This window comes from Bos grunniens, chromosome 9 (genome assembly GCF_055505025.1).
Source record: "Bos grunniens cultivar Pamir isolate PY7600 chromosome 9, Bosgru_T2T1.0, whole genome shotgun sequence".
Lineage (NCBI taxonomy): Eukaryota > Metazoa > Chordata > Mammalia > Artiodactyla > Bovidae > Bos > Bos grunniens.
Genome location: NC_141173.1, coordinates 23,480,337 through 23,552,425, shown reverse-complemented (window position 1 = coordinate 23,552,425; position 72,089 = coordinate 23,480,337). Strand labels below are relative to the sequence as shown.

The window sequence follows — 72,089 nt, the reverse complement described above, 5'->3', positions numbered from 1 at the left end:
CCAGTCCATCCTAAAGGAGATCAGTCCTGGGTGTTCATTGGAAGGACTGATGTTGAAGCTGAAACTCCAATACTTTGACCACCTGATATGAAGGGTTGACTCATTTGAAAATACCCTGATGCTGGGAAAGATTGAGGGCAGGAGGAGAAGGGGGATAACAAAGGATGAGATGGCTGGATGGCATCACCGATTCAATGGACGTGAGTTTGGGTAAACTCCAGGAGTTGGTGATGGACAGGGAGGCCTGGAGTGCTGCAGTTTATGGGGTTGCAAAGAGTCTGACACGACAGAGCGACTGAACTGAACTGAGGGTAACCTTGTTGGACTTCCGAAGGCAAAAAGAAAAAAGGGCAGCAGAGGATGAGATGGTTAGATAGCATCACCGACTCAATGGACACGAATCTGAGTAAACGCTGGGGTGTAGTGAAGGACAAGGAAGCCTGGCATGCTGCAGTCCATGGGGTCACAGAGAGTCAGACACAACTTAGCAAATGAACAACAACAAACAATTGGACTTACAAATGTGCTCTCAGAATGGAACTCATTCGTAAGTAAGGGACTTACTGTACAAACACTGAGTTACTAGATATTTTTGGTATCCAGAGGCAGGGAACTATATAGGAGAAATTAACCTGCTCAGAGTCACCTGGTAGAAATCTATTTGCTGCTGCCTTCACATCAGGGCAAAATGAAGCCTTAAGGAGATAGAGTCATTATTCCTGGTTACCTCCAGGTCCTGGACATGGTGCAATTCTAATTTCAGTTGTCGATATCACTGGCCAGAAAAAAGCATAGTAAACAACTATGCTTTTTGTCTCCAAGGCCACATTTCAAACCTTCATTAACCAGAAGAGCCACACAACTCCTAGTTACATTGAAAATTAATCAAAAGAATTTGATATGGAAATGAGAAGATGAGAACTACAGGCTAATGTGAGAGCAACTCAGGGCTCTCAAGAGGCTGGTGCTATCCTTGTATAAACACTGAGCTGCCTCCGTGAATTTCCTTTGAGCTGTTTTCCTGTGTAACACATCTTTGTGACCCTTGGGTCCTAGCAAAGTCTAGTCACACAGACTCTTGTCAAAAGTTTGTTGAATCTAAGTGAATTGAATGATTAGAGTTTAAAGACTTGCCATATACTGAGTTGGCCCACAAAAATCCTTATCTTAATTGAAACATGAGGCTTATGCTACAGAAGTGTCAATGCCCAAGAAATTCACTATTCTTAAAGGGCTCTAAACAAATGCTCCAGAACGCACTGCTGGCTAAATAATAGCATTCTTCTTTTTTGATAGAATAATGCTAGCAACTTTCTATCCATTGGAAGGATATTTTAATTTTTTTCTTTCAGAAGCAATGAATAGCATATTGCTCAATTGTCCACTTTTCTTGATGGAGTTCTGCTTATTTGAACCATGAATTTGTGTTATTTTTGATGTTTAAATTATAAAATAAGGAAGTGCATAATGAAACTATTTTCCCTCCTCCACCTACTGCTCCCTAGTCTGACCTCTTGGTGTACATCTTTCCAGGCTTTTTATGCATAAACTCACATCTAAACATATGCTTTTGTATTTATATGATATTTTAACACAAAACTGATCATATTACATATTTACTGTCTGCAACTGAGAGGCCTTTTGCTTAGGACTCAGTCTTTGTATACAACTCCTTATGTAACTATATACTTCTTTCATTATTTAATTTTTAAATTATTATTATTTTATTTTGCCTGCATGGGCTCTTCACTGTGGTACGTGGGCTTTCTCTAGTTGTGGTGCATGGGCTTAGTTGCCCCACAGCGTGTGGGATCTTACTTCCTCAGTCAGGTATTGAACCCATGTCCTGTGCATTGAAAGGTGGATTCTTAATCACTGGACCATCAGAGAAGCCCCTGTACATATATTTCTAAGTTTATCTTCCCTACCAGACTGTCAGTCCCTTAAGAACTGTTACTCTCCAATGTACACTCACATGGTACTTAGCACAATTCTGGGCCCATCAGAGTCCCTTGACTAATATTGATTGAGTAAATGAATGAAAAACATTGTCACTGTCATCACATTATGGACATCCTTTTATGAGTGCCTTGAACTCCCCTCTGTCCTTCTGACATCCTCCAGGATCCCGTTGCACAGACACGTTACTGCCTATTGGAGAAGATACTTTCAATTCTCTGTGGTGAGCACCCATCTTCATCTCTTCTCAGTTTAAACTAGGGCTTCCCTGGTGGCTCAGAGGTTAAAGCGTCTTCCTGCAATGCGAGAGACCGGGGTTCGATCCCTGGGTCGGGAAGATCCCCTGAAGAAGGAAATGGCAACCCACTCTAGTATTCTTGCCTGGAGAATCCCATGGATGGAGGAGCCTGGTGGGCTACAGTCCATGGAGTCTCAAAGAGTCGGACACGACTGAGTGACTTCATTCACTTCACTTCACTTTACAAAAGTTAAAATTTTATTTAGGCATGTTGTGGTCCATTCAGACTGCTGTAACAACCAGTGTAGTTTATAAAAAACAAATTAATTTTTCACAGTTCTGGAGGCTGGAAGTCCAAGGCCAGGTTGAGATTATGGTCTGGTGAGGGCCCTTTTTGGGTTGCAGGCTTCTCACTGTGTCCTCATGTGGCTGAAGGGCTAGGGAGCTCTGTGGGATCTCTTTTGTAAGAGCACTAATCCCATTCGTGAGGGCTCCACCCTCATGACATATTCACCTTCTGAAGATCTCACTTCCCAATAATAATAAATAAACCCCTACCTTTGAGAGTTAGGATTTCAACACATGAATTTTGGAGGGGATACAAACATTCAGACCATAGCAACATAGTAAAAACATTCAAAGCTTATGCTTTGAATTTAATTCTCTTTCTCAAAGAGAATACTAGTGCTACTTTTGACTACTTTTGTTTTATATTTATTGTTTTATATATTTATTTTATATTTATTATTTTTATATATTTATTTTTTATATTTTATACTTTTGTTTATATCTTTTGGTTCATCCTTTATAATTTAAATAAGGTATTATGGTTCATAGCTCATAATTCACAATTTGGATGGCACCTTTTAATTCTCAACTATGGAATATGAGGAAGTTATTATATATGTACCTCAACCACAATCCCCTCAATTTTCTGCTTTCAAAAAGTTTTATTCTTATTTTTTATGATGAACGTATACATTTACAATATGATCGATAGCTAGAAATCAACATTCCCTGATTTATCTTTAGATTGACCTAAAATTTGAAACTCAAATAAAAATAGCATTTACAATATTAAAATATGCTTTATTGCCAAGTTTTCTTTTTGCTCTAGAAAAACAAAATCTGTGTCTCTGAACTCTTAACTACTGGGAAAAGAATACCCAAATTGACCCTCCAAAAAATGGATTTGAATCTTCAGTTTTATTTTCATTGTTTAGGAAATACTCAGTTGCCATGATTTCTTGGATCTCATGTCATATTCTTTCTTGTATCCCTTTCTTGTTTTGCTAAAGTTTTCCTATTTATTTACTTTTGGCTGTGCCGGTCTTTGTTGCTTTATGAGGGTTTTCTCTAGTTGTGTTGAGTGAAGGCTACTCTTCCCTGCAGTGCAGCAAGCTTCTCACTGCAGTGGCTCCTCTCGTCGTGGAGCACAGTCTCTAGGCACATGGACTTCAGGAGTTGTGGCACACAGGCTTCACTGCTCTTTGGCAGGTGGAATCTTCCCAAACCTGGGATCCAACCCACGTCCTCTCCATTGGCAGGTAGATTCTTACCCACTTTGCCACCAAGGGGGTCCTGAAGTTTTCATATGAGATATCTGAATGTAAACTTTCTGAATCTGTATACAGTTGAAAACTTTTTATTCTCATCAAATTTGATAACTCATATAGATATAAAATTCCAGGTTGAAAATTATTTTTTTTCTTGACCTTTGGAGTTGTTGCAACTTGGTACTCTAGTAACCAGTGTTGCCAGTTTATTTCTCATTTCTTTGTAGGTAGGTGTGCATCTTAAAAAAATTTTTTTTTATTAAAGTAGTTCATGATTTCCTCCAAATTATTGCTGTTGATTGAGAGTCAAGTAGCTCTAAAAATCTTATTAAGTAACATGTTTTACTGCCACTTCTTGTTTTTTGTTTGGGGAATTACCTATTAACTTTTTATCATGGAAATTGAAGATCAATCATTCTTTCATTAATTCTACATGCAGTCTTCCATTCCTCCTGTCTTTCTGATGAACTTAAGCACAATTTTGTTTCAATCAATTCTATATTTTTATGATTATGCCCATGTTAATTTTATTTAAAAATATTGCACATCTTTTTGCTCTCACTGGACTTATTCATTCCTTTTTCATTTTAGTTTTAAAAATACATTTATCCTTAATTTAAGCTCAAACTTTTTGCAAATTATTTAAATATCCTTTATACATAGATTTGTGTGCATGTGGTATACTATCAATTTTGTCTCTTTGGAGAATTCTTTACTGGAAATTTCTGAACTTCTCTAATTTGGACCTATGTCTTCCCAGGCTTGTTGCCTAGCTGGTTCTCCTCTCACCATCACTTTGGGAATTTCCTCACCTCACTTAGGTTCAGTTTCCTGTTCCAGGATCTCACTGACTTGTTTCACATATTCATTCTGGAGGAATACCTCCTCCAGTAGCTTCCTGAGAAACAGTACATCATGCATTGAATACACATTTTGACATGTTACATTTCTGAAAACATCTTCATTCTGTCCTCATACTTAATTGAGTATTAGCTAGATTTGAAATTAATCCTGTGTGGGAATCCATTTCTTGCAGACTTTTTGAAGGCATTTCTTTCTTCTCTTTAAGTTTCCACTTTTGCCTTTGAGAAAGCTGATGCAATTTTGATTACTATTATTATTATTACTTTGTACACAACCGTTTCTACCCTCTGAAAGTTTTTAGAATCATCTTTGTTCCCAGTGTTTTGACATTTATCCATCATATATGTAATTTTTAATATATGCCTTTTTGCTCTGGAACTCCTTATTAAAGCATCCTAATCTTATTCTTTGGATGTAACATTTTGTTATTTCTGCAAGAATATTCATGACAGTATTTTTTTTAAAGTTTTCTTTAAAACAGACTGTTTCTCCCAACTTTATTCATTCTGGATGTAGCTTTGCTCTTTCCTATTAGGCTTTCCTCAGATGTATATTGATCCCTGGTTCTATGTTCTTTTAAGAATGGGGCATTTTAGTGATATTGATCAGACAGTTCAATTCCTAGGTCTGTTCTTTGGGGCTGTTCTAATTTCCCAGAGGATCTCCTAGTTTTTTTGTCTGAGGATTAAAACATTACTGAAAACATTCTAAGATCCATTTGGGAACAGGGCAAGTAGTCTCAAGATTCTGCATGCACCTCGAATTTCACTCATTCCTCTGTTTTTCATAGAGTAACCCATCCCTCAGCTGAATCTTGTTCCTCTCAATAAAGAGACTGTTTTAGTCTCAGGTATGCTAAGTCATGGGAAATAGATGGGGAAACAGTGGAAACAGTGTCAGACTTTATTTTTCTGGGCTCCAAAATCACTACAGATGGAGACTGCAGCCATGAAATTCAAAGACGCTTACTCCTTGGAAGGAAAGTTATGACCAACCTAGATAGCATATTCAAAAGTAGAGACATTACTTTGCCAACAAAGGTTTGTCTAGTCAAGGCTATGGTTTTTCCTGTGGTCATGTATGGATGTGAGAGTTGGACTGTGAAGAAGGCTGAGCGCCAAAGAATTGATGCTTTTGAACTGTGGTGTTGGAGAAGACTCTTGAGAGTCCGTTGGACTGCAAGGAGATCCAACCAGTCCATTCTGAAGGAGAACAGCCCTGGGATTTCTTTGGCAGGAATGATGCTAAAGCTGAAACTTCAGTACTTTGGCCACCTTATGTGAAGTGTTGACTCATTGGAAAAGACTCTGATGCTGGTAGGGATTGGGGGAAGGAGGAGAAGGGGACGACAGAGGATGAGATGGCTGGATGGCATCACTGACTCGATGGACTGAGTCTGAGTGAACTCTGGGAGTTGGTGATGGACAGGGAGGCCTGGCGTGCTGCAATTCATGGGATCGCAAAGAGTCGGACAGACTGAGCGACTGAACTGAACTGAACTGAAAGCAAATTCAGCAGGTAGGAAACCTAACACTATTTTGGGGCAGATGGTGGTGAAAGTCAAAGTGAATAAAGAAATAAAGAAACTTTTTGGCAAAGTGATGCCTCTGCTTCTTAATGCACTGTCTAGGTTTGTCATCAGAGAAGGCAATGGCACCCCACTCCAGTACTCTTGCCTGAAAATCCCATGGACAGAGGAGCCTGGTAGGCTGCAGTCCATGGAGTTGCTAAGAGTTGGGCACGACTGAGCGACTTCACTTTCACGCATTGGAGAAGGAAATGGCAACCCACTCCCAGGGAGAATCCCAGGGACAGAGGAGCCTGGTGGCTGCCGTCTATGGGGTCGCACAGAGTCAGACTTAGCTGAAGCGACTTAGCAGCAGCAGCAGCAGCGGCAGGAGGTTTGTCATAACTTTTCTCCAAAGGAGCAACAATTTCAATTTCATGGTTGTAGTCACCATCTGCAGTGATTTTGGAGCCTAAGAAAATAAAGGCTGCTACTGTTTCCATTGTTTCCCCATCTATGTGCCATGAAGTTATGGGACTGGAGCCATGATCTTCATTTTTTGAATGTTGAGTTTTATGTCAGTTTTTTCACTCTCCTCTGTCACCTTCATCAAGAGCCTCTTTAGATACTCTTCATTTTCTGCCATAAGAGTGGTGTCATCTGCATATCTGGTTATTGATATTTCTCTTTGCAATCCTCATTCCAGCTTGCAATCCATCCAGCCTGGCATTCCCTGTCCATAACCAATGCCCGGAGCTTTCTCAAATTTGTGTCCATTGAGTTGGTGATGCCATCCAACCGTCTCATGCTCTGTTGTCCCCTTCTCCTCCTGACTTCAGTCTTCTGGGCACCAGGGTCTTTGACAGTGAGTCAGTTCTTCACATCAGATAGCCAAAGGATTGGAGCTTCGGCTTCAACATCAGTCCTTCAGGATTGATTTCCTTTAGGATTGACTGGTTTGTTCTCTTTGCAGTCCAAGGGACTCTCAAGAGTCTTCTCCAACACCACAGTTCAATAGCATCAGTTCTTCAGCACTCAGTTTTCTTTATGGTCCAACTCTCACATCCATACATGACTACTGGGAAAACCATTGCTTTGACTATATCAACCTTTGTTGGCAAAGTAATGTCTCTGCTTTTTAATATGCTGTCTAGATTGGTCATAGTTTTTCTTCCAAGGAGCAAGCATCTTTTAATTTCATGGCTGCAGTCACCATCTGCAGTGATTTTGGAGTCCAAGAAAATAAAGTCTGTCACTATTTCCAATGTTTCCCCATCTATTTGCCATGATGTGATAGGACTGGATGCCATGATCTTTGTATTTCGAATGTTGAGTTTTAAGCCAACTTTTTCACTCTCCTCTTTCACTTTCATCAAGAGGCTTTTTAGTTCTTCACTTTCTGCCATATAAGGCTGGTGTTATTTGCATATCTGAGGTCACTGATATTTCTCCCAGCAATCTTGATTCCAGCTTGTGCCTCTTCCAGCCTGGCATTTCTCATGATGTACTCTGCATATAAGTTAAATAAGCACGGTGACAATACACAGCCTTGATGTTTTCCTTTTCCAATTTGGAACCAGTCCATCGTTCCATGTCTGGTTCTAACTATTGCTTCTTGACCTGCATACAGATTTCTCAAGAGGCAGGTAACGTGGTCTGGTATTCCCATCTCTTCAGGAATGTTCCACATTTTGTTGTGATCCACACAGTTAAAGCCTTTGGCGTAGTCAAATAAGCAGAAATAGATGTTTTTCTGGAACTCCTTTGCTTTTTCTATGATCCAATGGATGTTGGCAATTTGATGTCTGGTTCCTCTACCTTTTCTAAATCCAGCTGGAACATCTGGGAGTTCTCAGTTCACATACTGTTAAGGCCTCGCTTGGAAAATTTTGAGCACTACTAGTGTGTGAGATAGTGCAACTGTGTGGTAGTTTGGACCTTCTTTGGCATTGCCTTTCTTTGGGGTTGGAATGAAAACTGACTGTTTCCAGTCTTGTGGCCATTGCTGAGTTTTCCAAATTTGCTAGTGTGTTGAGTGCAGCACTTTCACAGCATCATCTTTCAGGATTTGAAATAGCTAAGCTGGAATCCCATGATCTCTTTTACCTTTGTTCATAGTGATGCTTCCTAAGGCCCACTTGACTTTGTACTCCAGGATGTCTGGCTCTAGGTGAGTGATCACACCATAGTCTTTATCTGGGTCATTAAGAATTTTTTTGGTAAAGCTCTGCTGTGTATTCTTGCCACCTTTTCTTAATATCTTCTGAATGGATTTAGTGCTCTCTAGATACGAGGAGATGCAAGGATTGAGATCATAAAATCTGTTCCCGAAAACATTCAACTATCTAAAGACCTGTGCCACCAGATTCCCTGGTGAAGAGAGTGCCTCACTCCACCCTGAATTCCCTCAGAGGTTGTTGAAGGTCAGCACCATGGGGTTCAAGCTCCATAGAGACAGATGGCAGATACCTTTGTTGTTCAGTCATTGGCAATGTTCTTCTCAAGGGCCAATTTGTAGTTGACAATCTTTTAGGATTTGAAGTAGCTCAGCTGGGATTCTGTCACCTCCACTAGCTTTGTTCCTAATGATGCTTCCTAAGGCCCATTTGACTTTGTACTCCAGGATGTCTGGCTCTAGGTGAGTGATCACATCATCATGGTTATCTGGGTCATGAAGATCTTTTTTGTATAGTTCTTCTGTGTATTCTTGTCACCTCTTCTTAATATCTCCTGTTTCTGTAAGGTCCATACCATTTCTGTTCTTTATTGTGCCCATCTTTGGATGCAATGTCCCTTGGTATCTCTATTTTTCTTGAAGAGACCTTTAGTCTTTCCCCTTCTATTGATTTCCTCTATTTCTTTGCACTGTTCACTTAGGAGGACTAAGTGAATGCGAATCAGACAGTGTCAGCCAAGGAGACTTAATGAAGCCCATTTCCTACAAGGTGTGCAGGCAGTGGGGATGGGTGGGTGACTGGGGGTGAGTGGGGGACTGGGCAGACACAGGAAGGATTTGTCCCCAGGAGCCCCACAGAGTATCTTCTCGGCTTCATCATTTGACACACCTTGAAGTTTTTACTGAGCACTACTTTTAGATGTTGTTTTCCCTACTTTTTCTTCTTTGTTTGTTTGGCCATATTTGCTTTCTTTCCTGCTGTTTCCTTCAGCCTTTCTATTCTTCTGTTTGATTCCTTTCTTGCTAACACTGTTATAGGTCCATTTAAAAAACAACCAACTTTTCTTCCTTTGCAATAAGACACAAGAGGAGGAAAGGTAGTCTGGTGTGTGTCTTTCATCTTGAATCCAAGTGCTATTCTGTGAATTGCCACACTTTTCAGCAAATGTCGGAGTGTTATTTGTGGCCATTGGCAACAACACAGCATTTTATCCCTGCCTATGGCACTGAATCACAGCTTTGTTATTTTGGGGGGGGGTTCATTTATTTGTTTGTTTTAATTTGCTCACATTTCTGTGACTCACAGTTTCTTTTTTCTGTGGCTAATCACACAACAGAGTGGATATTTATGAAACTCAGCCACACATTCAGACCAGAATATTGGCACTTCCCAAACTTCTGCCATAAGGGTGAGCAGCGGGTTCTGTTTCCAAGCTAGGCTGCTCGGTGTCTCACAACGCTGCACATCCTGTTTCTCTCCAGTTCATAACTAGGAAAACATGATTCTTTCAGGAAATTTTTCCTGTGTCTCTCCAAGAGCAAATACAAAGTCTAGGATTAAATAAATCTCTTTAGTTCAAGCTAAGATGGAAAAGAGCAAAAAGAGAGAGAGTGTAAAAAATTCAGACTGATCTCATTTATTAGATTAGAGCCACTCACTGATTTGAAAAGGCCCATTTTAGAAGAGAGTGCAGCAAGCTCTATTAATGGATAGCATTCTGTGTAGTAAATACTGCAGCCTGTGTATTATTAACGCTTGCCTTTTATAAATAGAGTTTGCATAGAAGTGAACTTATGACTGAAAATAGTTGTGTAGTCACTTTTACTCAATAGTTAAAAGGGTTTGGCTATTATGTGTCAAGCTGGGGAAGATTTGGGGGGCTACAGAGGATTCGTGCAGATATATTCTGTCTGCTTCCAACCAAGTAAAGAGGGTCTTTCTCTTGCCTGAAATGTCATAATCTTAGATTAATCAATGTGGAGCACATTTCTATAAGTAAAGATAGTCAATCTGAAGAGAAATATAAATAGCTTCTGGAAAGCTATTATCCAGATTCTTAAAACTATAGTTTCAGCTCTAACTTTTTTTACAAAAGACATTGATTTCACATCTGTAATTATGAAGGTGTATAAATAGCCCCCAAATTAAAGCATAGTACTTTCTTTATTCCTTCCACTTGGGAGATTGAAGTAAACTTAACCCCAGGGCAAGGCCTCATCTATAATACACTCATGTCACTGTGCCTGCTTGGCTCAATATAGATCCAAAAGAATTGAATCTGTCTTTATAGTCTTCTGGAAGATGTCTGCAGCTAGGTGCTAACCATTAGATGAATTTAAACCTACAGAATATTGAATCTGGCAGTTTTGCTCTCTCTTTTTTTTAAATTGAAGTATAGTTAATTTACAAACTTGTGCTAATTTCTGCTATACAGCAAAATGATTCAGCTATACATAAATACATTATTTTTTCATATTCTTTTCCATTATGCTTTATCATAGGGTACTGAATATGGTTGCCTGTGCTATACAGTAGGACCATATTTTTTTTATCCATTCTATATGTAATAGTTAGTATCTGCTAATCTTAAACTCCCAATTCATCCCTCCCCCAGAGTTGTGAAAACCACAACTGTGTTCTCTATGTCTGAGAGTCTGTTTCTGTTTCATAGACAAGTTTGTTTCTGTCATAGTTTTGACTCCACATATAAGTAATATCATATATTCATCTTTCTCTGTGTTATTTACTTGACTCAGTATGATAATCTCTTGTTCCACCCATGTCGCTGCAAATGGCATTATTTCACTCCTTCTTTATCCATTCATCTGTCAGTGGTCATCTAGGGTGCTTCCAGTGGTCATGTATGGATGTGAGAGTTGGACTATAAAGAAAGCTGAGTGCTAAAGAATTGATACTTTTGAACTGTGGTGTTGGAGAAGACTCTTGAGAGTCCTTTGGACTGCGAGGAAATCCAACCAGTCAATCCTAAAGGAGATAAGTCCTGAATATTCATTGGAAGGACTGATGCTGAAGCTGAAACTCAAATACTTTGGCCACCTGATGCAAAGAACTGACTCATTTGAAAAGACCCTGATGCTGGGAAAGATTGAGGGCAGGAGGAGAAGGGGATGACAGAGGATGAGATGGCTGGATGGCATCACTGACTCAATGGACATGAGTTTGAGTAAACTCTGGGAGTTGGTGATGGACACGGAGGCCTGGCATGCTGCAGTCCATGGGGGTCACAGAATCAGACACAACTGAGCAACTGAACTGATGTTGTGGCTCTTCTGAATAGCACTGCTATGAACATAGTGGATGCCTATATCTTTTCAAAGATAAGATTCCTATGTCTTTTATAGTTCCCCCCCTCAGGAGTGGGATTACTGGATCATATGAAAACTCTGTTTTTAGGTTTTTTTTTCTTTGAGGAACCTCACACTGATTGCTGGGAGAAATATCAATAACCTCAGATATGCAGATGACACCACCCTTATGGAAGAAAGTGAAGAGGAACTCAAAAGCCTCTTGATGAAAGTGAAAGTGGAGAGTGAAAAAGTTGGCTTAAAGCTCAACATTCAGAAAACAAAGATCATGGCATCTGGTCCCATCACTTCATGGGAAATAGATGGGGAAACAGTGGAAACAGTGTCAGACTTTACTTTTTGGGCTCCAAAATCACTGAAGATGGTGATTGCAGCCATGAAATTAAAAGATGCTTACTCCTTGGAAGGAAAGTTATGACCAACCTAGATAGCATATTCAAAAGCAGAGACATTACTTTGCCAACAAAGGTCCGTCTAGTCAAGGCTATGGTTTTTCCAGTGGTCATGTATGGATGTGAGAGTTGGACTATGAAGAAGGCTGAGTGCCGAAGAATTGATGGTTTTGAACTGTGGTGTTGGAGAAGACTCTTGAGAGTCCCTTGGACTGCAAGGAGATCCAACCAGTCCATTCTGAAGGAGACCAGCCCTGGGATTTCTTTGGAAGGAATGATGCTAAAGCTGAAACTTCAGTACTTTGGCCACCTTATGTGAAGTGTTGACTCATTGGAAAAGACTCTGATGCTGGGAGGGATTGGGGGCAGGAGGAGAAGGGGACGACAGGATGAGGTGGCTGGATGGCATCACCAACTCGATGGACATGAGTCTGGGTGAACTCTGGGAGTTGGTGATGGACAGGGAGGCCTGGTGTGCTGCGATTCATGGGGTCTCAAAGAGTCAGACACGACTGAGCGACTGAACTGGACTGAACACTGTTTTCCATAGTGAGAGTACCAACTTACATTCCCATCCACTTTTTCTCTCCTGTGCTCAAATCAGAAATACCCTATGTGACCTCCATTTATGTCACTCACCACCAAACCAATACTAAGGATGGGCTACCAAGTCAGGTTAAAATAAATCCCACCTTGAGCCTTTTTAAATTAACTGACCCAAGACAGTATTAAAGATCACAAGAATTTGAAATAAAATAAGGGGGCAGATCTCTGTTTGGTTGTGACTTCTCAATAGACAGTGGTCCTATTGGTTTTTAATGTCCTGATTTTCCCAGGATTTTATGTATTTTCATCTGGCTGATGAAAGAACAAGATCACAGTCATGAGTACTGTGGCAGAATATTCCTGGCAGCTCTCCTACCATAGAATGGAAAGGCTTGTTTGTCTCTTTAAGAACACAAGTTTTCAAACAAACCTAGGGATTTCTGGGAGTTATCTGAGGGGATTTAGGGGAATATGGAGCAGGTTGGTCACTGGAGAGAAGACAAACTGGCTGGAGGCCAGACCCTATCTCGTCCCAAACTCACAAGCCTTCATCATCATGTACACCCAAATTTTACTGAGAGACTATGCTTCAACATAAGATTTCAGTTTAATAAAGCTTGTCTTCCTTAGTACAAAATAACTAAACCCCTTTATGTTTGGAAACTGGTGCTTTCAAAGAAAATGTGTGGTTCTTTGCTTTCTGAGAATGAAGTTATGTCTAAAAATTTTGAGATCTTCTAAAGGAAAGATCAGTCAGATGAACTGAAAACACCCATTCTCTGAATGTGACTCCAGGGATATGGGGTGGCATGAGGGCTGTGAGGAAATTGGAAGCCACGTGTCTTGCCTTCAAGAAGTGGACACGTCTGGCTTCAGATTCAATTCAGATTCAGATTCAACCATCAGTTACATTTACATGCATCTTGTTGTACATCTTGCTGTGAGTTTTTATGCATTGCATTTTACCCTTTCCTCATAGCACTTTAGAGGTATGTATTATTATCCTTATAATTGAGGAAACAAAGGCTCATGGAGGATAAATGTTTTGTGCAAAAACGCATAGCTCATAAGTAACAGAGCCAAGATTTAAACCTATTTCTTCATAGTTTTCTAGTTTAATATGATTTAGCTCTTAGACTTTAAAACTCTGAGGGTTTATATAGTCCATCCTATTTCCATATTATTTGCACTGTTTGTGATTAGAATTATATTATTATCCTTCAGTAGGTGAATGGATAAACTGTGATACATTGAAATCCAAACAATGAAATATTATTTGATGCTAAAAAGAAATGAGCTATTAATTCATGAAAATACATGGAGGAAACTTAAATGGATATTACTAAGTGAAAAAATGGGCTTCCCTGGTGGCTCAGCTGGTAAAGAATCTGCCTGCAATGCAGGAGACCTGGGTTCAATCCCTGGATTTGGAAGATCCCCTGGAGAAGGGAACAGCTACCCACTCCAGAATTCTGGCCTGGAGAATTCCATGAACTATATAGTCTGTGGGATCACAAAGAGTTGGACATGACTGAGCAACTTAAAGTTGCTACTCAAAGGGTCCTACTCTTTGTGACCCCATAGACTATACAGTCCTTGGGATTCTCCAGGCCAGAATACTGGAGTGAAAGAAGCCAGTCTGAAATGGCTATGTACTGCATTGTTCCAAGGCAAAACCGTGAAGACACTGAAAAGATCAGTTGTTGCCAGAAGTTGGAGGTGGGGAGTAGGCGGGATAAGGATCAATAGGCAGAGCACTAAGGCAGTGGAAATACTCTGTATGATGCCGTGACAGTGGATATATATACATATACATACATGTGTTTGTCCAAACCCATAGAACATACAAGCCCTAGTGTGAACTATAGTGCAAATATAGACTTTGAGTGATTGTGACTTGTCAATGTAGGTTTATCCATTGTAAACAATCTACCACTCTCAGGGGGGATGTTGATCGGTGGGGAGGAAATAAAATTCTATGTACTTTGAGTAAGTCACTTATATAGTGATTCCACAAGGATGCCTTTGGATTTCCAAGGCCTTCCTTTCCTTACAGCAACAAGGCATTAAAACCTGGGCATTTCTGGGAAGTCAAAATATAAGGATACCCAGGTTTGAGAATTCAAGGGAATATTCTAGGGGATCCAAGAAACTACTTGTAACTCCTCTCCCTCAACTTCTTCATTTTAGGAGTTTTCAAATGGGTCCAGTATAAGTGAACGCATTTTAAAAGGGCTGATTTTAACCTGAAAGCAGTTGTCTATCTAGTTTGTAAGCAAGTTGTAATAAAAGGTAATTTTTATTTATGAGTGTTTTGTTTAGCTTCTTGAACGTTTTCTGATTTCTCAATATGATTATATTTGATAATGTCTTTGTGTGTATTTTCTCAAGTGCTAAGATAATAACTAGCCAGACTGTATTCAGAAAAGTTATACATCAAATATATTGTACCAAATGATGGTGCTTTCTCAGCACTATTCAGTATTATTGTGTGTTCTTGCATCTTTTAAAAAAAGTATTCTTATTTTGTATTCTTATTTTGAATTTATGAAACACTGAGCACAAGCTGGCTTGTGAAATATAAGAGGTACTGCAAACATTTCTTTGAAGAAATGAAAAGCCTGACTCAGCAATGGTGCAGCGGAGTTGGAATCACATGGAGGCTGAATTTATTTTCTCTCTCCTCTACCATTATTGAATAGTCTGTGCTTTGTTCTTGAATGTCCCTGAATGTCACTGCAGATTTTTTATCCCTAGCCTACCTACAATTTTCTTAGACAGAAAGATTATAGTTTAATATACATACATACATATGTGTATGTTACATATGTACGTATTGTATAAAAATATGAATTGTTCAAATCGGACCATAGTTTCCTGGGCAGCATGTGATGGTGGGAATCATGTCAGTTCTTAGCTACCAGATCCAGAAAAATAAAGCCAATATCATGGAATCATTATCTGTGTTACTAAGAAATACGTATCTTGGGTTGGTAAAAAGTGCCTTGGGTTTAAGGTTCTGTTTCTTATTAATTGAATGGCCTCGGGCAATTCCATCCTCCCTTTATGTCGTAATTTCCTCTTATGTAAAATGGTAGTATTAGTCCATAACTTAGAGGGACCTAATACTGCGGCTAAATGAGTGCTTTCTCCATGCCAGTCCCAGTGGAAAAGGCTCTAATATGTTAGAACATTTAATCTTCCCAACAGTTCTGCAAGGTAATGTTCTTAGCTGACTTTCATGGGTCTCAGAGAAGTTAGTCAGCTTTGTCCAACGGCACATGGCAGGGAGTCCTGACTGAGATTCAAACACAGACTCCTCTCTCTGGGCTCCCAAGCCCATGTGTCAGGGCAGCTGTGGAATTGCCTTAGAAACTGGAAAGGTTTTCATGGATAAGGTATTTTCTTTGGGGGAAGGAAGGTAAGGAAGGTGGAACAGGGGTGGACAGGACAGGAGATGAGAGAAGAGATCAAGGAGCAGGCAGACCTGAGCAGGGGCTCCCGTTTCTGAGTTCACGTTCTGCAAATGAGCCTGCCGGAGGACTAGGGGATGGACAGTCCTGCTCACATATCAAGTGCCCGCAGTGTCTTAGGACAGTTTCTCTCAGCACACTGTGTGCACCTCGGTAGGCAGTTAGCCCCTTTGGAAAGGATGCTAAACTCTAGGTGCCTGGATCCCACCCTGCTGGGCCCCAATCTGCCAGCTTTAAGCTGAGGGTGTCAACTGCTTCCTCTGAGAGTCCAGACAGGAAACAGGACCCATGGAAAAGGAAACATTCACAAAGGTCCTGCTCACATGGGAAAGTTATTCATCAGAGCCTGTGTATGAGGAGAGAGTGTTCACTGCTGCTTCCAGAAGGCCAGGCCTGGCCCAGTGTGGAATCTTCACACAGTGGATAATTTCCAAGGGCCTTTTCCCATGGATATTTGAAGTTCTAATGTATAGCTAGAAACTGGTCACCTGAGCAAAATATTCTAAAGATCCTTGCTGCTGCTACTGCTGCTGCTAAGTTGCTTCAGTCGTGTCCAACTCTGTGCGACCCCATAGACGGCAGCCCACTAGGCTTCCCCGTCCCTGGGATTCTCCAGGCAAGAACACTGGAGTGGGTTGCCATTTCCTTCTCCAATGCATGAAAGTGAAAAGTGAAAGTGAAGTCGCTCAGTCGTGTCCGACTCCAGCGACCCCATGGACTGCAGCCCACCAGGCTCCTCCATCCATGGGATTTTCCAGGCAAAAGTACTGGAGTGGGGTGCCATTGCCTTCTCCGAAAAATCCTTGAGGACTACTATATTAAAACTTTCCTATACAAGAGGCCAGGGCGGAGCGGGGAGAGCTGGTGGTGAGCGCAGCTGCCCTGCGACATGGACGGCCCCTCGCGCTGCTGCCGCTGGCCCAGGACACAGGGGTCGTGATGGCAGCTCTTGGGCAGTGTCCTCTGCACCCCGGCCCCTTCGGCTCTCCACGCACCCAGGCGGGGCCACCTCCTCCAGGCTCTGCTGGGACACTGCTCTTGGTTCTGCAGACAAAGTATTTAAAAAAAAAAAAAAAAACTTTCCTATGATCTGCATTAATATTCTTAGTTTTCTTATACTTTATTGATTATAAATAAATAATGAATATTCTTGGAAGTTTTCTGATTTCTTAATATGATCATATTTGATAATGTCTTTGTGTGTATTTTCTCAAGTGCTAAGTTAATAACTAGCTGGACGTATTCAGAAAAGTTCTTTTCTGGATACACCCAAGTGCTCCAAAAGGAAGTGACTTCTTGAAAAATAATTTCCATTTATAGAGGGGGAAGAGGAGGACTTTTGTCTCTTTCCATTGCAGGTCAGGGCTCGTCTCTTTCCGTTGCAGGTCAGGGCTGCATGAATAAGGAAGCCTTAACAAGCTGAGTGATCAGTCACCAACAACTGGGTACTTTAGTGTTCCAAGAAAACTATACCTGAAACTGTGGCACTTTACAGAGACCAGGAAGTGTCCTATAAAAACAGTAACCAATCACTGATATTTACATAGTGTTATTGGGTTAATGTTTTCACAAGTCTCATGTAATTCTACCTTCAGCATTTAATATGATTTTTTAAAGGTAATAGCTAGCAAAGAAAGGCAATGCCAAAGAATGCTCAAACTACTGTACAATTGCACTCATCTCACATGTTAGTAAAGTAATGCTCAAAATTCTCCAAGCCAGGCTTCAGCAATGCGTGAACCATGAACTTCCTGATGTTCAAGCTGGTTTTAGAAAAGGCAGAGGAACCAGAGATCAAATTGCCAATATCCACTGGATCATGGAAAAAGCAAGAGAGTTCCAGAAAAACATCTATTTCTGCTTAATTGACTATGCCAAAGCCTTTGATTGTGTGGATCACAATAAACTGTTGAAAAATTCTGAAAGAGATGGGAATACCAGACCACCTGACCTGCCTCTTGAGAAATCTGTATGCAGGTCAGGAAGCAACAGTTAGAACTGGATATGGAACAACACATTGGTTCCAGATAGGAAAAGGAGTACGTCAAGGCTGTATATTGTCACCTTGCTTATTTAACTTCTATGCAGAATACATCATGAGAAACGCTGGACTGGAAGAAACACAAGCTGGAATCAAGATTGCCGGGAGAAATATCAATAACCTCAGATATGCAGATGACACCACCCTTATGGCAGAAAGTGAAGAGGAACTCAAAAGCCTCTTGATGAAAGTGAAAGAGGAGAGTGCAAAAGTTGGCTTAAAGCTCAACATTCAGGAAACAAAGATCATGGCATCTGGTCCCATCACTTCATGGGAAATAGATGGGGAAAAAGTGGAAACAGTGTCAGACTTTATTTTTGGGGGCTCCAAAATCATTGCAGATGGTGACCGCAGCCATGAAATTAAAAGATGCTTACTCCTTGGAAGACAGTTATGACCAACCTAGATAGCATATTCAAAAGCAGAGACATTACTTTGCCAACAAAGGTCCGTCTAGTCAAGGCTATGGTTTTTCCTGTGGTCATGTATGGATGTGAGAGTTGGACTGTGAAGAAGGCTGAGCACCAAAGAATTGATGCTTTTGAACTGTGGTGTTGGAGAAGACTCTTGAGAGTCCGTTGGACTGCAAGGAGATCCAACCAGTCCATTCTGAAGGAGATCAGCCCTGGGATTTCTTTGGAAGGAATGAGGCTAAAGCTGAAACTCCAGTACTTTGGCCACCTCATGTGAAGAGTTGGCTCATTGGAAAAGACTCTGATGCTGGGAGGGATTGGGGGCAAGAGGAGAAGGGGACGACAGAGGATGAGATGGCTGGATGGCATCACTGACTTGAGGGACGTGAGTCTGAGTGAACTCTGGGAGTTGGTGATGGACAGGGAGGCCTGGCGTGCCGCGATTCATGGGGTCACAAAGAGTCGGACACAACTGAGTGACTGAACTGAACTGAGCATTCTTTGAGTCATATTATGCGTCAGGCAGTTATAAACCCAATAATCAATTATCTCATTCATCCCTGAGACAACGTTATGCTGCTTCCATTTCACAGATGAGAAACTGAGGCTCAAAGCTGTTCATGATTCCCCAGGTAAGACATCAGAACATGGCGACTTTCTAGCTCTTCACATCCACAGCAGGAGGCTCTGGTGGAATCATCACCCAAGAGACTAATGCACACTTCTGTACTAGGCTTGTCTTGGAGGATATTGCTCTTTAACCTGCATCACCCTATGTTCTGGGAACTGTCGGTTCTGTGGGGTGCCAGGTGTTGCAAGGAAAAAATGCTCTGTGGTCAAGTGAGTTTTTGCACTGTTGCATTACACAAGCTTTGTGGGCTTCCCAGGTGATGCTAGTGGTAAAGAATACAGCTGCAATGCAGGGGATGAGGGTTCCATCCCTGGGTCTGGAAGAACCCCTGGAGAAGGGAGTGGCAATCCATTCTAGTATTCTTGCCTGGAGAATCCCAAGGACAGAGGAGTCTGGCGGGCTACAGTCCATGGGGTCACAAAGAGTCAGACATGACTGAAGTGACTTAGCATGCACATCAGCAAGCTTTTTACATTTTGAAAAAAAAAAGATACTTTCTAGGAGGCTTATTTCCCTAAATATAGTTTGGGTGGATGCTGATCTGGGTTATGCTCCCCAGGAAAGATGTTCCAGGGACTTCCCTGGGAGTCCAGTGGTTATGATCTCACTTCCAAAGCAAGGGGTGCAGCTTCAGTCCCTGGTTGTGGAGCTAAGACCCCCACAGGCCAAGGGGCCAAAAACCCCCAAAACATAAAACAGAAGCAAGATTGTAACAAATTCAATAAAGACTTAAGAAAAAAACAAAGGCTCTAAAGGCAGAGTTAGAAGGTGAGTCTCTTTGGTCTCTTAGGTTCTATAACCCATTCCTCTTTCTATCCTGAAAGATAGTTGGAAAAATCCTGAAATGAAAGCTGCTTCACATAGAAAAAGCAGATTAAAAAATATTGCTGCTCAGAGCCACCCCATGTATCTGTTGTCTTCCCCAGCTCCAACATCAGCTTCCATGTTCTGGGTCAGAGCACCACTCAGAGCTCACCTGACCTCCCCAAGGTGGTGCCATCGTGGGACAAGATGTGGGAAGGGGGAGATAACCCACAGATGGAGTCTGAAGGGGTTTCAGACTCCATCCCACCCCTGCCACCCTCCAGCACTGGGACTTGGGTAAGTTATTTACCCTCTGGGCTTCTATTTCAATATCTACAAAATAGAAATAGTAATACTTTCTTCATGTGGTGTTTGTGCAGATTAAGATTTATTTAGCAAGGCAGCTAGTATGAAGTCTGGCACAGAGCCCCGTGATCAATAAAGGTAGCAACCCTGGCAGGCTAGAACAAGAGCCTTCAAAATAAAAGCTGAACTGTGCTGTGGTCTTGGCCCTGGCATTTAAAAGGGGCTTAGTAAATATTTGCTTTGCTGGCTCCTTCTTGCGTGCAGTGTACATTGAGTGATATTCAGCAGTTTTTATATTAGCCACCAATCTCCATGTTGTCGCTTAGCCAAAAAAGTTAAAAACATAGTGTATTTTTCACAGACAGCAGTGGGTTTGTATAGGGCAGTCCTTAGGGGAATCCTTTTGTAGGTCCTTGTATGTGATTCTAAGTGGATTTAGGAGAAACATGAACTAGAACAACCATCCCCTCTAATTCCACAGCCTGGCACCACTTGTACGCACCTTGCATCTTCACTGCCAAACCACCTGTCAAGGTGAAATCTCACTCGCACATGGAGCTTCATCCCACTCAGCGGCTTTAGAGAAGGGGCCCGAGCCCTTCTCCTCAGGACACACCTTCCAGTCTCTGACAGCAGCTGTCATGTCCTCCCCATGACCTCTTTCCTGTGTGTGTGTGTGTGTGTGTGTGTGTGTGTGTGTGTGTGTGTGTTAGTCGCTCAGTCGCATCCAACTCTTTGTGACTCCATGGATTGTAACCCACCAGGCTCCTCAGTTCATGGAATTCTCCAAGCAAAAATACTGGAGTGGGTACCCATTCCCTTCTCCAGGGGATCTTCCTGGCCCAGGGATTGAACCCTTGTCTCCCGCATTGCAGGCAGATTCTTTACCATCTGAGCCATCACGGAAGCCCTCCTCCCCATGCGTAGATACAGATGACAAGAGAAAGACATCTGGATTGTTAGAATGAGCTTCTATTTACTCTACTGCCAGTACTTAGGTCTGTATCAGAGGGATTTTTCCAAAATACAGAGAAAAACTCCTGGCTCTACTGTATCCCAAAGCCTGCTGAATGAACCAAATTCCTTGGCAAGGCCCTCAGAGCAGTCACAACCTATCTTTCAAGTTATTCTCTCTGGTCTCTCCTCCCCTATCAGCCCTAGTAGATCCACTCTCTCATCAGAGTAAATTCACTCTCTCTTTTCTCATATGATGTCCGGTTTTATATCTTCGTGTCTTGTTCAAAGTATTTCTTTGGCATGAGTATTTGATTCCCCTGGTCTTTCATGCATGCTCCCTCCATTCTCAAGGCTCAGCTGAAATGTCACATCCTGCAACTTCTCCAGGGTTATTTACTTCTTGCTGTGCCTGCCCATGGCCTGTGAGTACATTACTGCAAATGTAGGACTTATGACACTCTGAATCAGTAATTCTGTTTATAATTGGTCTATCTCACCTGCAAGGTATGGGTCGGGACTTACTCATCCTTGTGCCCCCAAGCCCTTGGTGCAGTGTCTGAGGCAATTGGTAGATGCTTGATAAATGTCTGTCAAATAAATGAATGGAGCATAGAGGAGTGAAAGAATCTTTCTGCCTTGTGAATTGACCACCAGCCAGGGGCTCATTGGAGTTGGGAGAGGCTGGTAATTTGAGACTCTCCTGTTCTGAGTGGAGTCATTCATGTTGGAATAGTCGTGTCCCAGATCCAGCAATACCAGGAGAACCTGTGGATGAAAGTGAAATTGCCAGCTGAAACCGCACACCTCAGACTGAGACTTGCACCAAGTCATACCTCAGATTGGGGCCTGAAACAAGTTACACCTCAGATGGAATTGGAACCCAGCCCAAACTCAGATTGGAATTTGAGCCTGCAGGCTAAGACTCAACCTACTCTCTTTTAATTAAAATTACACACCCAGTCTCAGAACTTAACTGAAGATCAGATTCTTTATGTCTCAGCACAGAAGGGATTGAGCAGAGGCAAAGTAATAGGCAGGAAGTAGATTTATTGAGAGAGATACATACTCCACAGACAGAATTCAGTCCATCCCAAAAGGCAAGAGTGGTCCCCAAATATGAGGTGGTTAGTTTTTATGAGCTAGGTAATTTCATAGGCTGAGTGGGAGGATCGTTCCCAGTATTTTGGGAAGGGATGAAGTTCTCTAGGAATTGGCCCACCACCCACTTTTTTGGCCTTTTATGCTCATCCTCAGAACTGTCATTGCATCTGTGAGTGTCTCATTTAGCATATCCTAAGGCTTCAGCAATATGTGAACCGTGAACTTCCTGATGTTCAAGCTGGTTTTAGAAAAGGCAGAGGAACCAGAGATCAAATTGCCAACATTGGCTAGATCATGGAAAAAGCAAGAGAGTTCCAGAAAAGCATCTATTTCTGCTTTATTGACTATGCCAAAGCCTTTGACTGTGTGGATCACAATAAACTGTGGAAAATTCTGAAAGAGATGGGAATACCAGATCACCTGATCTGCCTCTTGAGAAATTTGTATGCAGGTCAAGAAACAACAGTTAGAACTGGACATGGAACAACAGACTGGTTCCAAATAGGAAAAGGAGTTTGTCAAGGCTGTATGTTATCACTCTGTTTATTTAACTTCTATGCAGAGTACATCATGAGAAACGCTGGACTGGAAGAAACACAAGCTGGAATCAAGATTGCTGGGAGATATATCAATCACCTCAGATATGCAGATGACACCACCCTTATGGCAGAAAGTGAAGAGGAACTCAAAAGCCTCTTGATGAAAGTGAAAGAGGAGAGTGAAAAAGTTGGCTTAAAGCTCAACATTCAGAAAACAAAGATCATGGCATCCGGTCCCATCACTTCATGGGAAATAGATGGGGAAACAGTGGAAACAGTGCAGACTTTATTTTTCTGGGCTCCAGAATCACTACAGATGGTGACTGCAGCCATGAAATTAAAAGACACTTACTCCTTGGAAGGAAAGTTATGACCAACCTAGATAGCATATTCAAAAGCAGAGACATTACTTTGCCAACAAAGGTTCGTCTAGTCAAGGCTATGGTTTTTCCTGTGGTCATGTATGGATGTGAGAGTTGGACTATGAAGAAGGCTGAGTGCCAAAGAATTGATGCTTTTGAACTGTGGTGTTGGAGAAGACTCTTGAGAGTCCGTTGGACTGCAAGGAGATCCAACCAGTCCATTCTGAAGGAGATCAGCCCTGGGATTTCTTTGGAAGGAATGATGCTAAAGCTGAAACTTTGGCCACCTCGTGCAAAGAGTTGACTCATTGGAAAAGACTCTGATGCTGGGAGGGATTGGGGGCAGGAGGAGAAGGAGATGACAGAGGATGAGATGGCTGGATGGCATCACTGACTCGATGGACGTGAGTCTCAGTGAACTCCGGGAGCTGATGATGGACAGGGAGGCCTGGTGTGCTGCAATTCATGGGGTGGCAAAGAGTCAGACATGACTGAGCGACTGATCTGATCTGATCTGATCTGAATATATTATAATGAGTGTACAGTGAGGCTCAAGGTCTACAGGAAGTTGAATCTTCCGCCATCTTGGACCTAGGAGGTTCCCACCAGTTTTTGTCATGTCCTCAATGGGTATATCATGTTTTTTAATGGTTATGCCCCACCCCCTTCCCTCCTGTCTCATTAGTATGAAATGAAAGGAGGGAATGATTGTGTCCTCTGCTCCTCACCTTGCTGGTAGGAGGAGGTAGAGGGCCCAGCTCTGTGACCTGAGGATGTGTGCAAGAGTGTTCACTTCAAGAGTCTGGAAACCTCTTGCCACTCAGATTTTGGGGCTCTCTAACCCAGTGTAGCTCATTCCTGTGAGTTTTCAAGGACTTGAAAAATGAAGTGAGCCCCCCAAAATATGAACCAGTCAGAGCAGACAGTTCAGCTGAGGAAGGTGGAGGATTTACAGGGAGGCAAACCTCCTAGGCTGATGCAACCTTGGATCTATCTATATGTCTGTCCCGGTTTTTGGTCAGGAAGAACATCACTTTTCAGCAGGACCAGCTTCCTGTAGGGCTTCCCTGGTGGCTCAGCTGGTAAAAAAATCTGCCTGCATTGCAGGAGACCTGGGTTCGATTCCTGGGTTGGGAAGATCCCCTGCAGGAGGGCATGGCAACCCACTCCATTATTCTGGCCTGGAGAATTCCATGGATTGTACAGTCCATGGGGTCGCAAAGAGTCAGACACGACTGAACAACTTTCACTTCATTTCACTTTAACTTCGTTTAAGTCTCCTCAGCTGAGTCTGCTAACTTCAGCAAGTTTCCTTGGTGGTGGAGGAGTCAGGGACCAGAAAACAGGTTCACAACCCAATTAAAGGATCATGGAATAAGCCGGCGCCAGCTGCTGGGGAACAAAGCAGGTTTGCAGGGACCTGAGGGCCCCGGAAGAAATCAGGACAAAGCCATTTCATTGCAAGTCTGTAAATAAACGTCCTCATTTGATGAATAGGCATGACTCCAAGGGGTCAAGCCCAGGGATTTGTTACCTTGGGGGTGGCTGTGGAATTTTCTTTCCTGGAGATTTTCACAGCAGGTTACATTTTTGTCTGTCTAGAGTCGTTCAGCACTGAGCCATCCTGGGAGTGGGGCGGGAGTGGCAGCTTCCAGAGATTAGCCTCCCTTAATTATGGACGCTCCTCTAGAGAAGGGATGAGGGGAATTGTGCGTGATCTATAGGTTTATTTTTATCACCAGCAAGTATTCCTCTTGTTAGCCATAGAGGAACAACTTGTTCTCCATGGTGATTCAGAGATCTTGGGATTCAGTGTGTTAAATGAGCCCCTTAATCAGTATCCAGAATAGCATAAGAGTTCCGGAAGATGAACAGATAGATATAAACCCCAGAAGTTGAACTCATCCAGTAGGCTAAAAACAGCTTTTAAAAAGCCTGAATAAGTAAGGTTATAAACAGGTTGTTAGAATAAGTAACTGCACGTTTAATGTGAGAAGCAGCATGCTGTGGGAAATTCACTCTGGAGCCAGATTTTAAGTTCTCATCTTAACTCTCCCACTCACTAGCTGTGTGACCTTGGGAAAGTTCCTTAACTTCTCTGTGCCTCAGTTTCCTTCTATGAAAAGAAGAAAATAGCAGTTCCTGCTTCATATGGACATCGTAAGTATTAAATGAGTTCATTCACGTAAAGCACTTAGTATAGTGCCTGCATATGAATAGTATGAATTAAAGTATGTTAACGGTTACTGTGTTTGCAAAAATATTCATATATACTATACCTCTAGTCGTTCTTGTTCTAGTTGTTTGAGCTATAACTGATATATGTAACATTGTATACACTTAAGGGATACAGCATAATGGTCTGACTTACATGTATGGTGAAGTGATTACTACAGTAAGTTTAGTTAACATCTATCATCTCCTAAAGCTATAATAAGGAAAAAGAAGACAAAAAAGAAAAAAAAAAAAAGATTTTCCCTTGTGATGGGAACTCTTAGGATTTACTCTCTTAACAACTTGCATATACATCACATAGCAGTGTTAGCGTCAGTCACCTTCTTGTACATTGCATCCCTAGTATTTATCTTTTAACTAGAAGTTTGTATCATTTGATACATTCTTCCTATTCCTACACCCCTCACCTGCTGCTTGTGATCACAAATCTGACCTCTTTTTCTATGAGTTTTGTTTTTAGATTCTACATATAAGAGATATCACGTAGTATTTGTCTTTTTCTGCCTAACATTTCATTTACCATGACGCCCTCAAGGTCCATCCAGTTCAGTCCAGTCACTCAGTCATGTCCAACTCTTTGTGACTCCATGGACTGCAGTACGCCAGGCTTCCCTTTCCATCACCAACTCCCAGAGCTTGCTCAAACTCGTGTCTGTCAAGTTGGTGATGCCATCCACCATCTTATCCTCTGTTGTCCCCTTCTCCTCCTGCCTTCAATCTTTCCCAGCATCAGGGTTTTTTCTAGTGAGTCAGCTCTTCACATCACATGGCCAAAGGATTGGAGCTTCAGCTTCAGCATCAGTCCTTCCAATGAATATTCAGGACTGATTTCCTTTAGGATTGATTGGTTTGATCTCCTTGCAGTTCAAGGGACTCTCAAGAGTCTTCTACAACACTACAGTTAAAAGCATCACTTCTTTGGCACTCAGCTTTCTTTATGGTCCAGCTCTCACATCCATACGTGACTATTGGAAAAACCATAGATTTGACTATATGGACCTTTGTTAGCAAAGTAATGGCTCTGCTTTTTAATATGCTGTCTAGGTTGGTCATAGTTTTTCTTCCAAGGAGCAAGCATCTTTTAATTTCATGGCTGCAGTCACCATCTGCAGTGATTTTGGAGCCCAAGAAAAGTCTGTCACTGTTTGCATTGTTTCCCCATCTATTTGCTATGAAGTGATGGGACTAGATGCCATGATCTTTATTTTTTGAATGTTGAGTTTTAAGCCAGCTTTTTCACTCTCCTCTTTCACTTTCATCAAGAGACTCTAATTCTTCTTTGCTTTCTGCCATAAGGGTAGTATCATCTGCATATCTGAGGTTATTGATATTTCTGTCTGCAATCTTAATTCCAGCTTGTGCCTCTTCCATCCCTGCAGTTCACATGATGTACTTTGCATATAAGTTAAATAAGCATGGTGACAATATACAGCCTTGACATACTTCTTTTCCAATTTGGAACCAGTCCACTGTTCCATGTTCTAATCCGGTTCTAATTGTTGCTTCTTGCCTGCATACAGATTTCTCAAGACGGAGGTAAAGTGGTCTGGAATCCCATCTTTTGAAGAATTTTCCACAGTTTGTGTGATCAACACAGCCAAAGGCTTTGGCATAATCAATGAAGCAGATGTTTTTCTGGAATTCTCTTGCTCTTTCTATGATTCAATGGATGTTGGCAATTTGACCTGTGGTTTCTCTGCCTTTTCTAAATCCAGCTTGAACATCTGGAAGTTCTCAGTTCACATACTGTAGAAGCCTTGTTTGGAGAATTTTGAGCATCACTTTGCTAACCTGTGACATGAATGCAATTGTGTGGTAGTTTGAACCTTCTTTGGGCTTCCCTTTCTTTGGGATTGGAATGAAAACTGACTGTTTCCAGTCCTGTGACCACTGCTGAGTTTTCCAAATTTGCTGGAATTTGAGTGCAGAATTCCGCTTCATTGAGTGCAACACTTGAACAGCATCATCTTTCAGGATTTGAAATAGCTCAACTGGAATTCCATCACCTCCACTAGCTTATTAATAGTGATGCTTCCTAAGGCCCACTTGACTTCACACTCCAGGATGTCTGGCTCTAGATGAGTGATCACACATCATGATTATCTGGGTCATTAAGATCTTTTTTGCATAGTTAGTTCTTCTGTGTATTCTTCCCACCTCTTCTTAATCTCTTCTGCTTTTCTAGTATCTCTTATGCTTCTCTAAGGTCCATGCCATTTCTGTCCTTTATTGTGTCCATATTTGCATGAAATGTTCCCTGGTATGTCTAATTTTCTTGAAGAGATCTCTAGTCTTTCCCTTTCTATTGTTTTCCTCTGTTCCTTTGCATTAATCACTTGGGAGGGTAAAGCGTCTGCCTGCAATGCAGGAGACCCGGGTTCGATCCCTGGGTCCAGGATATCCCCTGGAGAAGGAAATGGCAATCCACTCCAGCACTCTTGCTTGGAAAATCCCATGGACGGAGGAGCCTGATAGGCTATAGTCCATGGGGTCGCAAAGAGTTGGACATGACTGAGCGACTTCACTTTCACTTTCTTATCTCTCCTTGCTATTCTTTGGAACTCTGCATTCTGATGGATATATCTTTCCTTTTCTCCTTTGTCTTTCACATCTCTTCTTTTCATAGCTATTTGTAAGGCTTCCACAGACGGCCATTTCGCCTTTTGGCAATTCTTTTTCTTGGGGATGGTTTTTGGTCACTGCCTCCTGTACAGTGTTACAAGCCTCTGTCCATTAGTTCTTCAGCAGTCTATCAGATCTAATCCCTGGAATCTATTTGTTGCTTCCACTGTATAATCATAAGGGATTTGATTTAGGTCACATCTAAATCAATGGTCTAGTTGTGTCCCCTATGTTCTTCAATTTAAGTATGAATTTTTCAATAAGGAGTTCATGATCTGAGCCACAGTCAACTCCCAGTCTTGTTTTGCCTTACTATGTAGAACTTCTCCATCTTTGGCTTCAGAATATAATCAGTCTGATTTCGGTATTGACCATCTGGTGATGTCCATGTGTAGAGTTGTCTCTTGTGTTGTTGGAAGAGGGTGTTTGCTATGACCAGTGCATTCTCTTGGCAAAACTCTGTTAGTCTTTGCTCTACTTCATTTTTTACTCCAGTGCCAAACTTGCCTGTTATTCCAGATATCTCTGTGGTTGCATATAGCAGAATTTCCTCTTTTTTTGCCTATATATACATGAAACAACAGACTGGTTCCAAATAGGAAAAGGAGTACATCAAGGCTGTATATTGTCACCCTGCTTATTTAACTTATATGCAGAGTACATCATGAGAAACTCTGGACTGGAAGAAACACAAGCTGGAATCAAGATTGCTGGGAGATATATCAATAACCTCAGATATGCAGATGACACCACCCTTATGGCAGAAAGTGAAGAGGAACTCAAAAGCCTCTTGATGAAAGTGAAAGAGGAGAGTGAAAAAGTTGGCTTAAAGCTCAACATTCAGAAAACAAAGATCATGGCATCTGGTCCCATCACTTCATGGGAAATAGATGGGGAAACAGTGGAGACAGTGTCAGACTTTATTTTGGGGGGCTCCAAAATCACTACAGATGGTGACTGCAGCCATGAAATTAAAAGACACTTACTCTTTGGAAGGAAAGTTATGACCAACCTAGATATCATATTCAAAAGCAGAGACATTACTTTGCCAACAAAGATCCGTCTAGTCAAGGCTATGATTTTTCCTGTGATCATGTATGGATGTGAGAGTTGGACTGTGAAGAAGGCTGAGCGCTGAAGGATTGATGCTTTTGAACTGTGGTGTTGGAGAAGACTCTTGAGAGTCCGTTGGACTGCAAGGAGATCCAACCAGTCCATTCTGAAGGAGATCAGCCCTGGGACTTCTTTGGAAGGAATGATGCTAAAGCTGAAACTCCAGTACTTTGGCCACCTCATGCAAAGAGTTGACTCATTGGAAAAGACTCTGATGCTGGAGGGATTGGGGGCAGGAGGAGAAGGGGACGACAGAGGATGAAATGGATGGATGGCATAACTGACTCGATGGACGTGATTCTGAGTGAACTCCGGGAGTTGGTGATGGACAGGTAGGCCTGGAGTGCTGCGTTTCATGGGGTCGCTAAGAGTCAGACACGACTGAGCGACTGATCTGATCTGATCTGATCTGATGAACTTGAGGGTTCAGATTTTTTTTCAAGTGTATTCTATTTGTTTCCTTTGGCTATATTCCCAGAGGTAGGATTTTTGGATTGGATGGTGCTCCTACTTTTTGTTTTTTGAGGTGACTGTATTCTGTTTTCCATAATGGCTGCACCAATTTGCATTTCCACCAATACGGCAGAAGGGTTCCCTTTCTCCACACCCTCACCTACATCTGTTATCTCTCATCTTTTTCTTGATAGCCATTCTAATTGTTTTTGTGTGGCCAAATTTTATTTGACTGTGTTAAACGTATGGAAATGAATATCTTACAGATTGCCACCCTGAGTAAAAAAGTCCTAGCCATGACTAGGTGATTTGTCAAGTTAATATAATTAACATAATCAGTAAGAATTTGTTCAGATACATCCAACTTCTTCGGATAGATTCTGACGCTTTACATACCATTTCTTCCCTTTTTGCCTCACACAGCCTCAATTGTCTGTTCTATCTGGAATCCCTCACTCTCCTAACATGTTTCTCTGCTTATCTAACTCTCAGCTATCCCTTGTGCCATGCTTTCCTCAGTAGGTCAGTTGTGTCTGACTCTCTGTGTCCCCATGGACTGTTGCCCATCAGGCTGCTCTGTCCTGGGATTTTACAGACAAGAAGCTGGAGTGGGTTGCCATTTCCTCCTTCAGGGATCATCCTGACCCAGGAATTGAACCTGCATCTCTTGAATCTCCTGCATTGGCAGGCAGATTCTTTACCACTATGTCACTTGAGACACCTCTCCTATCCTTCAAGAGCCTGTCAAATCCTGTTTCTTTGAACATGGATTTTTCTTCTTTTTTTGGACAGAGCAGCATGACTTGCTGGACCTTATTTCCCCAACCAAGGATGGAGCCCAGACCCCGGCAGTGAAAGCACTGAGTCCACCAGGGAATTCCCTCCTCCTCCTTTATCTCTAATAATCTGCCACACACCTTTTAGGGTACTTATCTCTTTCTGTATTGTTTCATAACTTATTTGTGCTTTTTTTCTGATTTTTTCCCTACTTTTATAAATGTCTTATGTTTTCCATATCCCCTAGCATAAAGCTTTCTGTATCATGAGTGCTTGAAACCATGTATAGAACTAAACTGAAATAAATCTTATGATATAATGTTTGCTGTGAAAAACTTCTGTTCTGGGGACATCCATGTTGAGTCCAACCATCTATGCTTCTGGTATTACTAGGTATCCCTAGGCATTACTAGGAATAGTGGTTGAACAAAATATTTATTCTCGTGTGAAAAGTGAATGTTCATGGAAGAGGGCAGAAAGCTTTGCACTGAGGCACAAATGTGATACTGTATCACATTCTGGTCAGTGTATTTTAACAGATACTCTCCAAGTAGGATATAGTAAAGGCTGGTGTCTTGGGGGAGTGAGGGGTTTATCTCTAAATGAAGAGGTGTGATAACCAAGGATGTACAGCCTGGGTCTTCAACCAGGTTCTCATTGCCTATTTGAAGAGTTGTCATGGTGATAATGAGGGAGTTAGACTCTGAAATGCTTCAGAGGACAAAACTAGGACCAGTGGGTGGAAATTACCAGGAGGCAGATTTCAGCCTGATATTAGAACATTCTAATAACTGTCACTCTTCATCAGTGGAAGGGGCTGCCTGAAACAGTGGTAAGCTCCCCATGTGGAGGTTTTTGAACACAGGCTGAATAAACCCCTGGCTGTGGGAGTGTTGTGGGGAGTGGAGGGGAGGGGTGGTGTTGACCTCCAAGACCCCTTCAGCTCCGAAGATTAATTGATTTTATGGAAATCTGTATTTGTGCAAAGGATGGTGGGTTAAATATCCTGCATTGCACTGCATTTTAGAGGCTGGCTGAGTTAGGAATGAAAAAAAAAAGTTAATGGCTTATTTCTTTGCTTTTCCCAAGGAAAGGGATATAAGCTTTCATTTAGGGATTTTATAAAATCTGTTCAGTTTGAATTTCTTGTCTCAAGGCTTAAGTGCAAGAAGGTGCTTGTCCAGCTTTCTATTTGGTAACAGGCTAAACTATATTGCCACGGATTCTTTCCTATGAATCTTGTTTTGAGTCCATTCTTATAGGCTGCCCTTGATGCCAGGACTGTATTTCTGTGGCTTGATAATTCCTGCAAAGATGCTTATGCTCTGATGTTGGGGGAGGGAAGAGGTATTTGTAATCTCATACTAACCTGAGTTTCCTGAGTGACTCAATATTTTCACACACTTTCTACACTCCTGTGAATAACGGCATTGCTGGCTTGCTCCCATGATGTTAATATATTCATGTGTATTCTGTTTAGGATGAAAATAAAAGTGTAGTGTGTTGGCTGAAGAGGTCCCTTCATTTCCTCCTCTGTCTCTCCCGGGCAGAACCAACTCTTTCCTGCCCTTGATAAAGACTACGCTTGCATTTTCCAAGTAATTAGCAAGGAATTCTTTCTGCGTTTTTTTGGGTGCTTGCAGTTTGTAGTCACACCATCTGATGCAGAGCTTGGGTTTATACCTCATATTGACTGTTTCCTTCTTAACAAGTCATTCATCCTGGAGACTTCTCTTAGCCTTTTTAACATGGTACCTCATTTTGGTGATGGAGTCTTCTGCCTTGTGAAACTCAGGCTGCTGGGAGACTGTACTATGGTCAGAAAAAAAGGGGAGAGCTTGGGGACAGTGGGAGGAGAATGCTTCCTCTGGAATCACTGGCATACCTTTATAATGCCATTCTCTCTGATTGTCATTGCCATGAAAGGACAAATGGTTCAGTATGGCTGTTTGTGATACAGGTGATATTTGAACTTCAGTTATTCCAATGATCACTTCCTTAAGGTCAATGCAACATACATGAGAGTTTTACAGCTCATAGCATCTGCCCATTGACACTATCCAGGTCACATTTATTCTGTTTATCCTATGAGCATTCACCAAGAGAGACTGTCATCAATTGCCAGAGTCTGAATTATTGCTTGGGGTGGGGTGGGTGTAGGATTTTGAGGAAACAACAATGGTGTCAAGGTGTAGAGTCCCACTTGGAGTGTGGGTCTTCCTCTGGGTGTGATTCCCAGTGGGAGCTCCTGGTTGCCCAGCTCAGGAAACTTCCCTAAAAACACTTTACCCTGCAGGGTCAGACTGCTGGGGTGGGTGGGGGGTGTGGTGGGGAGGGAAGACCTGCCCCCACCCCTGTTGGTCTCTGGAGGATTCTTTCTCATACATGTTCTCTCTCTCCCTCCCTCTTTGTCCTCTGCCAGCCCCCCCCCCTTTTTTTTTTTCCTGTTCCTCTGTTTTGTGTGATGATTTGGAGAGATTCACAGACTTCTCCAGCAAGACACCATTTTGTCCCTCTCAGAAAGCTCCTTGCATTGGTCAGAGTTGCAATATGTATGGTTGTAATATACATACAAACCAATACATGTATATTAATAAATGTGTATTTATAGGGTTGGCCAAAAAGTTGGAGTTTTTCCATAAGATTGAATAAACCTGAATGAACTTTTTGGCCAACCCATTAATATTATGTGTATGTATGTTTATATTTATATAATGATTATATATCATGTGAATATATATATGTATGTGTGTGTGTATACATGCTTCCCTGGTGGCTCAGTGGTAAAGAATCTGCCTGCCAGTGAAAGAGACCCAGGGTGTCTTTGATTTCTGGGTCAGGAAGATCCCCTGGAGAAGGAAATGGCAACCCACTCCAGTATTCTTGTCTGGGAAATCCCATAGACAGAGGAGCCTGGTGAGCTACAGTCCATGGGGTTGCAGAGTCAGACATGACTTAGCGACTAAGAAACAACAACAATAACAACAACATATATATATATTATATAAGATTTATTATAGGAATTGGGTTCTGCAATTACAGAGGTTGAGAAGGCCCAGGTCTGCGGACAGCCCTCTGGGGAACTAGGAACTCTGTGGTGTGATTCAGCATGCTACAAGGCCTGAAAACCAGGACTCCCTTCCTAGGTCTGAGGACAGGAGGATATGGAGTTTAAACAAAGAGCTCTTTGTTCCATTCAGACCCTCAGTGGGTGGAATGATGTCCTCCTGCCTTGGAGAGCTGTCTCCTTTTCTCAGCCTACCATTTCAAATACTACTCATTGCTGGAAATACCCTCACAGACAAATCCAGAAATAATATTTTACCAGTTATCCGGGCATTCTTTAGCCTAGTGGAGTTGACATAAAATTAAACATCACACCATTCTTCCCCTCTAGGTTGAAATCATTCCTTCTTTGGATTCTTTCTTTGGGTTCCAGGGTTTCAGATCGTAATTTTCTTTGGGCAGACTACTTCTTTGATGACTCCAGTACATTTTTATAGTTTGTTCATCTAATCTCCCCTTCTTATGTGGTCTTCAAGTGCTGTATCCTTAGCCTTTTTGTCCATATTTTTCTGGGCAATCTTTACTCACTATTTTAAAATATTTTTGTCTTTGGTTAAGATTTCTCTGATAAAAATCAAATTCCTAGAACTCTGCTAGACATCAGACCTTTGTTTCTGGTTGCTAGTCGTATATACAACAGGTGAATTATATTTGGAAAATTTCAAAATAAATCTCTTCAATTTTCCATGAATTCAACTGGCCAGAACCAGTTTCTCAAAACCCACAAAGTTATTCTGACTTCTTGTCTAGACTCCTGTATTCTGAGCCTCAAACTTCTGTAAATTCTAGCATTGCTATGATCTGAATGTTTGTGTTCCCCCCAAATTCATATGTTGAAAACCTGACCCCAAGTGTGTAATACTATTAGGAGGTGGGGATTTGAAGAGGTGATTAGGTAATGAGGGTAAGACCCTCACCAAAGGGATCAGTGCCCTTATAACAGAAATCACAGAGGATGTAACACACAGCGTGGTGACTATAGTTTACAATACTGTATAGTAAATCTGAAAGCTGCTGAGTGAGTAAATCTTAAAAATTCTCATCACAAAAATTTTTTTTTGTAACTTTGAGGTGATGGATGCCAACTAAACTTATTGTGCTAATCATTTCACAATATATACATACCAAATTGTTACGTGGTATACCTTAAACTGGGCTTCCCTGGCAGCTCAGATGATAAAGAATCTGCCTGCAATGCAGGGGCCTGGGTTCAATCCCTGGGTCAGGAAGATCCCCTGAAGAAGGGAATGGCTACCCACTTCAGTACTCTTGCCTGAAGAATTCCATGGACAGAGGAGCACTAATACAATGTTACATGTCAATTAAATCTCAATAAAATTGGGAAAATCATTTTTTAATTAAAGTGTAACAGAAAAAAAATCTTCTGTTCAAATTAGTATTATGTAAACAATCAAATTAATATTGCCTAAACACCATTAGGATAAATTAGACCTTTATGTGTTTTGAATAAATGTATTTATAAGAAAAGTTTAGTAAGCTGTTACATTTTTATAAAAAATTGAGCTTGTCCCAGTGTATAGCAACATAATTTTATAAACATCATTAATTTTTCACATTAACAATTGCTTTTGCAACTTATGTAATTGAGCAATGCTTCAAAAGCATTGAAACAACCAAAGGCAAAGGAATTTAGCAGAAAAATAAAGCAGTAAATTTATTAGCACAAGATGAATTCTTGTCTTCAAGAAAATTGCTATATATATATGGGATCAGTCTACTCTATAACATTCCTGGGGAATTTTTTGTCACTTTGAAATGCTTTTTCCTGTGCTTTCAATTTTTCTGGCAAGGAAAACACTGTTCAGAAACTCACTCACACCAAAGGAAAAATACATTTCTGATCTTTTTGTTTCCTGAGTCAAGAGGAGCTTATATGTTCCTCTTTGACTTTCTCTTTTCTTGAAGATTTATTTGTAGCCCCAACTTCCTCATATCTGAATCAGTTTTTCTAAGGCAGACCTTGTTTTCTTTTTTCCCCATTACATACATACAATACTTTTTAAATATATGAACTTCTTTCTTTCATCAATGTTATTGCTGTTATTCAGTCGCTAAGTCTTGTCCAACTCTGTGACCCCAAGAACTGCAACACACCAGGCTCCCCTGTACTTCACCATCTCCCAGAGTTTGCTTATGTTCATTGAGTCAGTGATGCCATCCAACCATCTCGTCCTCTGTCACCACTTTCTCCTGCCCTCAATCTTTTCCGACAACAAGGTCTTTTCCAATGAGTTGACTCTTCACATCAGGTGGCCAAAGTATTGGAGCTTCAGCTTCAGCATCAGTCCTTCCAGTGAAATATTTCATCAGTATTTTGGTATATAAAAGCAAACTTTGATCACTAGCATTGTTATGACACTTCATTTATTTTTCCCACTACATTTTTCCAGTAAGTTAAAAATTCAGACTGGTGGGCTCTGGCTTTATTCTGAAATAATTTAGTCCAATTATTGCTCATGATTCCTCTATTTTCTATTGTTTAACTAAGAAGGTTTGTGCTCAAGTATGGGCTCGGTTGCTCAATCGTGTCCGACTTTGCAACCCCATGGACTGTAGCCTGCCAGGCTCCTCTGTCCCATGGAATTTTCCAGGCAAGAATAGTGAAATGAGTTGCCATTTCCTCCTCCAAGGGATCTTCCTAGTCCAGGGATTGGATCTGCATCTCTTGTGTCTCCTGCATTAGCAGGGGGATTCTTTACCACTATCACTACCTGGGAAGCCTGAGAAGGTTTGATTTGTACCATCTTTGGAACATGAAAAATGATATTTACAGGCTAGTTGTCCTGTTATATATCTTTAAAATGATTTTAATCTTCATTGTCTTTATGTGTTATTATTTAAAATTTTCTTTAAGTCTTTCTTTTATTTATCAACTTTAAACTATTTTGTTTTTTTTTGTTAAAGAAAATTTGATAAAGGTATAAACCATTTTCTCTTTAAAGTTGTAATCTAGTGCCATTTTGAAGTTAAGGAAAGGAAAGTTATTCTAAAATGTTTTGCAGAGAGAAGAGTATTTTCAAATAGATAAGCCAAATTAAATCCAGAATGCAAATCAGCCACTAGAAAAATTTAAACATTCAATATTGCTTTTTTAGAAATCTGAAAGCCTAATGTTAAAATGAGAAGTGGGGTCAGAAGTTCAAATCTTCTCTTTAAAAAATGGGGATATTTAACATTTTTTTTAAAATGAAAGGAACATCTAATGAGCCTTGTTTATAATATATACATAAAAAAATGCATCAAATTTTTGCAAAATCTAAGTCATGCAATCATTTTATATGCAAGAATGCTAATAGAGAAGATTGGCTACTTCTTCAAATTCAGTTAGCCAGACCCTTAAAAGCTTCAGTGCCCGCTCCTTCTCAGAAACTTGACTAAACCAAATTTTAAATGCCAGCTTGCACTCAGGAGAGAGCAAATGACCTTGTGGATATGCTTGTAATTTCTTTTCTAGTAGTTGTAGGCATAGCCAGATGTGCCTTTCTTCAGATCTTTAGAATATCTGTATCAGATCAGATCAGATCAGTCGCTCAGTCATGTACAACTCTTTGCGACCCCATGAATCGAAGCACGCCAGGCCTTCCTGTCCATCACCAACTCCCGGAGTTCACTCAGACTCATGTTCATCGAGTCAGTTATGCCATCTAGCCATCTCATCCTCTGTCGTCCCCTTCTCCTCTTGCCCTCAATCCCTCCCAGCATCAGAGTCTTTTCCAATGAGTCAACTCTTTGCATGAGGTGGCCAAAGTACTGGAGTTTCAGCTTTAGCATCATTCCTTCCAAAGAAATCCCAGGGCCGATCTCTTTCAGAATGGACTGATTGGATCTCCTTGCAGTCCAAGGGACTCTCAAGAGTCTTCTCCAACACCACAGTTTAAAAGCATCAATTCTTCGGTGCTCAGCCTTCTTCACAGTCCAACTCTCACATCCATACATGACCACAGGAAAAACCATAGCCTTGACTAGATGGATCTTTGTTGGCAAAGTAATGTCTCTGCTTTTGAATATGCTATCTAGGTTGGTCATAACTTTCCTTCCAAGGAGTAAGCGTCTTCTAATTTCATGGCTGCAGTGATTTTGGAGTCATATATACATATATACAACATATAGTCATATATACAACAGGTGAATTATATTTGGAAAAATTTCAAAATAAACCTCTTCAATTTTCCATGAAAAACTATTTTACCCTTATTCAACTGGCCAGAATCAGTTTCTCAAAACCCAAAATTTTGGGTTATTCTGACTTCTTCTCTAGACTCCTGTATTCTGAGCCTCAAACTTCTGTAAATTCTATTGCAGTGATTTTGGAGCCCAGAAAAATAAAGTCTGACACTGTTTCCACTGTTTCCCCATCTATTTCCCATGAAGTGATGGGACCAGATGCCATGATCTTTGTTTTCTGAATGTTGAGCTTTAAGCCAACTTTTTCACTCTCCACTTTCACCTTCATCAAGAGGCTTTTGAGTTCCTCTTCACTTTTTGCCATAATGGTGGTGTCATCTGCATATCTGAGGTTATTGATATTTCTCCTGGCAATCTTGATTCCAGCTTGTGTTTCTTCCAGTCCAGCGTTTCTCGTGATGTACTCTGCATATAAGTTAAATAAACAGGGTGACAATATACAGCCTTGACGTACTCCTTTTCCTATTTGGAACCAGTCCAGGTACATTATTTTATACTGGTATATTACTATAGGGAAACTTTTTATTATTAACTTAGGTATAGTTGATTTTCCTCCAATATTGTGTTATTTCTTGTGTATAGCAAGTGATTCAGTTATACATCACTATACATATTCTTTTTCATATATATTCCATTATGGTTTATTACAGGATATTGAATATAGTTCCCTGTGCCATATAGTAGGACCTTGTTCTTTATCTGTTTTATATATAGTAGTTTGTATCTGCAAACTCCAAACTCCTAATTTATCCCTCCCCACCCCTTTTCCTCTTTGGTGACCACAAGTTTGTTTTATATGTCTGTGAATCTGTTCCTGTTTCATAAATAAGTTTGTGTCACATATAGATTCCACATATAAGTGATATCATATGGTGTTTGTCCTTCTCTTTCTGACTTCACTTAGTGTGATAATTTTGGGGTCTGTCTGTGTTGCTGCAGATGGCATTATTGCATTCTCTTTTATAGCTAAGTCATATTCCATTGTGTATATACCACATCTTCTTTATCAATTCATCTGTCGATGGGTACTTAGGTTGCTTTCATGTCTTGGCTACTGTAAATCGTGCAGTTATGATCACTGAGGTACATGTGTCTTTTTGAATTAGAGTTTTGTCCAGGTATATGTCCAAGAGTGTGATTGCTGGTTCATTTGTGCATGCTAAGCCACTTCAGTAGTGTCCTACTCTTTGGGACCCTACAGACCGTATCCTGCCAGGCTTCTCTGTCCATGGAATTCTCCAGGCAAAAATACTGGAGTGGGTTGCCGTGCCCTCCTCCAGGGGCTCTTTCCAACCCAGGGATTGAACCTCCATCTCTTACATCTCCTGCACTGGCAGGCAGGTTTTCACCATTAGAGCCACCTGGGAAGCCCGCGGGATCGTATAGTAGCTCTGTTTTTGTTTTTTAAGGAACTTCCATGTTGTTCTCCACAGTGGCTGCACCAATTGACATTCCCACCATCAGTGCAGGAAAGTTTGTAGGCAAACATTGTGAGCTTTGGATTCACAAAAGAGATGAGACAATATGTAGTTTAGACAGGGGGGAGTCATGATGGGGCCACAGCTGCTGCTGCTGCTGCGAAGTCGCTTCAGTCATGTCCGACTCTGTGCGACCCCATAGATGGCAGCCCACCAGGCTCCCCCGTCCCTGGGGTTCTCCAGGCAAGAACACTGGAGTGGGTTGCCATTTCCTTCTCCAATGCATGAAAGGAAAAGTGAAAGTGAAGTCGCTCAGTCGTGTCTGACTCTTAGCGACCCCATGGACTGCAGCCTACAAGGCTCCTCTGCCCATGGGATTTTCCAGGCAAGAGTACTGGAGTGGGGTGCCATTGCCTTCTCCTGGGGCCACAGAAAGCTAAGTAAAAAAGAAGGCAATGATGTAGAAAAGTGTTGATAACACTGTTTTTAGAATTATTTTTACACAGACTTCTGATTTCTCCCCCAAACTTACTCCTTTCTTTCCATCCCCTCACTGATGGACTCTGCTTCACTAACATTTGATTCCTCAGGCCCAAAACTTTTCTGAGCCATCATTTAAAGCATTCTTTCTTTCATATCCCACATGCAATTCACCAGCAAATCCGGTCAGCGTTACATTCATATCACAGATTTGACCACTTCTCAACATGTTCACCTCCACCACCCTCATCACCAAAATCTTTTTCGCCAGGACTGTTAAATTGCCTCCTAAGTAGTATTCCCTATTTCTGCTCTTGTTCACTTATTGCTTTCTTGTGCCACGCAGCAGCCAGAATGATCATTTAAAAATGTAAATCAGATTATTCCCCTCCCTTGTTCAAATCTAATACACCTTCCCATCACACTTGGTATGAGGCCCCACATCAGCGGTTCTAAAGCAAGTCTGCCCATTAGAATCACCTGGGGAGTGTTGACAAATCACTGTTGATTGGGTACCACCATGAGTCAACAAGCTCAGACCTCTGGGGTCAGGACCTAGAATCTGTGAGGTGTTTTTGTTTGTTTATTTTTATTCATTTATGTGCTGTGCCAAGTCTTAGTTGTGGCACTCAGGATCTTCAATCTTCGTTGCAGTATGTGGTATTTTTTTTTTTTTTTTAAATCTCGGCATGAGGGATCTAGTTCCTGGACCAGGGATCAAACTACTCTGCATTGGGAGTCTGCAGGGTTAGCCATTTAGACCACCAGGGAAGTCCCTCTGTGCGATTTTAAAGCTCCCCAGGTGTTTCAGAGGTGAGGGGTTGCAAGTCTTCTCTGGCTACCTCGCCAACCCCATTGTCTGCCACCCTCCCCGATGCATGCCCACTTTGAGTTCCTTGTTCTCCTCAAGCCTGCCAAGGATATCTAGGACTCAAAGCATTTGCAGCTGCTGCTGTTCCCTCAGCTGGCTACAATCATAACCTCACCCCATTCAGATCTCTTCTCAATAACACCTTCTCAAAGGGGTCTTTCCTGACCCTCATCTTGCTCTATACCATTGCCCTCTTTAGTTCTCTTAAAGGAAATTATATTACAACTACTTGTTTGTTGATTTTCTCCCCCTGCTGTCTCACTGCTAGATTGTAAAATCCAGGAGGCAAAGACTGTCTTGTTTGTTCACTGCTGTGTTTCAAGTTCATAGCACAGTTCATAAACCAGTTCCTAGACCTTGTAGGGACTTAATAAATATGAATTATTGCAGCCATGAAATTAAAAGATGCTTACTCCTTGGAAGGAAAGTTATGACCAACCTAGATAGCATATTCAAAAGCAGAGACATTACTTTGCCAACAAAGGTCCATCTATTCAAGGCTATGGTTTTTCCAGTGGTCATGTATGGATGTGAGGGTTGGATTGTGAAGAAGGCTGAGCACCAAAGAATTGATGCTTTTGAACTGTGGTGTTGGAGAAGACTCTTGAGAGTCCCTTGGACTGCAAGGAGATCCAACCAGTTCATTTTAAAGGAAATCAGTCCTGGGATTTCTTTGGAAGGAATGATGCTAAAGCTGAAACTCCAGTACTTTGGCCATCTCATGCGAAGAGTTGACTCATTGGAAAAGGCTATTCTGGGAGGGATTGGGGGCAGGAGGAGAAGGAGACGACAGAGGATGAGATGGCTGGATGGCATCACTGACTCGATGGACGTGAGTCTGAGTGAACTCCGGGAGTTGGTGATGGACAGGGAGGCCTGGCGTGCTGAGATTCATGGGGTCTCAAAGAGTCGGACACGACTGAGTGACTGAACTGAACTGAACTGATTATTGTTTAAAAAAAATTTTTTTTAACTTATTTTAGTGTGCTTGGCCAATGGCCAAAAGGATGTCACTGCCCAGGATCTGTGGTTGGAAAATCTGGAGATTTGGCTTTGCCTCCTACTGGTTTTTGTTTTTTTGTTTTTTTTTCTTTTTTTTCTGTAGCTCAGACTTTAAAAGCAAGTTGAAAATACATTCTTTAGAATATTTATCATTTGATGTTTCTTTGATTTTTCTTTTTTTAAATTTTATTTTATTTTTAAACTTTACATAATTGTATTAGTTTTGCCAAATATCAAAATGAATCCACCACAGGTATACATGTGTTCCCCATCCTGAACCCTCCTCCCTCCTCCCTCCCCATACCATCCCTCTGGGTTGTCCCAGTGCACTAGCCCGAAGCATCCAGTATCGTGCATCGAACCTGGACTGGCATCTCGTTTAATATATGATATTTTACATGTTTCAATGCCATTCTCCCAAATCTTCCCACCCTTTCCCTCTCCCACAGAGTCCATAAGACTGTTCTATACATCAGTGTCTCTTTTGCTGTCTTGTACACAGGGTTATTGTTATCATCTTTCTAAATTCCATATATATGCGTTAGTATACTGTATTGGTGTTTTTCCTTCCGGCTTACTTCACTCTGTATAATAGGCTCCAGTTTCATCCACCTCATTAGAACTGATTCAAATGTATTCTTTTTAATGGCTGAGTAATACTCCATTGTGTATATGTACCACAGCTTTCTTATCCATTCATCTGCTGATGGACATCTAGGTTGCTTCCAGGTCCTGGCTATTATAAACAGTGCTGTGATGAACATTGGGGTACACGTGTCTCTTTCCCTTCTGGTTTCCTCAGTGTGTATGTCCAGCAGTGGGATTGCTGGATCATAAGGCAGTTCGATTTCCAGTTTTTTAAGGAACCTCCACACTGTTCTCCATAGTGGCTGTACTAGTTTGCATTCCCACCAACAGTGTAAGAGGGTTCCCTTTTCTCCACACCCTCTCCAGCATTTATTATTTGTAGACTTTGGATCGCAGCCATTCTGACTGGTGTGAAATGGTACCTCATAGTGGTCTTGATTTGCATTTCTCTGATAATGAGTGATGTTGAGCATCTTTTCATGTGTTTGTTAGCCATCTGTATGTCTTCTTTGGAGAAATGTCTATTTAGTTCTTTGACCCATTTTTTGATTGGGTCATTTATTTTTGTGGAGTTGAGCTGTAGGAGTTGCTTGTATATTTTTGAGATTAGTTGTTTGTCAGTTGCTTCATTTGCTATTATTTTCTCCCATTCTGAAGGCTGTCTTTGGTTTGGTTTTGACTTTGAAATTTCCCCGCAGTTGTTTGGCCATGGAGCCTACCAGTCAGCACAGACGGCACACTCTAGGGCCTGATGAGTGGCCGGATGACCTGGTTCAGCAGGCTTTGGTTGGAAAATTCCAACAAATCTCAGGCTTGTTGGGGCGGGGCAGGGGCGGAGAGTCAGATTAGCCTGAAATCAGCCCAGTTGGGCAGGATCTATGAGGCCAGTAGTTGCTGCCGCCGCCTCTGCCATAGTTTTTCCAGAACTTATGCAGGAGTCGCCAGCCCCAGCGAGGCTGTAGGGAGGACCGGAGAGAAAAAACATGAAGCTTTAAATCTGCTCGTTGCCCAATTATTTCAAGATTGTGTTCAAAATGCAGATGAGGTAAAATAGAAATTAGTTATATTTGTTTGTTCATATTGAGACATTATTGACATAACATTGTATTCTTTCACGTGTACAAAGTAATGATTTGGTATATGTAATATTGCAAAAGATCACCACAATAAGCCCAGTTAACCTGCATTACCACACATGGTTACACATTTTTTTTGTTTCTTGTGATGAAAACTTTCAGCAGCTTTCAAATATGTGATACAGTACTATTAACTGTAATCACCACGTTGGTCGTTAAATCTCCGGGAGTTACATGTTTTCTCACTGGAAGTCTGTGCCTTCTTAAGACCCTGCTTCACCCATTTTGCACCCCTCTACCCCCTCAACCACAAATTTGTTCTCTGTATCTATGAGTTCTATTTTTTATTTTTTAAAGTTTCACATATGCATGAGGTATATGGTATTTGCTTTTTCTGACTTCTCTTAACATAATGCCCTCAGGGTCCATCCATGTTGTCAAAAATAGCAAGATTTCCTCATTTTTTATGGCTGAATAATATTCCATTTTGTGTATACGTAACACACTTTATTAAGATTGCCAGGAGAAATATCAATAACCTCAAATATGCAGATGACACAGAAAGTGAAGAGGAACTAAAAAGCCTCTTGATGAAAGTGAAAGAGGAGAGTGAAAAAGTTGGCTTAAAGCTCAACATTCAGAAAACGAAGATCATGGCTTCTGGTCCAATCACTTCATGGGAAATCGATGGGGAAACAGTAGAAACAGTGTCAGACTTTATTTTTTTGGGCTCCAAAATCACTGCAGATGGTGACTGCAGCCATGAAATTAAAAGACGCTTACTCCTTGGAAGGAAAGTTATGTCCATCCTAGAGAGCATATTGAAAAGCAGAGACATTACTTTGCCAACAAAGGTCCATCTAGTTAAGGCTATGGTTTTTCCAGTGGTCATGTATGGATGTGAGAGTTTGGACGGTGAAGAAAGCTGAGTGCCAAAGAATTGATGGTTTTGAACTGTGGTGTTGGAGAAGACTCTTGAGAGTCCCTTGGACTGCAAGGAGATCCAACCAGTCCATTTTAAAGGAGATCAGTCCTGGGTGTTCTTTGGAAGGAATGATGCTAAAGGTGGCCAGTACTTTGGCCACCTCATGCGAAGAGTTGACTCATTGGAAAAGACTCTGATGCTGGGAGGGATTGGGGGCAGGAGGAGAAGGGGACGACAGAGGATGAGATGGCTGGATGGTATCACCAACTTGATGGACATGAGTTTGGGTGAACTCCGGGAGTTGGTGATGGACAGGGAGGCCTGGCATGCTGCAATTCATGGGGTCACAAAGAGTTGGACACGACTGAGCAACTGAACCTAACTGAACACACTTTATCCATTTATCCATGGATGAACACTTAGCCCTATTGTGAATAATGCTGCAGTGAAGGTGAGGGTAAATATACCTTTTTAAATAACTTTGACTGGAGTATAGTTGCTTTACAATGTTGTGTTAATTTCTTCTGTACAGCAAAGTGAATCAGCTTTCCATATATACAACATCCCTTCTTTTTTGAATTTCGTTTCCAGATCGGTCACCACAGAGCTTGAATGGAGTTCCCTGTGCTATACGGTAAGTTCTCATTAGTTATCTATTTTATATATAGTAGTGTATATATGTGGAGAAGGCACTGGCGACCCACTCCAGTACTCTTGCCTGGAAACTCCCACGCACGGAGGAACCTGGTAGGCTGCAGTCCATGGGATCGCTAAGAGTCAGCACAACTGAGCGACTTCACTTTCACTTCTCACTTTCATGCGTTGGAGAAGGAAATGGCAACCCACTCCAGTGTTCTTGCCTGGAGAATCCCAGGGACGGGGGAGCCTGGTGGGCTGCCGTCTATGGGGCCGCATAGAGTCGGACACGACTGACGTGACTTAGCAGCAGCAGCAGTGTATATATGTCAATCCCAGTCTCCCAATTCCTCCCACCACCACCCCTTTTTCCCTTTTGGTGTCCATACACTTTTTTCTCTGCATCTATATATCTGTTCCTTCTTTGCAAATAAAGTTTATACCATTTTTCTAGATTCCACACATATGCATTAATATACCATATTTGTTTTCCTAACTTCACCCTGTATGACACTCTATAGGTCCATCCACGTCTCTACAAATGACCCAGTTTCATTCCTTTCTATGGCTGAGTAATATTCCATTATGTATTTAATATTCCACATGTACCACAACTTCTTTATCCATTTCTTTGTTGATGGACATTTAGGTTGTTTCTATATCCTGGCTATTGTAAATATTGCTGCAAGGAACACTGGGGTGCATGTGTCTTTTGAATTATAATTTTCTTTGGTTATATGCCCAGTAATGGGATTATTGGGTCATATAGTAGTTCTGTTTTTAGTTTTTTAAGACAATTCCGTACTGTTCTCCCTAGTGGTTGTATTAACTTACATTCCCAGCAATAGTGCAAAAGGGTTTCCTTTTCTCCACACCCTCTCTGGCATCTATTGTTTGTAGACTTTTTGATGGTGGGCATTCTGACAGATGTGAGGTGATTTCTCTTTGTGGTCTTGATTTGCATTTCACTAATGATTAGTGATATTGAGCATCTTTTCATGTACTTGTTGGCCATGTGAATGCTTTCTTTTGAGAAATGTTTATTTAGATCATCTTCCCATTTTAAAAATTGGATTATTTGTCTTCTTGCTATTGAATTATATGAGTTCTTTATACATTTTGAATATCAGCCTCTTATCTGATACATAATTTGGAAATATTTTCTCCCACTTGGAAGGTTACCTTTTCATTTTGTTGATGATTTCCTTTACCGTGCAACCTTTTTGTTTGCTGTGGTCTTATTTGTTTATTTTTGCTTTTGTTGCCTTTGCTTTTAGTGTCAAATCCAAAAAAATCATTGCCAGGAAAGATGTCAAGGAATTTAAAGCCTGTTTCCTTGCAAGAGTTTTATGGTTTCAGGTCTTACGTACGAGTTTAATCCATTTTGAGTTAATTTTTATACATAGTGGTCTAGTAGCATGTGGCTCTCCAGTTCTTCCATAACAATTTATTGAAGAGATAGCCCTTTTCCCAGTACATTCTTGAGACTTCTGTTATAAATTAATTTACCATGTGTGTATGGGCTGATTTCTGGCTTTCTGTTCTATTCCATTAATCTATATGTCTGTTTTTATGCCAGTATCATACTGTATTGATTACTATCAGATCAGATCAGATCAGTCGCTCAGTCATGTCTGACTCTTTGCGACCCCATGAATCGCAGCACGCCAGGCCTCCCTGTCCATCACCAACTCCCAGAGTTCACCCAAACTCATGTCCATCGAGTCAGTGATGCCATCCAGCCATCTCATCCTCTGTCATTCCCTTCTCTTGCCCCCAATCCCTTCCAGCATCAGAGTCTTTTCCAATGAGTCAACTCTTCGCATGAGGTGGCCAAAGTACTGAAGTTTCAGCTTTAGCATCATTCCTTCCAAAGAAATCCTAGGGCTGATCTCCTTCAGAATGGACTGGTTGGATCTCCTTGCAGTCCAAGGGACTCTCAAGAGTCTTCTCCAACACCACAGTTCAAAAGCATCAATTCTTCGGTGCTCAGCTTTCTTCACAGTCCAACTCTCACATCCATACATGACCACAGGAAAAACCATAGCCTTGACTAGACGAACCTTTGTTGGCAAAGTAATGTCTCTGCTTTTGAACATGCTATCTATGTTGGTCATAACTTTCCTTCCAAGGAGTAAGCGTCTTTTAATTTCATGGCTGCAGTCACCATCTGCAGTGATTTTGGAGCCCAGAAAAATAAAGTCTGACACTGTTTCCACTGTTTCCCCATCTATTTCCCATGAAGTGATGGGACCAGAAGCCATAATCTTCGTTTTCTGAATGTTGAGCTTTAAGGCAACTTTTTCACTCTCCTCTTTCACTTTCATCAAGAGGCTTTTGAGTTCCTCTTCACTTTCTTCCATAAGGGTGGTGTCATCTGCATATCTGAGGTTATTGATATTTCTCCCAGCAATCTTGATTCCAGTTTGTGTTTCTTCCAGTCCAGCATTTCTCATGATGTACTCTGCATATAAGTTAAACAAACAGGGTGACAATATACAGCCTTGACGAACTCCTTTTCCTGTTTGGAACCAGTCTGTTGTTCTGTGTCCAGTTCTAACTGTTGCTTCCTGACCTGCATACAAATTTTTCAAGAGGCAGATCAGGTGGTCTGGTATTCCCATCTCTTTCAGAATTTTCCACAGTTTATTTTGATCCACACAGTCAAAGGCTTTGGCATAGTCAATAAAGCAGAAATAGATGTTTTTCTGGAACTCTCTTGCTTTTTCTATGATCCAGCGGATGTTGGCAATTTGATTACTATAGCTTTGTAATATATTTTTTTTTTTTTAATTTTTTTTTTTTATTTTGCTGAATTGGAACATAATTGTCTGTTGGGAAAATGAATACAAAAGAATGCATTGGGTTGGCCAAAAAGTTCATTCGGGCTTCCTGTATGATGTCACAGAAAAATCCAAATGAACTTTTTTTTTTCTACAAGAATTTTAACATAGTAAACCTCAACTCAAACATTGACACACAAACAATGAAAAATATTAAAGAGTATCATCATACATCATTTTGGCAAAACAAGATGGTCCAAGTTCTTGTCACAAAACATTGCATAGTGACATTTTTCCTGTCAAATGACTAACTGGATGAAAATACCACATTTCTTTTGTGTCCTTAAGAATATGTAGGTCATTTATCGATTATTGAGTTTTGAGAAGATTCATCTACAATATATTCCTCTGAAAGCTCATAACCTGACCAATTTGTAATATATTTTAAAATCAGAAAATGTGAGTTTTGCAGCTTTGTCATTCTTTCTTAAGATTACTTTGGCTATTTGAGTTCTTTTGTGATTTTATATGAATTGTAGGATTGTTTTATTTCTGTGGAAAAATACCTTTAGAATTTTGATAGAAATTGCATTGAATCTATAAATTTCTCTGATAATATGGATATTTAAATAATACTAATTATTCCAAGCCATGAGCATGGAATATCTTACAATTTATTTGTTTCTTCTTCAGTTCTTTTAATCAGTGTCTTATACTTTTCAGTGTATAGTCTTTTACCTCCTTGATTAATTTATTTGTAGCTACTCTGTTCTTTTTGCTGCAGTTGTAAATGGGATTGTTTTCTTGATCTCTGAGAGTTCATTATTAGTGTATTGACACACAGCTGATTTTTTAAAACTTTTAATTTTGCATTGGGCATAGCCAATTAACAAAGAGTGTTGTAATGGTTTCAGGTGAACAGTGAAGGGATTCAGCCATGCATTTACATGATACATGGATCCGTCCTCCCCCAAACTGTCCTCCCATCCAGGCAGCCACATAACGCTGAGCAGACTGCCATGAGCTAAACGATAGATCCGTGTTGGTGACACACAACTATTTTTTGTCTATTGATGTTGTATCTGGCAACTTTGCCAAATTTGCTTACTTTCACAGTTTTTTGATGGAGTATTTTGAGTTTTCCATACGTAATATCATGCCATCTGCAAATGGAGACAGTTTTACTTTTTTCCTTTCTGATTCTAATGTGTTTTATTTCTTTTTCTTGACAAATTTATTTGGCTAGGACTTCCAATACTGTGTTGGGTAAAAGTGGTGACAGTGGGCATCTTATCTTATTTCTGACCTTACAGAAGAAAAGCTTTTAGCTTTTCATTATCGAGTATAATGTTAGCTATGGACTTGCCTTTATTATGTTGAAGTAAGTTTCCTCTGTATTTACTTTATTGAGAAGTTTTTAACCATACATGGAATTGAATTCCATGTATGAATTTTGTCAAATGCTTTTTTTGTATCTATTCCATGTATGAATGGATGTATCTATTCCATGTATGAATTTTGTCAAATGCTTTTTCTGTATCTATTGATGTTGAATTTTGTCAAATGCTTTTTCTGTATCTATTGAGATGATTATATAGTTTGCGTTCTTCAGTTTGTTCATGTGGTATATCACATTGATTTATCTGAGAATATTGATCCATCCTTTCATCCCTGAGGTAAATCAGACTTCACTATGGTGTATGAAACTGTTGGCCTTAAAAAGTCACAACCTAAAAGTTGAGAGTTTTATTTTATTTGGTGGGAATTTTTAGGACTTTAGGCCCAGGAGACAGCATCTCGAGTAACCCTAAGAGAACTGCTCTGAGGAGGCAGGGGAAGGAGTCAGGTTATATAGAAGTTTGTAACAAAGGGCAGATAGTTTGAACCTCAAAAGATTATTGTTAATTAAGGAAAACCAGATTTTGCAAATTAAGGGATTTAGTGCTTTTTATATATGGGAAGGTACAAGAGTCTGGGCTCACTGAAATCATTCCTTTCGTACGTATCTCAGCTATATGGGCCCAGTGTCCTGCATTTTTCATATCCCCTCCACGCTCTGTGGGAAGTGGCTGCAGCCTGATGGCTATGGTTAGCAGGTATTATTCTCTTTACTGGGTGCCCTCTGGGGCATTTACATTTGGATGGCCAGAAGCGGTGATGGCTGTGACATCCTTGCTTATGGATATGGCAGGAAATATGTCATTTCTCAATCCCTTTAATGTATCATTGAATTCAGTTTGCTAATATTTTGTTAAGGATTTTTACATCTGTGTTCATCAGTGATATTGGCCTGTAGTTTTCTCTTTTTTGTGATCTTTGGATGTGGCATCAGGGTAATGCTGGCCTTGTAGAATGACTTCACAAGTTTTCCTTCCTTTGCAATTTTTGGGAATAGTTTAAGATGAGTAAGTATTAATTCTTGATTGTTTGATGATGAATGTTTGATAGAATTCACCTTTGAAGCCATCTGTACTAGGCTTTTGTCTGCAGGTTTCTGATGACTGACTGAATCTCCTTAATAGTAGTCAGTCTGTTCAGATTTTCTGTTTCTTCATGGTTCCGTCTTGGTAGTTTGCATGTTTCTAGAAATTTATCCATTCTTTCTAGGGTGCCTAACTTTTTTGGTGTGTAATTGCTCATAGTAGTTTCTTATGATCCTTTGTATTTCTATGGTACTGGTTGTAATGTTTCTTTTTTTATTTCTCTTTTGATTTATTTGCATCTTCTTTCTTTTGTCTTGGTAAGTCCAGATAAAGGTTTGTCTGTTTTATCTTTTAAAAAGAAGCTCTTAGTTTCATTGATCTTGTTATACTGTTTTTCAATCTCTATTTTATTGATTTCTGCTCTGACTTTTGTTATTTCCTTCCTTCTGCTAACTTTAGGCTTAGTTTGTTTTTCTTTTTCTGGTTGCTTGAGGTGTAAAGTTGTTGTTGTTGTTTTCTTCTTTTTTTTATTTCAGGTCTCTCCCCAGCTTAGGGAAGTTTTCAGCCATTAATTGTTTCAGCAAATTTTCTGCCCCTTTCTTTTGCTCCTCTTTGGATCACTGTAGTGCAATTATTGGTTTCCTTGGTATTGTCCTATAAGTCCTTTAAGCTATCTTCATGCTTTTTCTTTCTTCTTTTTGCTCCTCTAACTGGATGAATTCCATTGCCCTGTCTTAAAGTTTACTGATCCTTTTCTCATTTCAGCTTGTCTACTATTGAAACTCGCTATTGAAGTTTTCCGTTCAGTTATTGTAATCTTTAATTTTATGTGTCTGTTTGGTACTTTTAAATATTTTCTATCTCTTTTATGAAATTCTTATTTTATTCATGCATTACTTTCCTGATCTCGGCAATTTTTGTGATCGTTATCTTAAGTTCCATCAGCTAAATCTTCATTAACTTTTTTTTTTTTTGAAGTTTTGTCTTATTCTCTCATTTGGAATATATTCCTTTGTTTCTTCATTTTTCTTGATTCTCTGTGCTGGTTTCTAGCATTAGATAAAACAACCACTTCTCCCAGTTTTGAAGTAGTGGTATTATGTAGGAAATGAATCTTACTGTTCAACCCTGTCTGAGCTCTTGGTTCTCTCTCAAACCTTTGTGATCGCCAAGCAGGCTCTTTTGCTTTTGACAGCTCCCAGTAGTTAAGGGTGCTCCAAGACCTGTCAGTGCCCTGATTGGGAGAATCTCAGTCAACAAGTGGCTTCAGGCTGATTGGAAGATGGAACCTCAGGTTGCAGCTTTTAAAGTATGCAAATATATCTCTTTCAGGGGAAGACAGGGAGATGGATGTTTCTGTCTGCTTTCTCTGTGCTGAGCCCTGGGATGATAACCAGTTCAGAACTAGTCTTTTGTTCACTACCATCCTGTTGAACCCATGAATGTAAGCCCCACTGGACATCAGAGCCAGGTATGAAGGGATATGTCCTCCAGCTACACACTAGAAAACATACCCTATCATAGTATTGTAAGGCACAAATTAGTGTGTGTTATGTATTGTATACCACATTTATTTGCAAAATTATTTCTGTGCTGTTTTAACATCCAAGTAAAGAGACAATTTGAATCTGATGAAAGTGGTCATTAGTAGACATAGAAAGAAAGGCAAGTTTTAAGAATGATCAGGAGTTAGCAGTAAAGAGATAATGCAAAAAACAAACTGATAAGAAATGAAGAGGGCTATCGTAAAGACTGGTGAGGGAAGTGAATATTTTTGGAGGACAGTGTTTTTGGTTTTGTGCTTTTGGCTGCACAGTGCACTTTTGGGATCTTTCCCGAGCAGGGATCAAGCCCCGACCCCCTCAGTGAAAGCACCAAGTTCTAACCACTGGACTGCCAGGGAATGACCTTGGAGGGCAGTTTTTGTCTGATGAATCTAGAGGGTGGGTAAGACTTTTGTTCTCTCTCTATTTAATTTATCTGTGTCCTTGTCCTACTCCTATATACCACTTTCCTGCATGCATCTATAGGCATGTAGCCCTAAACAGAGGATAGTGATAAATGAGGACAGTCATTCATTCCTTCAACAAGTAATTTTTATTTGACATCTGTTCTAATCCAGGCACTGGGTTATAATAAAAGATGAATGTTTTCACAAAGCAGAAACAGTTCTTTGTTCCAGGAATGGTAGAGTCTAGCAAGGGGACAGACAATAGGCCATAACAACAGTTTGTTGCTAAGATAAGAGTAAATAGGGGACTAGGGGAACCACAAGAGGAAACAGAGGAACCACTAGGGGAACTCTCCCAGAGTTAGGGCAGGGATGCTCAAGGAAAGCGTCTCTGAGGTGATGTTTGAAGGAAGAAGAATTGGCCAAATCAAGGAGGAGGAAGAAGAAGGGAAAGGTGTACCAGGCAGAGAAAGCAACAAATCCAGCATCAGCAGAATGGTTTTGCAGAATGGCAAAGCTCACCATAGATTGAGTATGGACTGTAAAGGAACTTATTGGGAGATTTGCAGAATTTGGGGGTAGATTTGGCATGTTCCAAATGTATTGGTGTAAGTGGTGCCTAGAAACTGAAGAGCACCTAGGGATCCTTGATGAAATATTTCCTGGATATAGAAACCTGTCTGCCAAGAGGCACAGGTTAAGAGTCAAGGTTTCTCCGTTGATTGGTTTTCTGTGGTAAATCCCTCTCTCATCATTTTATATTATAACTTGGAATGAACCTACTACAAGGAAAGACAAGAATTCTCGAAGACTTTGTCTGTGTATTGTGACAGATTGTAGAAACTCAAGAAAATGTTTCTATCTGTTCCAAATAGTTGGATTTGTTGCTTATGACTTCTACAAAACAAGAAATGAAGACTAGGCAGTGTGAAGCAATGGAAAGGTGGCTACATCTTGGCAGTCTTATTTTCAGAAGATTATCTGGTTTTCTTTATTGAGAACCAGGAAAAACAAGCTTCAAGGCAGGACAGTTGAATGTCCTGAGCACCTGTCCCTTGACCTGCGGACTTAAAGTGGGGATAAATACTGGCCAAGATGTAACAAGTAAGGATGTATTGTAGTGACTCACGTTTTGTCATTAATAACGTAAACTGAACAATTTTTTTTATTGTCTCAATATACAGAATTCAAGGAACAGGCTTAATTACCTTCTTTGATCACTTGAGCAATTATAAATCACTGATTAAATATTTGAGATATTTTTGTTATTTACAGAAGGCTGATAACTTTAAATTTGCATAATATCTCATAATAGTTCATTAAAAATGATGAACAACGTAGAAAGCAATATATCATTTAAATTACTTAAGAGGTAAAGCCATTTACCTCTCCCTAGACTTGTGTTTTATTAGAATAATTTTGATGGTAAAATAGCATCTTGTTTGTATGTGTGTATTTGTATGTTTTCCAAAGATAAGATGAGGGCCAGGAATACTATATCCCTTGGTGGCCAGTTCTCCTAGTGTGATGGGCTTTAGCTCCTGTCTGGCCTAGAATTCCAGCCCTACAACTGGAACTGTACAGCTTTGAACAGGTTATCCAAACTCTCTGAGCATCAGTTTGCTCACCTGTGATATAGGTATCTCAGTAATATTTTTATCAGAAGATTGCATTGAGATTAATTTAAAGATTGCAACATTAATTTAATGCATTCATGCTAATACTAGGCACATATCAAAGGCTCAGTAAATGTTGGCAGTTACTAGCTTTTAGAATGGTGGAGCTAAATGTTTCAGTTGAGATTTTTATGAAAGTTATGGCTGTTTCCTCAGGCCCCCAAAAAAGCTTATACACAGGACATTTTGCATGTATTTTCAGGAGTCTCACCAACCCCTTGAGGTTCTTGCATAATTAAGAGCAGATGAGAGGGGCTGAGATTCTGTGTACAAGGGGAGGGTTTGGCTAGATAAGGACAAGCCTGGTTTTTATTTAAAATTAATTAATTTATTTTAATTAGAAGTTAATTACTTTACAGTATTGTAGTGGTTTTTGCCATACATTGACATGAATTAGCAATGGATGTACATGTGTCCCCCATCCTGATTTCCCCTCTACCTCCCTCCACATCCCATCGCTCAGGGTTGTCCCAGTGCACCGGCTTTGAGTGCCCAGTTTCATGCATTGAACTTGGACTGGTGATCTATTATTTCACATATGCTAATATACATGTTTCAATGCTATTCTCTCAAATCATCTCACCCTCACCTTCTTCCACAGAGTCCAAAAGTCTGTTCTTTATACCTGTGTCTCTTTTGCTGTCTCACATATAGGATCTTCATTACCATCTTTCTAAATTCTATATATATGCGTTAATATACTGTATTGGTGTTTTTCTTTCTGACTTACTTCACTGTATAATAGGCTCCAGTTTCATCCACCTCATTAGAACTGACTCAAATGCATTCTTTTAAATAGCTGAGTAATATTCCATTGTGTATATGTATCACAGCTTTTTTATCCATTCATCTGCCAATGGACATCAAGGTTGCTTCTGTGTCCTAGCTGTTGTAAACAGTGTTGTGATGAACATTGGGGTACACATGTCTCTTTCAATTCTGGTTTCCTCAGTGTGTATGCCCAGCAGTCAGATTGCTGGGTCATGTGGCAGTTCTATTTCCAGTTTTTTAAGGAATCTCCACATTGTTCTCCATAGTGGCTGTACTAGTTTGCATTCCCACCAACAGTGTAAGAGGGTTCCCTTTTCTCTGCACCCTCTCCAGCATTCATTGTAGAGTTTTTGATAGCAGTCATTCCAACTGGCGACAAGCACGGTTGTTATATGAGGCTTCCCCGATGGAGCGGTAAAGAATCTGCCGGATTCAATGCAGGAGACATAAGAGACATGGATCAGGGAGATCCTCTGGAGGAGGAAATTGCAAGCCACCCCAATATTCTTGCCTGGAGAATCCCATGGACGTAGGAGTCTGGCAGGCTACAGTCCACAGGGTTGCAGAGAGTCAGACACGACTGAAGCAATTTAGCACACATGCAATACGTGTTGTTGTTCAATCACTAAGTCATGTCCGACTCTTTGCAACCCCATGAACTGCAGCACACCAGGCTTCCCTGTCCTTCACTATCTCCTGGAGTTTCCTCAAACTCATGTCCATTGAGTCAGTGATGCCATCCAACCATCTCATCCTCTGTCATCCCCTTCTCCTCTTGTCCTCAATGTTTCTGAGCATCAGGGTCTTTTCCAATGAGTCAGCTTTTCCCATCACGTGGCCAAAGTATTGGAGCTTCAGCATCAGTCCTTCCAATAAATATTCAGGGTTGATTCCTTTAGGATTGACTGGTTGGATCTCCTTGCAGTCCAAGGGACTCTCAAGAGTCTTCTCCAACACCACAGTTCAAAAGCATCAGTTCTTCAGCGCTCAGCCTTCTTTATTGTCCAACTCTCACATCCATACGTGACTACTGGAAAAACCATAGCTTTGACTATATGGACTTTTGTCAACAAAATTATGTCTCTGCTTTTTAATATACTGTCTAGGTTTGTCATAGCTATTCTTCCAAGGAACAGGCGTCTTTTAATTTTGTAGCTACAGTCATCATCTGCATTGATTTTGAAACTGTACAAGAAAATGAAATCTGACACTGTTTCCACATTTTCCCCATCTATTTGCCATGAAGTGATAGGACCAGATGCCATGATCTTTGTTTTTTGAATGTTGAGTTTTAAGCCAGTTTTTTCACTCTCCTCTTTCACCTTCATCAAGAGGCTTTTTAGATCCTCTTCACTTTCTGCCATTAAAGTGGTATTATATGCATATCTCAAGTTGTTGATATTTCCCTCAGCAATCTTGATTCCAACTCATCCAGCCCAGCATTTTGCATGATGCACTCTGCATATAAGTTACATAAAGAGGGTGACAATACAGCCTTGACATACTCCTTTCCGAATTTTGAACCAGTCTGTTATTCCATGTCTAGTTCTCTTGCTTCTTGTCCTGCATACAGGTTTCTCAGGAGGCAGGTAATGTGGTCTGGTATTCCCATCTCATTAAGCATATTACACAGTTTGTTGTGATCCACACAGTCAAAGGCTTTAGCGTAGTCAGTGAAACAGAAGTAGGAATTTTTTGGAATTCCCTTGCTTTTCCTATGATCCAGTGTATGCTGGTAATTTGATCTCTGGTTCCTCTGTCTTTCCTAAATCTAGCTTGAACATCTGGATGTTCTCAGTTTACATACTGCTGAAGCCTAGCTTGAAGGATTTTGAGCATAATCTTGCTGGCATTAGAAATGAGTGCACTTGTACAGTAATCTGTACATTCTTTGCATTGCCTTTCTTTGGGATTGGAATGAAAACTGACCTTTTCCAGTCCTGTGGTCACTGCCGAGTTTTCCAAATTTGCTGGCATATTGAGTGCAGCACTTTCACAGCATCATCTTTTAGGATTTGAAATAACTCAGCTGGAATTCCATCACTTCCACTAGCTTCGTTTGTAGTAGTGCTTCCTAAGACCCACCTGGTATATATGAAAAATTGGTAAATTTGATCTTGGGAAGATATGGAATTCTCTTCTGTTTACATCTATTTTCCCACTGAAGTAAGAGGCAAAGCCATTGGTTGAGAATGAAGAGGGCAGGAAATGTTTGAGGCCTAAGGAGAGAAAAGGGAGTAATTGGAAGAGTGAATTGCATAGGGAATATATTTCACGATTGCCAGGCAGCATCGCACCCACGTTAGGTTTGTTATCACAAATTCACAGTAAGATCAGATAACTGTTGAGCACAAATTCAGATTAGGAGGCTCAAGGAGGGAGAGTTCCCTGGTGACCCAGGAGTTAGGACTGTAGGCTTTCACTGCTGAGCCCATGGGTTCAATCATTCCCTTTTTGGGAAACTAAGACCAGGGGGTAAAAAAGATCGATGAGAATAACCAGGTTTGGGTATTTCCAGATGAGGGAGTTGTGGTGTCTGATACTATTTCTCATGTGACTTACCATCGAAGTTACAGACTTCAATGGAGAATCCTGGGCCATGTGGTGGCATGTAGACCTTCTGTTACTGGGAAGTGATGGGAGCGCCCTCATGGGAGGGGCAGCATGCCCTCCCTTGCCTCCACCTCCCCATCAGGACCTGGAAGAATCAGAATCTGTCTTCCATTGCCCTGGGAGTAGGAGGTCCCCTTCTGAGCTGGGCAGGGAAAGAATCTATTCTAGAATAGATGATCTTACCTCTTCCACCTATTACTGTATCAAGTAACTGTATTACTTATGCTAACTCCATCATGGTGTTGTTGAGTCACTAAGTCATGTCCAGCTCTTTTGCGACCCCATGGACAGTAGCCTGCCAGGCTCCTCTGTCCATGGAATTTTCCAGGCAAGGGTACTGGAGTGGGTTGCCGTTTCCTTCTCCAAGGAATCTTCGCAACCAGGGATTGAACTCACATCTCCTGTATTTAGCAGGTGGATTCTTTACCACTGAGCTGTCAGGGAAGCCATTAACTCCATCTTAGAGTGTTCTGTTGGATTATCAAAGTGTCTGTGTTAATCAAGTTATCTAGGAAGTTAATAAGCCATTTTCCAAGGAAAAAGTACATAGTGCCTAAAAAGGCATGTTCATACTGAATTTCCATGACTTACAGGGGGTAAATATATGCCTTATTTCACTTACCTTAAAGGGTAGGAAAATAAAAACAGATGAAGTTAAGGGTGTAACTTTCCTTGCTCTTTTACCAAAGTGTACTCAGTCAATTTCTCTACCAGTTTGACTCCACTGGTAGCATTTTATTTTCTCCATCGACTTGTTTCTGTTAAGGCCTTTAGAACAGGAGTTACAAGCAGTTTCTTTACCCTTCCTGCTTGGATATGCACTGTGGTGAAACATGACCCAGAGAAGCCAGAGAACAGAACGGAAGCCAGCAGTTTCTGCCTCTCCTGCCTCCACAGGATCTTGGTTTTTCTTTCAAGATTGAGTTCCAGGATTCCTGCTCTTTCCCTTGCTCTTATGTACAGCCCTTTGTCTCTCAAGCAAAAGCTATTTTTCCAGCTGATGTGGAGGTCCACGGCACACCCTACTGAGGCAGGCAGTGAAGAGTGTGCTTGTCTCTGCTCATCAGTGGAAAGGCAGTGTGAGATGAGAGTGGGCAGACAGGCTTCCAAAGTCAGCTGGATCTGGGCTGGAGTACTGATGTATTGCAAATTACAATAGTTTTTCTTTTTTTTTTTTTGAAAAGAAGCTTTTTATTTTATTTTTTTAGAGGAACTTTTTTTTTTTTTTTTTTTTTTTACTTTACGATATTGTATTGGTTTGGACATACATTGACATGAATCCGCCACGGGTGTACATGTGTTCCCCATCCTGAACCCCCCTCCCACCTCCCTCCCCATACGATCTCTCTGGGTCATCTCAGTGCACCAGCCCCGAGTGTCCTGTATCATGCATTGAACCTGGACTGGCGATTCATTTCACATATCCTAATATACATGTTTCAATGCCATTCTCCCAAACCTACAATAGTTTTTCTAAATCTTATATCTAAAAGAAAAATCTTATATCTAATTCTTCCTCCTTCTTCTCTTCCTCTTCTTTTTTTTTTTTTTTGGCACTGGCCTGAGGCATGTGGGATCTTAGTTCCCTAGTCAGGGATCAAACCTGTATACCCTGCATCGTAAGTGCAGAGTCTTAACCACTGGACCACCAGGGATGTCCCTTTCTTTTATTCTAAGGTGTTCTATCACCTATAACATAAGCAGAGAAATCAAACTGGCTTCAGCCATAAGGATTTGATGGACTTGTGAAACTGGAAATCTTAGGCAAAATGACTTCTGAGGGCCCTCATTCCATGGCCCTTGCTCCCTATGTATTTCTTCAGCTCTTCATCCCTGAGTGGACTGACTTCATTCCCAGGCTGGCAGCAGTTCTGGGCCTTTCATCAGACAGAACAGTCTTTGAGGAATGTCCAGAATGTCTTCTAGAAGATTGAGCAGAGCTTTAGCAGAAGCCCCAGGAAGCCTGTCCATGGTCTCAATGGGTCAAAGGACAATTTTCCAACCTCTGGAAAGGAGGATTGGATTGCTTTTAGACAGCTAAGACTCACCCTAGGACCTGGGGATGGGGTCAGCCTTCTCCAAGGCTGTGTAGGGGAAGAAAAAATCCAGAGAAAGAAACTGAGGTTTGGTTAGGAGGCATGAAGGAAGGAATGGATACAGGGCAGCCATCCAATAATTCAGTCTACCAGGGCCTGATGTACTGCTCTTTCCCAGTGCTTATGCTTCCTGAACAAGCAAGCTCCCTTCTCTATTTGGTTCCAGGTTAAAACTGTCTGGCAACTGGGCCCAGAGGTCTCATTTATGTCCCTCAGTAGCATTTTCCTGAAGTTGACTTTCTGGGCACACTGTCTATGTTAAAATCTTAGATACTCCATTTGTTACTCAATCTTTTTTTTTTTTCCCTACTGTTTATTCACTCATTTATTTATTTATTTGGCTGTACCGGTCTTTGTTGTGGCATGCAGAGTCTTGTTGTGGCATGTGGGATCTAGTTCCCTGACCAGGGATCACACCTGGGCCCCTTGCCTTGGAGCCTGCAGTCCCAGCCACTGAACACCAGGGAAGTCCCTGTCTCTCAGTTTTTCTTGGTTCTTGGTGCTTTCTTGTGGCCTGGCTTTTCTGAGCAGGATTTGTCTTCTTCTTCTTTTTTTTTTTTTTTTTAATAATTCATGAATCCTCTCCCTGGCACTCTAACCATCCAAGACTTCTCGGCTCCCATTCAAGAGTCACCTTTCCTAGGAACTCATCCTCTGGTCTTGTTATTGACTTTGGCATCAACTTTTGAAAAGTCTAAAACCCAACCATGTTTGGTGATGCCCCATCAAATTATTTTCCAGTCCCATTTTAGTTTCATCGTCATCGCCCAGGAGCTTGAACTGAGTAGGGGAGATGGTGTGAGTGCAGAAGCAGATTGCTGCTGGAAGGAGCCACAGGTAGGGTTTTTTTAATGTGACCGGAATGGCTCCACTGGAGGGACGCCGTCCCAGCTAGAGCCTGGAAGCTGCGGCTCCACAGCTCCATGTACAACATGAAAAAAAAAAAAAAAGACCAGGCCTGCTCATTCTGTCTGAGGAAGTTGCTGCCACTGAGGAAAGGGAAAGCGTTGGGTCCCTGGAATTACATCCTCACCAGCAAATAATTGCAGAAAATTTTAAAGCATTTTCCCAATTTTCCAGAAATACAAATTAAAAACTGATTTACTGCAAGGTTGTTCTGCATTCCTGCTAACAACTGTGCATCAGTCCAGTTCAGTTCAGTTCAGTCGCTCAGTCGTGTCCGACTCTTTGCCACCCCATGAATTGTAGCACGCCAGGCCTCCCTGTCCATCACCAACTCCTGGAGTTCACTCAAACTCGAGTCCATCGAGTCGTTGATGCCATCCAGCCATCTCATCCTCTCTCGTCCCCTTTTCCTCCTGCCCCCAATCCCTCCCAGCATCAGAGTCTTTTCCAATGAGTCAGCTGTACATCACAATCTGTCCAACTCACTCCCTCCAGGAAGAAATATGTGCAATTGTGAATACAGAGGGTGAAGCAGGCTCCTTTCCTATATTCTAATACTTTTTTTTTGTCCCTTGGGAACAAAAATGGCACTAACTTTGTGATTATAAATGCAAACTTTAGGATCTTTTACATTTGTCCATACACTTAGGAAAGGGTCAAGGACCAAGGAACATTATTATCATGATATTAGCCAACTTTGAGAACATGCTGAGTGCCAGGTGTTATTTTGTTTTTGTTTTTTTTTAATTGGAGTATAGTTGCTTTAAGATGTTGTGTTAGTTTCTGCTATACATCAAAGTGAATCAGTCATATGTCTACACATATCACCACCTCTTTGCATTTCCTTCCCATTTAGGTCACTACAGAGCACTGAGTAGAGTTCCCTGTGCTGTATAGTAGGTTCTCGTTAGTCATATATTTTATACATAGTATCAATAGTGTATATATGCCAATCCCAATCTCCCAATACATCCCACTCCCCCTTCCCCTCCACCACTGTGTCTGTATGTTTGTTTTCTACATCTGTGTCTCTATTTCTGCTTTGCAGATAGGTTCCTCTGTACCATTTTTCTAGATCCCACATATATGCATTAATAGATGGTATTTGTTTTTCACTTTTGACTTATTCCACCCGGTATGACACTCTCTAGGTCCATTCACATCTCTGCTAATGTATGTTGTTGTTGTTTACTCGCTAAGTCGTGTCTGACTCTTTTGAGACCCCATGGACTGTAGCCCACCAGTCTCCTCTGTCCATGGAAGTTTCAGCCCACTGCAGTGGGTTGCCATTTCCTCCTCCAGGGAATTTCGCCACCCAGGGATCAAACCTGCATTTTCTGCATTGGCAGGTGGATTTTTTACCACTGAGTCACCAGGGAAGCCCTGCAAATGTGTGTGCCAGATAGTAAATGTATTAACTTATTTAGTGGTCACAGACTGTCATGATGGTAAGTGGTATTATTATTCATCTATGAATGCTAAGACTCAGATTAATAAATCCAAATTAGCCCATTTGGCAAACTGCAGAATTGCTTATCAGAAAGAGTCTCTAAAGTTCTTGTCCTTGACCCCTTGCACCCTGTGTGGAAGTCTGCCCCCCACAACACATCCCTTGTGTGACAGCACATTGTGTTACTTCTACCTTTAAAACTATTCCTTCGTTATCTTTTGTGAGGGCTTCTTTTCTCTTCCCTATTCCTTTTTATGATTTCAGCATCCTTTCCCAGTGGAGGGAAGTTCACGCCAGTAAGGAGAGGTCTGACAAGGATGTTTGGGCCTGCGGGGATCCTGGGCCAAGTCAGAAAAGTGTATTAAACTAGACAAATTCAGTGAGTGATAAATAACTTCCAGGGGATCAGGATGATGCCAAGGGCTTAGAAGAGAGAGGTCCAGAATCTTAACAGGTAGAAAGTGACACACAGTGGCCTCAGTAAGCAGCCAGACACTGGGGGTGGGGCCACAGGCCTTCTGTTTCTTCCCTTGGCTTGTCTACCACTTGATTCTCTCTCTTTAATCAAAGTTAGAGTGACCAGAGCATCTATATGCCCTTTCCAGCAGGAGCCCTTTGACATACCTTCATTTTGGCTTTGTTGATCCTATGTCAGCTTTATTGTTTTAAAGGATTGTGGACCTTCCTGGATGAAATACAAAAAATAAATCTTAGAGCAGAACATTTTTTGTAGTTTTCTTCATGCATCAAAGATTCATTGAATATTAACTATATTTCTGGTATTGCCTTAGGTTCAGGAAACTATTCAGAGTATAAAGACATTTTTAGCCCATCTATAATAGGGGCAAAAAAAATGGAAAAGGAAACTTTTTTTTTTTAACTTGGTTGCACTGGCTCTTAGGTGCTGCACTCGGGATCTTCTACTTTCATTCGTCATGTGGAATCTTAGTTATAGCAGGCAGGATCTTTAGTTACAGCATATGGGATCTAGTTCCCTGACTAGGGATCAAACCCAGTCCCCCTGCATTGGAGGCTCAGAGTCGTAGCCCCTGGACCACCAGGAAAGCCCCAAGAAAACATTTTAATCCTACAGATATATGTACATGTGTAAACTGTGGTTAACATCAGGTGGTAAGTTTGTCTTGACCTCCAGCCCAAACCAGGTGATAAAGTTTGTTTCAGTCTTTAATCCAGACCATTACTTTTCATGAGAAGATTTAGTTTTATTCAATTATCACTAGACTCAAAACTCTGTGGACTAGATTTGTGTCTTCACCTCTGTATTTCAGCACCCATCATGGAGCCTAAGATACAGCAGGAGCAGCAGGAAGCATTTATTAGAAAAGATCACTTCTCATAAACCAGTCTGTAATATTATTATGCCCTGTGTATGGATTTCTTTTGCCCTTTCTCCCAACTCGACTGTCAGCTCTTTCAAACTTTCTAAAGTCTTTGATTGCAAGAAGGATCCAGGAAATAAAGAGATTCTCAGGGAATTAAAAAAAAAAAAAAAAAACTTTCTGGAGGAGAGAGGTTTGACCCAGATGTTGATATAGGAGACTCTTGAGCACCTCTCCTCCCACGGACACTCTGACTGCCAGACATTTACAGCCACACACAGAGCAATTACATCTGAAAGAAATCCAGAAACTAACTAGTGACTCCTACACAATGGAAAAATGAAAAAATACCCACATCAAGACGAGTAGGAAAAGCTGGAACACGCTCTTGCCATAAACCACACCCTTGGCACAGCACCATACCATGTGGGGGTTGCTCCCAGTTCTCAGCTTCTCCCTCATAATTGAAGTTTGGAGCCCACGCTTAGCAACCCAACCTTTAAGACTCCCGTCTGAGATACAGGCCCCCATAGCATTGAGCCCTGAAAGCCAAAGAGTCCTTGTGTCTACAGAACCAGCAAGACTGTAGCAGGCAGAGGAGCATCTGTTTACAGGGCACAAGCACTCATTGTGTCTGTTTCCCAGGACTCCCCACACTGAGGGAGCAGGCAAGACCAACCATCTCCCAGTGTTTTCCTAAAAGGGGTCCATCTGCGTACTTTGAAAACTGCTGTCTGAGGATCAGACTTCTAATTTAGCCCATGTCTAGGGGCTCCCAGCAACCTTCCTTGGAGACCAGGGAAAGTGATGTTTTCTTCTCTACTATTTCACTATAGACTGCTTCGTGTGCCTTCAGTTTCTCACTGGGAAGAGCTTGTACGCATGCCTGTATGCCCAGCTTTTGCTCTGTTGCCCAAGGGATGAGTCCCTGGATTGCAGGTTCTGAGAGCAATTGGGCTTGCATTCATGGTTCCACAGCACTGTAGCAATCAAAGAAGCAGCTACAAATAAGTGCAAGAGCATCCCTCCTTCATGACTATATACATAAGCCTAACACAGAGAGACAGAGAAGGCAATGGCACCCCACTCCAATACTCTTGCCTGGCAAATCCCATGGGCGGAGGAGCCTGGTAGGCTGCAATCCATGGGGTTGCTAAGAGTCAGACACAACTGAGCGACTTCATTTTCACTTTTCACTTGCATGGATTGGAGAAGGAAATGGCAACCCACTCCAGTGTTCTTGCCTGGAGAATCTCAGGGATGGGGGAGACTGGTGGGGTGTGTCTATGGGGTGACACAGAGTCGGCCACGACTAAAGCGACTTAGCAGCAGCAGCAACGCAGAGAGAAGAGGTAAAAAAGCCCACCTCCCAGCTTCTCCCTGGAACGGGCTTAACTGCACACTTTCTCAGCTGCTTCCTGAGGATACAGCATCCAGTCAACCTGTGTCTAGGCACTGAATGTGACCCCCACCGTTAAGATATTGTTGGGTTTTGGCGTACCCTCAACGACTGGAACCCACTAACAACAAAAGAGGTGACACAGACAAGTGAGAGACAAACAAGAGCCTGGGTGGGGCTGGAGGATAAAGGGCATTTCCTGTATGAAATCCCTCTGTTGAGGCTGGGAGAGGGGGCTGTTTTATCTAATGTGCAGAAGATGGATCATCAAGGAAAATGAAGAAACAGGTATATGTCCCAAACAAAAGAACAAAATAAATCTCCAGAAACAGATCTTAATGAAATGGAGATAAATGATTTAACTGATGGGAGTTCAAAATAATGGCTATGAGGATGCTCACTTAAGTCAGGGGAGCAATTCATAAACAAATTGAGAGTTTCAACAAAGATATAGAATATATAAAGTACCAGACAAAACACAGAACTGAAGAATGTAATAACTGAAAAATTCAATAGGGGAGCTCAACAGCAGAAGAGATGAAACGGAAGAAAGGATCAGAGATATCAAAGACAGGGTCATGGAATTCATCCAGTTAGAGGAACAAAAAGGAAAAAGAATGATTAACAGTGAGGACAGCTTGTGAGACTTATGGGACAGCGTCCAATGGACCACTGTGCATTACAGGGGTCCCCAAAGGGGAAGAGAAATATGGGCAGAAAGCTTATTCAGAGAAATAATGGCTGAAAACTTTCCTAGTACAGGGAAAGAAATGGACATCCAGTCCAGACCCAGGAAGCCCAGACAGTATCAAATAGGATATATCAAAAAAGACCCACAGCGAGACACATAATTAAAATACCAAGAATTAAAGACATAGTGAGAACTCTAGCAAGAGAAAAACAACCAGGAACTAACAACATTGGAAAGTAATTATCCTCCAATTAAAAATAAATTAAAAAAAACTTATAATAGCCAAGGTAATCTTGAGAAAGAAAACAAAGCTAGAGGCATCACATTTCCTGATTTCAAACTATATTACAGAGCTATAGTTATCACAAGAGTATAATACTGCAATAAAAACAAGCACATAGATCAATGGGACAGAATAGAGAGCCAAGAAATAAGCCCACACATATATGGCCGTTAAATTTACAATGAAGGAGCCACGAATATACAATGGGGAATCAACAGTCTCTTCAATAAATGATGTTAGGAAAACAACCAGATGCAAAAGAACAGAACTGGACCACTGCCATGCACACAAATAAACTCCAGATGGATTGAAAACTTGAGTGTGAAATTGGAAACCACAGATCACCTAGAAGAAAACATGAGTAAGCTCCTCAACATTGATTTTGGCAATGATTTTTTTTTTTTGCATTTGATCTCAAAAGCAGAGGCAACAAAAATAAAAATAAACAATTGAGCCTACATCAAACTATAACGCTTTCACTCTGTAAAGGAAACCATCAACAAAATGAAACCCATGGAATAGAAGAAAATAATCTGCAAAGTATGTATCCAGTAAGGGGTTAATATCTAAAATATATACCAAGGAACTCATACGATTCAATAGCAACAATAAAAATTAAAAAATCCAAAAAACAAATGAAAAAAACCAACCCAGGCCTGAAACCCACAAACAAAAAACAAAAAACCCACATGCGAACACACACACAATTTAAAATGAGCAAAGGACCTGAATAGACATTTTTTCAAAGAAGACATGCAAATAGTCAATAGATACATAAAAGGTGTTCACCATTACTAATCAAGAGGGAAATGCAAATCAAATCTACAATGAGATATCACCCCACAACTGTTAGAATAGTTATTATTAAAAAAAAAAAAACAAAAACAAGAGAGACTTCTCTGGTGGTTCAGTGGTTGGGAATCCATGTTTCCAATGCAGGGGATGCAGGTTCAATTCCTGGTCAGAGAACTGAGTTCCCATGTACCGCACAGCCTAAAAATAAATAAAATTTGTTTTTTAAGAAGTTCTTAAAAAAAAGACAAGCAATAACAATTTTGGCAAGGATATGGAGAAAAGGCAAGCCTTGTATAATGTTGATGGGAAATGTTTTCCACTATGGAAAATGGTACGGATGTTCCTCAAGAAGTAAAAACAGATCCAGCCATCCCTTATGTGTATATATCCCCCAAACCCCATATTATTTTCTCTATAAGATATCTGTAGTCCCATGTTGATTGCAGCTTTAGTCACAATAGCCAAGATGTGGAAATAACCTAATTATCCATCAGTAGATGAATGGATCCAAAGATGTGATACATGCATGCAAACACACAGAGAAGAATATTATTCAGGCTTCAGAAAAAGAAAAACAAAAAAAGGAGATCCTGTCATTTTCAACAAAATGAGTGAACCTGGAGCACATTATGTTGAATGAAATAAGCCAGACAGAGAGAGACAAATCATGCACGGTATTACTTATATGTAGAATCTTAAGAGAAATCAAACTCATGGAAACAGAGTAGAAAAGTAGTTGCCACTGGATGGCAGTTGGGGGGAATAGGGAGAGGCGGGTAAAAGGGTATAAACTCTTCAAGTTATGAGATATGTAAGGGCTGAGGATCTAATATATAAAATGTGACTGTAATTGATAACACAGTATTGTATGATCGACATTTACTAATAGACTAATACTTCTATGTTCTTATCAAGAAAGAAAGAGGGTGAATGTGGGAAGTGATGGGTGTGTTAATTACCTGGATGGAAGGAATCCTTTCACAATGTGTGTGTGTGTCTATATAGTATAAGGTGATACTTATGTATCACCTTATGTACTTTAGATATCTTACAATTTTATTTTTCAATTATATCTCAGTAACGAGGGAAAAATCCATTCTGCTGCTTTTGCCTATGATTGGGGTTCGTGGGAAGGTGAAAACACAGGAGCGAATTCTGTGTGAAACTTTTGCCTGGAATAGAGGTGGCGCTAGTGGTAAAGAAACTGCCTGCTGATGCAGGAGATGTAAGAGACGTGGGTTCAATCCCTGGGTCGGGAAGGTCACCTGGAGGAGGGCATTGCAATGCACTCCAGTATTCTTGACTGGAGAATCCCATAGACAGAGGAGCCTGGAGAGCTACAGTCTGTAGGATCACACAAAGTTGAACATGACCCAAGTGACTTAGCAAACATGCCAAATCTGAATTAAACTTTCATCACTGCATGTAATAGGATGTTGTGTTTGTCTAATGAGCCCTTATATTTTCTTATTTTCCTATCATCTTCAGATATAGGAGATCTGAGGCAGGAGAATGGGTGAGAACAGAGGTTTCAGAGCCTGAGAGATGAGCGAATCATGACTGAGAACACTGCCTGGCATCTTCGCAGCTGCCGCATGTGAGAAAAGGATGGAGGGGGAACCAAGAGGTGGGTAATGAACGCAGCCACGGGTGCTTCGCTCTTTGCTCCTGCGTGTTTCCATGTTCGGGTGAAAACGCACAATGACGTAGCAGGCTGATCTGTTTTAGCACCAGAGATAAAATGCTCAGAAGAAAGGTTATCAGCTTGCCTAGTTATTAAAAATCCAGCAAGCCGTGGTTGAAAAGGTTTAGCTAAAGCTCAGACTCTTCGGGGGAAACAGCGATGAACTATATTTGCCTCAGGACCTTGTATGGGCTCCCCTTCATTGTCAGTGTGCTCACCCCACCAGTGTGACACCCCCTTGCTCCTCTGCCTTTTGCTTCACGGGCTTGTGGCCAGCCTCCATTCTCATGATTAAGCTATGGACAAAGAGTGTTGTCAGTTGGCACAAATGAACTTATCCAAGAAACAGAAGCAGACTCAAATGCAAGAGAATAGAACTTGTGGTTGCCAAGGGGGACTGAGGGGCTGGGAGAGATGGGCTGGGAGTTTGGGATCAGCAGGTGCAAACGGATAAGGAACAGGTCCTACCATATGCACAGGAAGCTATTTGGTGTCTTGTAATAAACCATAATGGAAAAGCATATGACAAAGGGTATGTGTAGGTATAGCTGAGCCATTTTGTTGTATACCAGAAACTAATGCAACCTGTATACCAGAATTCCAATTCAACTCTACTCCAAGAAAAAAGCAACTAAGAAAAAAAGAGTGTTGTCAGTTGGAAGCCTGGGAGTATATTTTCTTTCTCAGTCTGAATTCTGAATCATGTTCACAGGCAGTCCAACCCATAAAACCAGTGCGATTCTCATGCTTTCATTCTCTTCACCTTGTGGAGCCTCAGCTTCCTCCTCTGTAAAATGGAGAAGCTTGATTTCAAAATTTCCTTCCAGCTCTGATATCCTATGGCATTTATGACCTGTCTCTGTTTAGAAGAGAAATGTGTGTGTGTGCTCAGTCGTGTCTGACTCTTTGTGACCCCATGGACTGTAGCTGCCAGGCTCCTCTGTCCATAAAATTTCCAGGCAAGAATATTGGAGCAAGTTGCCATTTCATACTCCAGAGGATCTTCCCAACTGAGGGATCGAGCTTTGTACATCCTGCATTGGCAGGTGGGTTCTTTACCACTGGGCCACCAGGGAAGCCCTAAGATAACTAAAGGTGTTCATCAATGGGGTACCTGATTTTAAATAGCAAGTGAGTGAATTTCTGACAAAGCATGTGTGTGGGAAATTGTATTTTAGCCATGCCAAAAATGATTTTTAAAGGACATTTTTAGTGACTTGCTTTGGAAAGTTCTTTTCTTCAGCTTCACCTAATTTGATGTGTGCTTGACCTAAGAAAAAGAAACCCACTTATCTGTTGTTTTCTGTCTATAAAGTATATCCTTGTTTTACCGTGTGCTTGTTAAAAAAAAAAAAAAAAGCATCAATAAAATCCTCTGTCTCCATGGTGTTGTGTGGAAATCATCTGAAGAAAGTTAAATATACAGCGCTTGCTTCTGGGAGAGTGTCTGATGTAGCAGTTGTACATATAAACAAAAGCACAGAAAACAAGTTCTTAAGTACAGTATTTTAATTGAGTTCAAGGAGCAACAAATATATCAAGTGATACACTGAGTGAATTTTTATTCAGTGAAAGAAGGCACCAGGTCCTATAGTAAATTAAAGAACACAGCCTGAAGGACTTTGGGACTTATGAATTACAAGGGGAGAGGAAAATTCCTCATCACTTTGGGGAGAAGGCATGGGCCTCTAATGACGTCTGGATGACTTGAAGACAGCTGTGCGCTTAGCTCATTCTGATGAAGATCTGGTTTTCTTTCCCATGGGAGGCGGAATAATGGCTCCCCAAGGAGGTTCATTTCTGATTCCAGGAATATATGACAATGTGACCTTACATGGCAAAAGACACTTTTGGAGGTGTGATTATCCATAAAGACCTAGAAATGGGGAGGTGAGCCCAGTCTAATCACGTGAGTCCTTAAAATCAGAGACCCTTTCCAGAGACGTGATCACAGGAAAAGGGTCAGAAGGATGGGATGTTGCTGGCTTTGAAAATGGAAGAAGGGGCCGTGAGCCAAAGAGTGCTGGCAGCCTCTAGAAGCCAGAAGAGTCAACAAAACCAATTCTCCCCTAGAGCCTCCAGGAAGGAAAACAGCCCTGCTGACCCCTTGGTGTCAGTTGATGAGACCTGTCCTGGATGAATAACCTACAGCACGGTGAGGTAATAAAGATAAGCTGTTTTAAGCAACTGAATCTGTGGTAATCTGTTACAGAGCAATAGAGCACTAATGTACTTATTCAAATTCATATCCATGTAAATAAAAACCCCGACATTTCAATGCCAAGTGATTTTTACATTGAAAAAAAGATTCTTTTAAAGAAAAAAAAATTAAGGTTTTATTTTCCAAATCCCATATGTTATGCTCTGCCATGGAAGTGTTTATATCTTAGGAGGCTGAAACCAGATATAAAATAAAAATAAAAATCAGAATAAAAACTGGATGCGTCCTTAATTTCTCTGACCACCTGCCTTGCCTTGTCTCATATGGGCTGACTGTTGTTTTTCTTGCCCTTCTTTGATGTACAGCCTGCTCTGTCTTGGGGATAGTTGTTCTCTACCTTTCACCACTAATCTGCCCTAAAAGCCCTTCGGTTTATACCTTATTTGAAATATTTTTTTAAAAAAAATCATTGGAATATAATTGCTTTATAATGTTGTGTTGCTTTCTGCTGTACAGCAAAGTGAATCAGCCATATATATACATAGATCTCCTCTTTTTTGGATTTACTTCCCATTTAGGTCATCAAGTTATCTATTTTATACATATGTGTGTTTAGTTGCTCAGTTGTGTCCTACTTTTTGGGACCCCATGGAAAGTAGCCTGCCAGGCTCCTCTGTCCATGGAATTTCCAGGAAAGAATACTGGAGTGGGTTGCCATTTCTTACTCCAGGGCATCTTCAAGCACCAGGGATCAAACCTGGGTCTCTTGTGTCTCCTGCACTGGCAGACAAACTCTTTACCATTAGCGCCGCTTATATTTTATACATCAGTTCAGTTCAGTTCAGTCGCGTCCCACTCTTCACGACCCCGTGAATCGCAGCACGCCAGGCCTCCCTGTCCATCACCAACTCCCAGAATTCACTCAAACTCACATCCATCGAGTCGGTGATGCCATCCAGCCATCTCATCCACTGTCGTCCCTTCTCCTCCTGCCCCTAATCCCTCCCAGCATCAGAGTCTTTTCCAGTGAGTCAACTCTTTGCATGAGGTGGCCAAAGTACTGGAGTTTCAGCTTTAGCATCATTGCCTCCAAAGAAATCCCAGGGCTGATCTCCTTCAGAATGGACTGGTTAGATATCCTTGCAGTCCAAGGGACTCTCAAGAGTCTTCTCCAACACCACAGTTCAAAAGCATCAATTCTTCTGCGCTCAGCCTTCTTCACAGTCCAACTCTCACATCCATACATGACCACAGGAAAAACCCTTGGCAAAGTAATGTCTCTGCTTTTGAATATGCTATCTAGGTTGGTCATAACTTTCCTTCCAAGGAGTAAGAGTCTTTTAATTTCATGGCTGCAGTCACCATCTGCAGTGATTTTGGATCCCCAAAAAATAAAGTCTGACACTGTTTCCACTGTTTCCCCATCTATTTCCCATGAAGTGATGGGACCGGATGCCGTGATCTTCATTTTCTGAATGCTGAGCTTTAAGCCAACTTTTTCACTCTCCACTTTCACTTTCATCAAGAGGCTCTTTAGTTCCTCTTCACTTTCTGCCATGAGGGTGGTGTCCTCTGCATATCTGAGGTTATTGATATTTCTCCCGGCAATCTTGATTCCAGCTTGTGCTTCTTCCAGCCCAGCGTTTCTCATGATGTACTCTGCATATAAGTTAAATAAGCAGGGTGACAATATACAGCCTTGACGAACTCCTTTTCCTATTTGGAACCAGTCTGTTGTTCCATGTCCAGTTCTAACTGTTGCTTCCTGACCTGCATACCGATTTCTCAAGAGGCAGGTCAGGTGGTCTGGTATTCCCATCTCTTTCAGAATTTTCCACAGTTTATTGTGATCCACACAGTCAAAGGCTTTGGCATAGTCAATAAAGCAGAAATAGATGTTTTTCTGGAACTCTCTTGCTTTTTCCATGATCCAGCGGATGTTGGCAATTTGATCTCTGGTTCCTCTGCCTTTTCTAAAACCAGATTGAACATCAGAAAGTTCACGGTTCACATATTGTTGAAGCCTGGCTTGGAGAATTTTGAGCATTACTTTACTAGCATGTGAGATGAGTGAATTGTGCGGTAGTTTGAGCATTCTTTGGCATTGTCTTTCTTTGGGATTGGAATGAAAACTGACCTTTTCCAGTCCTGTGGCCGCTGCTGAGTTTCCCAAATTTGCTGGCATATTGAGTGCAGCACTTTCACAGCATCATCTTTCAGGATTTGAAATAGCTCAACTGGAATTCCATCACCTCCACTAGCTTTGTTCATAGTGATGCTTTCTAAGGCCCACTTGACTTCACATTCCAGGATGTCTGGCTCTAGGTGAGTGATCACACCATCGTGATTATCTGGGTTGTGAATATCTTTTTTGTACAGTTCTTCTGTGTATCTTGCCACTTCTTCT

General features: G+C 41.1%; 1 long non-coding RNA gene and 1 other non-coding gene across 2 annotated transcripts; one reads left to right on the top strand and one right to left on the bottom strand.

The window, feature by feature from the left end:
- The first annotated feature begins 44,612 nt into the window (after window positions 1–44,612).
- Window positions 44,613–68,908, top strand: LOC147365675 (uncharacterized). The gene is made up of 2 exons (XR_015132652.1): window positions 44,613–44,658; window positions 67,326–68,908. It is a non-coding gene; the product is annotated as an uncharacterized LOC147365675 (long non-coding RNA).
- TRNAV-UAC (transfer RNA valine (anticodon UAC)) lies at window positions 58,460–58,532 on the bottom strand. The gene has a single exon. It is a non-coding gene; the product is annotated as a tRNA-Val (tRNA).
- Window positions 68,909–72,089: the final 3,181 nt, after the last annotated feature.